Below are 69,990 nucleotides of genomic sequence, written 5' to 3'. Positions count from 1 at the left end.
ATCAATTCCTTTGTAAAAATCGGCTTTTCCTTGTAATGACCTTTCTTTTAATGAAATCGATTTTCCTCAATTACTGTGTACTTGTTTACTTTCCAAAAAGCCGATGGCAACGCATCAGGCTTCTATAAATATCCAAGAGCCGATGAAATTCAAACTAGAAGCAACCCGCATAAGAGTAGAGTATCACTTCCACCTTGAACCGAACTCGAAACAAGCTCTCAAATCCGAGCGCAATTCGAAAACCCAGCTCTACAAATTCGAGCAAAAACTCCTCTAGCATCCTGAATTCGAATCAGAGCCCACAGCAACCAAACCCCAAGTCAACGGATCTGAACCATGGCAGACTCTGCAGCTCAGACAACAAATCCTACTGTTGATGATGCGGCAATCTGCGGCCTGAAGGTAATATGCAGCCTAATTCTTTCAGTTTTCTTCAGCCTATCAAGCTTCTGAAACATTAAACTCTGAAACCTGACACCGTATGCATACTTCTGAATTTCTGAACTTCTGGTGCCAGACATCCTTTTGCCGCATCATTCAAACCCAAAATCTTTCTGTCTTGGCCCACGAACCTATGAAAATCCCATAGATTTGATCTCTTGTGAAGCAAATAGGATCCCTTTCGTGAGTCAAAACATTGATTTGAACCTCTGGGCCGACTGCTTAAGAGTATGGCCTAACCCTCCTGAGAGCTGGATTACATGGTACAGCAGAGTAGCAAAAACTTATATGCCCTTGTGGCAGGATTTGAACATAGCTGAAGCACTCAGCTTGTCACTGTCTCCACTTGACAAAGATGAAAACCTCCTAAAAACCATCGGCTATTTCTGGTCCGATGCTCTGAACTGTTTCTTCTTCTGTCATGGACCCATGACCATTACTCTGCTAGATGTTATCATGATAACCGGCCTAGACATTGGATCTCCTAATCCTGCTGCCCACAAAATGGCAGAAGTTCCCTTTAAACTTTCATCCAAGGTTAACTGCATAAACTGGGGCACTTACATGAGTCAGCACATGAAAACAAAAGGTCCAGTGACTGAGAAGGAACACATAGCCTTCTTAAATCTTTGGCTAGAACACTTCAATTTCTGTGGCCCTTCTTTAGCTCCAACTAAGAATTATCTTCCCTTGGCCTATCACTTGGCCCATGGCAACCACACCGGCCTAGGTAAACTTCTCCTTGGAGAAACCTACAGATATCTCCATTTGATGACATCTAACTTGCTTAACCAAAAGAAACTGAGAACCGGAGTCCCTTGGTGGTTTTTTCAGTTGTGGGCACAACTGTACTTTCAGCACCATATCCCCAACTTCCAAGGCCTGACTAAGAACTCTTTTCCTGATGAGAATGGCAAACCAATTAGATGTACTAGTTACGGCCAAGCTTTATTTAGTCTTCCTGGCAGTAAACTGAATTCAGCAGATGCGGCAAACTGGTTTAAAGTCTTCTACAAAGGACTGGACAATCCACTCTATTTCCCATTCACTGAATCTGAATCCTTTGAAAACCCAACTGCCTTCAGATTAGATAACTTTGCCGATGACAACAGCACTCGGCATCTGTATTCTTTAATGATCCGACCTGGCTTTCTCCCTGTCGGCATCAGCACCTCCAATAGAATTATCAAGCCAGGTTACGAAGCTTACCAACCAGTCATAGCAGCTCGGCAATTTGGCCTAGGACAAGTCCCTCCCCACTTCCATATTCACCACTTGGTGGAGAGTAGAGCCCATTTGCCTGATGGTCTTACCAGCTCAATATGCTACAGCATGTTCGATGATCTCCACATTCCAATACCAGCCGATCTGTCCTTTGATCTTTCCAATACCACATGGTGGGGAATGTGGAAAACCCATGTTTTCAGAAAAGCTCTAGGTCCTCGACTGCAGCAAATTGATCCTAAATATGTAATCCCCGAGGAAGTGGTACTGAATTTATACATACATCCTTTCTAAGTCCTCCATTCCTTTACTTGACTAATCCTGCTCACCCTGTTAGCAGCAATAGGATGGTTCAGAACCTATGACCAGCAACGGGGAACCATTCCACTTTCTTCCAACTGCCCCTAATGTACTTTTCTGCAAAGGATCACCATCAATGAAGAAAGTGATAATGACTATTCAGCCAGACTTACTTCAGTCGGCTTCTAAATGAAGACAGGCTTCTGCACTTGTTGCCCCCCGAGTCTTGACCAAGAAAAGGAAGATGATCACGAGGCAAATTATCAAGAAACCAGCACCAGCTTCCCCGAGTCCATCAGAGTCCAACACCAACCAGGTAACTCATCTTTCTAAAACTTCTTCTTTATTGCATACACATGTACCCTAGTTGACTGTAATTCTATTTCCAGGATGCAGCCGAAGACATCCCCAATGCAGAAAGTCCAGTACAACATGAAATGACTGCAACTCCTAATGTACTGATGGAGGCAAACGAGGAGCAAGTCGATACAGTCGATGTTCTTGATGTCGACACAAACTCTAACAGGACGATCGCTCTTGAACCGCCCAATGTTTCTTCTTCAGAACAGGTAACATTACAAAAACCAATTCTGAATCAGCCGATAGCTTCGTAACCGCACTTTGCTCTAACTTCAGATATGTCCATAGGGCTTTGATATTTTAGGTTTGCTTTCCTTTGACCCGGCATCAATGGGTCTGACTGCCCCTGGAACAAAAACACCATCTTTGCAGCAATCGGCTAATTTGGCACATTAGCTTCAACTCATCAAGGATCTACTATCTGCTCCGATCACTGCTCTTGTTGATGATTCCAGCAAGATAAAAGAAATTCTTGAGCAGATAGAATCCCAACTTCCAGAATTATTTTGAGTCAAACTTTGGCCAGCCGGCCATCTTCCTTTCTTTCGGGCAGAGGTGAAGGCAGCTCAACAAAGAATAGAAGCACGTCATTCTCAAGTCTCTCTGAAAACTGACATAGCTCAAAAGTGCAAAGCCCTCAACCAAAAGAAAGCAACTCTGGATGCTAAAGCTGATATCTCCAAGAACACAAGACGACTCAACCTCTTGGAAAAGGAACTGATGGAACTTGAAGAAAAGGTCCGCAATACCCAAAGACTAATCCAAGAGGAGAAAGCTTCGATCGCAAACTCCAAGCAGGAAGCCCAAGAAATGACTGAACAAATACAGGCAGAGTTTGCAGAGATAAGCACCTTGAGTCGGCAGATAATATCAGGCGATGACAAGGACGATGAAGTAATCATAGCACGAGCAGATGCTGTACGTGCAGAAGCCATCCATGCCATAGAAGGATTCCTGAACTAGTAGAACTATTCAGAAAACATTTGATGTCGCCTGTTAAACCTGAAACTTGTACTTATTTAAAACATCTTAAGTCGATGGTTAGACATCGGTTGTCTTGCTTCTCATATGTATTTTTACTAGCCAACTCAACGTGTTGGCCTCTCATTCATTTTTTTTACTGGCCAACTCAACGTGTTGGCCTATCTCTTTCTCTCTCTTTTTTTTACCGGCCAACTCAACGTGTTGGCCTTTCTCAGTACAACCAGATGGATCTCATCGGCTCTTGTTACTCGTTTTCACACATGCTCGGGAAATACTTCTTGAGGTGTTGGCCGTTGACAGCAACAGGAAACTTGATACCATCCAGCTCCTCAAGCATGTATGCATTCCCAGGCAAGACTTGATCAATCTTGTACGGCCAGTGCCAAGTTGGAGACCACTTGCCATACTTTTTATCTTTAGTTCCCAATGGCAATACTGCCTCCCAAACCAAGTCTCCAACCCGAAAATTCTTTGGCTTGACCTTCTTGTTGTACGCACGAGCAACTTTAGCCTTGTTTTCCTTAATCTTCTCCAATGACCAAAGTCTTAGCTCTGTCAGGTCCTCCACATTGTCATTCATCAAGGCTGCATATTGTTCAGTTGTCAGATCGTTCTGGAACTCGACACGCCTTGATCCAGCTGTGACTTCCCATGGCAACATAGCGTCTTGGCCATAGACCAAATGGTACGGCGATGTCTTGGTGGACCCGTGACATGAAATACGATACGCCCACAAAGCTTCTGACAACACTTCATGCCAGCGCCTAGGATATTCATCGATCTTTCTCTTTATGAGCTTGATGAGGCTCTGGTTGGATGCTTCAGCCTATCCATTAGCTTGGGCATAATATGGAGATGATCTGATTAGCTTAATTCCCATGTCATCGGCGAACTTCCTGAATTCCTCTAATATAAAAACCGATCCTCCATCGGTTGTAATAGTTTGAGGAATCCCAAATCTGTGAATGATGTGCTCTTTGACGAAGCTGATCACATCTCTTGATGCTACTGACCTCATGGGCACTGCCTCTACCCACTTTGTGAAATAATCTGTAGCAGCTAAGACCCATTGGTGACCCTTGCTAGATGACGGGTTGATCTGACCAATCATGTCCATGGCCCAACCTCTGAATGACCATGGTTTGATGATAGGATTCATTACTGATGCTGGCACTATCTGAATTTTGCCAAACCTCTGACATGCCTGACACCCCCTTGTAATATTTGAAGCAATCTTCAAGCATGGTAGGCCAGTAATATCCTGATCGCCTAATCAGCCACTTCATCTTATGAGCCGATTGATGAGTACCACAGGTTCCCTCGTGAACCTCATGCAAGAGCCGATTTGACTCTGAAGGTCCCAGACATTTAAGAAGTAGTCCTTCCAAGGTCCTGTAGAACATGTCATCTCCTATCAGAACATACTTCATAGCCTTGAGCCTTATCCTCCTGGGTGCCCTGAGCCGAATCCTTCAAGTAATTGAAGATATCGGCTCTCCAGTCTCCGGGTTCTAGAAACTGAACCTCTACATCGACTCCATCGGCTGTTTCCTTGTACCCAGAAGCCATCTGTGCCAAATCATTGGCTTCATTGTTCAGAGTCCTGCGTATCCAGTGAAAATTGATGTACCTGAATTGTGACATCAACTCACGGCACTGCATCCATATCGGAAAAAGAGCTTCGCTCTCATATCTATATTCTTCCGTGAGCTGAGAAATCACCAGCTTCGAATCTCCAAAAATTTCCACCGCTTCTGCACCAGCTTCGAGGAACAGTTCCATCCCTTTGCGAACGGCTTCATATTCCACCAAATTATTGGTGCATGGGGCAGTCATCCTGATGGAAAAAGGGTAAGTCGCCCCTCGAGGCAATACCAACAGAATTCCCACACCGCATCCATCATCACAAGCCGATCCGTCAAAAAACATAGCCCAAGCACGAATAAATAGTGCAGCTATATCAGTGCTGATCCTGTCTGCAACAAGATCCGCCAGTGCCTGTCCTTTGACTGCTTTTGCAGGCTGATACCAAATATCAAACTCTGACAATACAAACATCCATTTTCCAAGCCGGCCTTTCAGAACAGGAGCCGACAGCATGTGCTTTATGACATCCGATTTGCATATGACAATTTTTTCCGCTGAGAGCAAAATATGATGAAGCTTTGTACATGTAAAGAATAAGCAAAGGCAAAGCTTCTCGATTTCAGGATACCTGGTCTCGGCGTCTAACATGCGCCTATTGAGGTAGAAAACCACCCTCTCCTGGCCGTCATGCTTCTGGATTAACACCGAAGCAATGGAAGTGTCACCCACGGATAGGTACACGTAGAACAGACTATCTTGCTGAGGAGGAACCAACACTGGAGGCTTTGACAAATATTCTTTGATTTCATCGAAAGCTTGCTGCTGTTCTGCCCCCCAGCAAAACTCATCATCGGATTTGATCTTCACTAAACCCATGAACGGTTCAATGCGCCCAGACAGATTAGAAATAAATCGTCTGACAAAGTTAATTTTACCGATGAGCTTCTGCAACTCTTTCTTCGTGGTAGGCGGCTTCATCGTCTTCACAGCTTCTTGACTCTTCAGGCCAATCTCGATTCCCCGTTCATGCACCAGGAATCCCAAAAATTGATCGGCCGATCCGCCAAAAGCACACTTCTTTGGGTTCATTTTGAGCCCAAACCTTCGAGTCCGCTCCAAGACTTGATGCAGATCTTCTAGTTGCCCCCCGGCTGATTTGGATTTGACCACAACATCATCAATATAAATTTCTACCAGTTTGCCGATGAGATCATGAAAAATGTAATTCATGGCATGTTGGTACGTTGCACCGGCATTTTTCAGTCCAAAGGTCATAACCAAATATTCGAACAAGCCGACTGCGCCTGGTACTCTGAACGCGGTCTTGTTCACGTCTTCTGGGGCCATGAAGATCTAGTTATAGCCGGCATTACCGTCCATAAAACTCATCATTTTGTGGCCGGCAGCTGCGTTGATGAGTGTCTCTGCAACAGGCATCGGGTACTCGTCCTTCGGCGTCGCTCTGTTGAGATCTCTAAAATCGACGCAGACACGCCATCGGCCATCCTTCTTTTGTACCAGTACCACGCTAGAGATCCATTCTGCATACTGGCACGGCCCGATGAACCCAGCATCCAATATCTTCTCCACCTCTTTCTTGACTTCTTCTAGGACTTCAGCCTTCATTTGACGTGCTCGTTGCTGAAACGGCCGAAACCCTTTCTTGAGCGGGAGCCGATGCTCGACGATGCTTCTGTCTAGACCGGGCATCTCAGTGTAATCCCATGAGAAACAATCCCAGTACTCTTTCAGTAGTGCAATCATCTCCTCACGCAAGGCCGGATCCAACTTCCTGCTGATAAATGTCGGCCGTGGCTTATCCCCAGGACCGATGTCAACCTCTTCCAAATCATCAGCTGACGTGAACACGTATCCCAGTTTGCCGTCGTCTGAAAAACCAGCTGCGAACGCAGGCGAGTTTTCGTTATCCACAAGATCAGCGGCAAACACAGGGAGATGACAAGAAATATTATTTGGCCAACCGCACGGGCTGGCCGCTTCTATACTTCCATTATCATCCGAAACCAAATAGTCGATGAGTGGCCAACTGCCAGAGCAGGCCATCGTATGTACATGATGTAACAATTCCGACCCCAAATAAATTTTTTCTATTTTTTGGGGCCGGTCGCTGGGACCGGCCTCTCTAACTCTATTACACCCCATAGCATGCCAGGACGTGTTTACTCTGTGAGGCCAGTGGATAAGACCAGCCTCAGTCCGTTTTTTGTCGCCTCGATCCGATCACAGTCTTCCAGTGAAATCCCTGAGATCGGCTCTTGTCCTTATGCGTCCCAGGCGTTCATATCCGCGAGCGAGACCTCGCTGGAATCGTCTGCAGGGACCACTTCTACCTCATCGCCATCCCATTGGACCAGATACTGATGCATTGTGGAAGGGATACAACAGTTGGTGTGAATCCAATCTCTCCCAAGCAACACCGTGTATGTACTCTTGCTATTGATGATGAAGAACGAAGTCGGGATAGTCTTGCGGCCCACTGTCAGTTCCACATTAAGAACCCCCATGGCCTCTGATGGCTACCCGTTGAAGTCGTTGAGCGTCACGTTGGTCTTGATGAGGTCGGCAGAAGAACGCCCCAACCGGCGCAGCACTGAATATGGCATCAGGTTGACTGCAGCACCGGTGTCAACCAACATCTTCACCGTTGATGAAGCCCTTGAGATACAGCTCGTTCAAATGTTTGTAGCTTTTTTCCTTTGGCTTCTCGAAGATGATCGGCTGGGGGCCAAGATCCAACTGTGCAACAGGCAAATCCACCGGTTGGGGTGCCCGGAACTCTGACGGGAGCACGAACACCATGTTCATATCAGCCGATGGCTTCTCATTGGCTTTTGTCTGCTTGGGACGCCACTCTTTTCTTGGAGGGCGCCTTTCCACCCTTCGCGGGTGCCTGACCTATTCCCCGAGATCTGGACGCGCCTTCCTCAGCACGTCGAGGTACTTTGCTTCCGCCTCCTCTAGATTGCGCAAGCGCTGTACTCTACGCTTCTACGAGTGATTAAGCCCGTCTGGACACCACCGTGGGCGATGGTATCTGTCTTCTTCTTCCGGCTCGAGATCACCCCTGGTCGGCCGCTTAAGGTGATCGTTGTGACGCACTTTGGGCCCCAAGCGCCGGAACACCGATGTCTCGCCTGACTGGCGTGCCCGAGGCCTGCACTCCAGACAATCATCTATAGTGGGCAGTCGGCTCATGCCGGAGTTCCAACAGTACCTGAACGGGCAATGCCAGTGGTCGCGTATAGCTTGACGCCTTCCCTGTGTCCTCCCTGTATGGTGCTCATACTCTTCTTCTTCCGATTGATATCGGCGACGCAGCTTATGCTGATATTCGTATTTTTCCAGAAGCCGATCGGAAGCTGGAAGCTGATTGTGGATGTGACGCACTTGCTCTTCAGTAATATGTTGTCGTCCTGGCTCATTTTGATTCTGGGGCCGTTTTTCAGAAACGGCCTCTCTCCTTTGCTCGTCACGACGGCGTACAGGCCCCGCCATGTTGATCTGAAATGAAAAATCCTGGCCCATAGGAGTGAAGTCTGACAACTCTACCACGTTGGCTTGTGGGAAGAGCTTCGTGTCGACCTTCATCGTGTGTTGGGTCAGGATTAATCGGCCTTGTTCGATAGCCGATTGGATCTGACGACGCAGCTCCTTACATTCACCCGTGGCATGAGTGAACGAGTGATGCCATTTACAGTATAGCCTCCCCTGCAATTCCTGTGCGGTTGGCAGCTTGTGATTCTCTGGGAGCTTCAGCTATTTTTCTTTGAGCAGCAGATCAAATATCTGCTCTGCTTTGGCCACGTCGAAGTCGAAGCCCTTCACAAGCCCCTGCTGTTTGACCCATTTGCACGGAACGGGGTTTGCCCCCCGAGTCCACTCTGCCACGGCCACTTCTTGTTCCTCGCCAGAATCATCAGATTCATCCGCCTGGGCCATGTTCACATGGCACTTGAACTTGTCCTGGTACAGCTCAGGATGATAAAAGCTCATATGTCGTAAGCTTCTGCACCATGTGTGCCAGAGAGGTGAATTCCAACTGAAAAGCCAGATCCTTGATCGGCTTAGCGAGTCCCAGAACAGCCAAATCAACTGCCTCCTTCTCTGTGATGCGCGGTGAGTAGCATCGGTTCTTGACTTCTCTGAAGCGCTGTATGTATTCTGACATAGTCTCTCCTCGCTTCTGCCTGACTTGGGCGAGGTCGGCAATCCCAGCTTCAGCAGCCTCTGAGTGATACTGGGTATGGAACTGATCCTCCAGCTGCCTCCAAGTTTGAATTGAATCTGGAGCCAATGACGCGTACCATCCAAAAGCTGGGCCTGTAAGAGATTGGCCGAAGAACCGGACCCTCAGAGGATCCGATACTGAGATCATCCCAAGCTGCGTTAAGTATCGGCTTACATGCTCTATGGAGCTGGCTCCTTCTGACCCGCTGAACTTGGTGAACTCAGGGAGCCGATACTTGGGAGGCAACGGGATCAAGTCGTAGTCACTTGGATACGGCTTGGAATAGCCGATCGCTTTTCTCTTGGGCAGGATGCCGAATTGGTCTCTCAGTATTGCACTGACCTGCTCCACACTAAGAACTCCTGGGGCCGATGGCTCAGCACTCGACCCGGTAGCGTACTTTACCAGCCACGCTTGTTTCTCCGCGTCTGCTCCAGAAGCTCCTGGGCTTACCAACTGCACCGAGCGTGTTGGACTGACGCTGTCAGGAATGTATGTGCATGTATAGCCGTGCGGGATCTCCTTGGGTGGCTCCGTGAGGAACTGGCCTTCTCCAGGATCACCGCCGATCTTGTGGATGACATAGATCGGCGAACTCTGCTGTCCTGCTGCCGCGAGCAAGTAGGACACTGGCGGCCTGGTTTGCAGTGCAGCTTCCCCCCTGTGACTCCCCAGGATTGGTCCCGTTGGGGAGTACTGGTTCTTGATCACCTCCTGGACAACACGATGTGCCACGCGCTCAAGCTCGTTCACCAGGCTTTCCGAGTGCCGATGGAGCATGTGAGCCACCATGTAGTTCATCTCCAGGCGTAGGGCCCTGGTGCGCTCCTCTGACGGCATAGACAGATCAACGTTATCGAGAGCGCCCTCCGGTGAGAACCCCTTCCACCTGATGCCATGGTTGCGGGTCCTCTCAAAAGAGCCGATGAGATCGGCTTCGAACTGAGCTTTGGCCTCATCGTATTTTTGCCTGTGTTCCAGAGTCAGTTCTTCATACATGATAGGTTTGGTAACTGGCAGAACCGATGCTTGGTCCTGAGCTCCTGTCATCTCTGCGGTGGGCGTTGTTGTTGATGAAGGTCCTACTGGGCATGCCAGAATGTGTTGTCGGTCGAAACCCACCGGCGAGCAACGACAGGCAACACGAAGAGCCGGGAGGTTGCCGGGGCGCTGGTAGGCACTGCTCCCTCGTCGACGGCCCGCAATTCCGTCACGCGCCCGGTGATTCGGGAGAATGTCGGGCGTGCCACCTGACCTATACCCGATCATGAAGGTGTGAACGTGCTTGCAACGATTTGCCTGCATACACAAACACGTGGAAACATAAGTCTGAGCCGTGGTCGGCTCCCCGGGACGACTCTTGCATCAGCTTTAAAGAGCCGATCGAGTCCCGGTGTTAGATTGGATCTGTTTGCATCCGGATATTGATAAATAAAGCGAATAACTGTAAAGCTGCTTCAATTAAATCTAACTAATCTAATCCACGACGGTAAAAGCTTCACTGTTAGATCGGAACATCCTACACGTGATTGGGCCTAATGAACGCAACAGATAACTAAACCATAACCCAAAACAGAGGCCTAAGAACTAGCAAGAGCCGATTCCCGGAACAATCCCTATCAAGGCTAAAATAAAGCATCTAGTACACCACCGGATCGTCCAACCCGTTTGCAAGGCCTAATCTAACAGATATTGCACCAACTCTTAAAGATAAGAGCAAACCATAATAGATCAGATCTACTAAACATAAAAGAAGCAGAGTGTTGCCCTTACGCAGCTAACTCTATGCAACAAGAGCTAGTATAAGATGATGACATGATCGCGTAAAGACAACATGATATTCGTAGACAATTAGCAACAAAAGCATGATAGATCTACTAAAAGCCATGCTACGAACATCAGGATAACTAGTACTACTCGCCATAAAAAACGCTTCAGTACGAGTAGTACCAAGGTAAAAGCAAGAACAACGCTGCCCTGATCGCGAGAAGCGATCAGGGCAGCATTGCGCTTACTTGGATGAAACACTAGGATTAGGGGTGGCAATGCGCCGAGATTGTTGTTTGCGAGACGTGATGACATTCTTCTTTCACGAATAACATAGGGTCCATATTTATAGTCCGGAGACTTGGGAAACAATCTAAACTAATCTTGTCCCGATCAGACTCTATCTCTAATCTTGAACTAAATCTAAAGATACATGGCCCATGTGGCCCAAATGCTCACGCAGGAGCTGATTTACAAGCCCTTTTTAATCTTCGGCTTTAAGCCCATCTTGCTTTCGGCATAATTTATGGCGATAACACAACGTCAATTGGAAGAAGACAAAAAGAAGAAAGATAAACAAGACGATGAAGATGGCGACAAAGATGGAACCATGGGATTCGAGCAACCCGCCAACAGGGTCAACATGATCTACGGAGGAGACTCTTCTTTCAACAAAAGAAACCAAAAACTGGTCTGGCGTGAAATACTGAAGATGGAACCAGCCGTCCAGAAATCACTAAGGCACAGTGAAACACCCATAACCTTCTCAAGGGAAGATCAATGGACCAGCTTTTTCCAAACCTAAAAAATTTCCACTCGTCCTAGACCCAGTGGTAGCCGGTTCCATTCTTACTCGGGTAGTAATCGACGGAGGCAGTGGCTTAAACCTCATTTTCATGAGTACAATCACCAAGATGGGACTCGATATATCTGACAAATTAAAACCAAGCAAAGCACCCTTCTATGGCATCGTCCCAGGGAACTCTTCTTTCCCAGTTGGAACCGTGGTGCTCCCAGTCACCTTCGGTACACCAGATAACTACCGAACGGAACTCATCAAGTTCGAAGTAGCAGACTTCGAGTCCTCATATCATGCCAGACTCAGACGGCCAGCCTTGGCCAAATTTATGGCAGTCCCCCACTATGTCTACCTTCTGTTGAAGATGCCAGGAAAAAAGGAGTCCTCACCTTCCGTGGAGATCTTCAAAGTTCCTTTGAATGTGAAAAGGAAGCTATAACCTACGCTTCCACCAATCGACTCCCGGATACCACAGGAGAAGTACTAGCAACAGCCTAGCTGTGACACCTCTGGTGTCAGTTTAACCAAAGCCAGGCAATTAACATAACCTCACACTTAAATGAGCCAAGAAAGCTTAAATAAAACCTCATCAAATTGCTTTTGTAAACTTGTGTGTAAATGTAGGTGTGCATGTGTTTGAGTGCAATGCTTGAAAAATAATATTTGGTACACTTTTAATCTTGGCTTAACATGTGTGGTAATAAGGCAATAAAATACACCTTTCATAATGGGCCATAAACTTTCATTGCAAATCAAATTTCAAACTGGAAAACCATCACATGAAATGGTTAATGGCACCATTCATGATTCGTGAAGATCTGCTAGTTCAAACAAAATAATAATTCCAATAAGGAACCATAAATATTCCTTTAGCACATAATGTCAAATATTTATACAAAACAATAATGCATCCTTGTATATGAGTATGTGTGGATATAAAACTTATAGAACTCTCATGCTCATTTTGTCACAAAAATTTAGTATGAAGACACACTCATATTCTTGTGACACATAGTTTAATTTAAAAAGACTTTTTGGCAAATTCAAGATTTACACAAATCAAATATGAGTTCAATTTCTAGTAATAAGGAAGTTAAAAATACTTTGCAAAACAATGCAAATATGCATATGAAAATAAATAGACATATTCACCATGTCATGTTCAACAAAAACCTAGTTGAAGCCTAGGAGTAAAAGTGACAAAATTCACATGAAATGATAAGTACTTTAAATGGTAGTTTTTGAAAATAATTAAATAACTCTCAACCCATTGCTCTAATGAAAAAGTGCATAACACGAAAGTTGTAGATCTCGAAAAACTGAGCAAAAGTGGTATTCAACACTTTTTCATTTGGAGCCAAGAAGAGGGAGAAAATTTGAAATTACAGAACTGAGTTTGGAACTTCGGTTTATTTACGAAATTGCCACTCACCGTTTCTTCCACCTCCGGCTCCCTGCACCGCGCCTACGACGGCGTCCGTACGCCGGCGCCGGCCACCTGGCCGCCCACGCGTCGTGCCTCCGCCCAAAACCAGCCCCGCGCCCCTGGTTTGCTTGAACCCGGCCTTCCCTGGCACCATCCGAGCTCGCCACGCGCCCTGCCAGTGCCACCACTCGCCACGGCGACTGCCATGGCCGGCCGCTGCCGTGCCCCTGACCCAGCTCCCCCGGGCGACCCTTCCCCCAGGCAGCTCGCCCCTAGCACGACCTCCCCCTCCTTCCAGGCCTATAAAGGGCAGAGCCCAGCCCCTCGCGCGTGCCCAGCAAGGCCGCCGGCCCTCGCCACCATTGCCGGACACCGCCGGAGCTCCGTGGAGCCGCCGTTCCGCCCCTCCTCGGCTCCAATAGAGCCCCTGAACGGGTTCCTCTCACCGCCCTGCACCTCACCGGCCAAGCCCCGCCGCCTTTCCCTCGCCGGAGTGGCGCCACCGCCGCCACCAACCACCGTCGGCCGCCTGCTCCTGTGGAGCCGCTGCCTCGAGTCGCCCCAGCCCCAACCCAAGGTACCCTCAGGTAGCTCTCGAGCTCCTCTACCTTTTCCCCACCCTAGCCCACGCCGCCGGGGCCGGACATCGCCGGAAATCGCCCCGCCGTTTCTCCCCTGTTCTGTGATTTCCGCCGGGGACCCCAAGTTAAAAGAACCAAAACTTCCAGGGGTCCAACTGCAAAATGTACATGAAACCTCCAAACAGCAAACTTCAAAAATTCCTAGAAAATCGTAGAAAAATCGTAAAAATGCAAACTCAACTGTTCTGGAATCCTTAGAACAAGAACTACAACTTTTGTTACAGTCACATATTCATATTTTGCTCACATTTTAATCTATGAAAAAGATTAAAGTAAATGGCACTTAAATGTTCTAGGAGTTTGGTTCAGCAACTATGCTTGATTTTTGGATAGGTTGAACTTAGTACTGTTAGAGGAACCTGGTAAAAATATGGGCTCTTTTTGAAGTTGTTTGCTTGCTCAAATGATCAAGATTCCTAAATCTACTAGTATTGCTCATATATTAATTCTGGTAGAAATGTTAGTGATCTATGTATGAAACTTTTTCTGTGTATGAATGTTACTAAATCATTACTGTTGTGCAAGTTTGAGAAATTATTGAACTAATTAACTATATATTTGAGTTAATGCTTGATAAGTAGGCTTTATTTGTGATATATAGTTTCTGTGCTTAGAAAAATCTAGGTTTATTTCTGAAACCTTGGTTTAGTCATATAAACATTCCTACAAAGTTTGAGCACCATTTACTGAATAGTATTACAGTTATAATCCATGCTTGAGATATCATGTTTAGTTTTGCTATTTTTGTTCTGGAAGAAATATGTCATTTTTTGGCCTTCAACTTTGGACATGTTACTAGTTATAATGATAAGTAGCTATGGTAAAAGTTTCATATGCAGTACTAGTCATGTTAAAGTCCAAATGAATATGCATGTTCATATCTAGTTTAATGCATGAGTAATTCATCTTCTAAAAATAATGCCTGAAAATTTTACTGAAGCATGCTTAGTCCATTTTTAGGCTCTGGTAAAAATTTGAGAATCATATCCCTAGCACAACTCTTTGGAGAATTAATCTTAGTTAATGGCTTGTTGTTTTTGTTCTTTTTATTACCTCAGCTGTATAAGTGAATAAAATCTGGAAAAATTACAATACTGAGTAGATGCTTTGTAGATGCTCCCATAAAATTTGTAGCACCAAAACCTATGTCAAGCTTTCTGTGCAAAAAGGTGAAGCAACTAGAGTAATCTACTTACATGCTTTGTTATGGTTAATTGCTTTATGATTAGATGCTGAAATTTACACCATAGATGTTAAAGTTTCGGATCTGTGTTACAGTAATTTTTCATCACTAGCTCATGAGTAGATTTGTTCCTATGAAATAGTGAAAGTCTGCTATGTTTTAATGATAAGAATAAAAATCAAAACACACAGCTCTTTTATGAAGTAAAGTGAAATTAAGAACTACTCTATAAACGATTGCCCAGAAAATAAAGTTAACTAAGACCACCACAACAAACACGTGCTATTCTGGACTACAACTTTATAGTGAAGGAAAGAAATATGTTATATCATGTTGTAACAATATCATTTCTGCATGCATATAGAAACGGTAAATCTACTCGACGGTGATTACGAGTTGGTGCCCGCGAATACTACCACTCCGGAGAGTGTCTCCCTTAGTTGTACTGGCTTGAATCAAGACCCGAACCAATGTTCGGAAGAGCCCAAGGCTACTTTTGAACAGTGCCCAAGAAGGCAAGCCCCGGTGCATAATCCCATTATTTTACGCATTATATTCATCTTACTATTTTTGTATATGTTGTAATAATTTTATTGTGCATTTACGTTTTCTAGGAGTTGATCGAAAACCTTAGGTGCATTATCCCTAGGTACCTATGTTTGTTATCCGGATCTTTTCTCGACTAGTTGCCCCGCTAACTAGGTACGGTAAAAGTCGAGAGGTTTCCTGCCTTTCGCGAGATAATAGGAATTGTACTGACTTTAATTCCTGCTGAAATGTAAGGACAACGGGCGGGGTTGTGTAGTTGTGATACCCCGCTGGTGTAGTCAAAAATGGCTAAGGTCGCGGGGTGTGGCTCATTTCGTTAAGCGTTTGAAAGTACTAGCCACATGCCGAGAAATATGGTAATCGGTAAGCTGAAGTACCTGATTGGACCGGCGAGTGGAACGACCATTCACCCTCTTGGTAGAAGTAGGGTTTATGTTTTTGTCCGGACGTACGGGTGCAGAGATGTCGGGCTCTGTAGTCGGGGAGGGTGACCCGGATCCACGGACTGGAAAGAAAGGGGAAATGTTGTGTGGGTGACTTGGTTCCCATACGTGTGGTCTAGGTTCCCCTGGCCAGGTTGAAATCCGATTCAGAATCGTCCGCCTCTCACGGCATGAGACTGCTTAATGTTTTCGGTCACACAGAGTAACAAGTGGAACATGATGATGATAATACTGCTGGTTGATTAAATGATTGCTCTACCATGTTTGTGTAGAGTTGGATGCAAACTTAGAATGGTTAATCCAACTGGAAGATGGCTAAATAAAATCTGAAAATAAGGATCAACATTTAGTGGCATTTTTGGCAAAACAAACCCCACCAACCAAAAAGCCTTGCATGTCTAGTTATCGGACTATGATATATCCGGAGACGGGTCAGTCTTGCTGAGTAATAGTATACTCAGCCTTGCTTGTGGCACTGTTTTTCAGGTACTAACTTCGAAGATCTGTTTGCAAGTCTTGCTTGGCCTTGTACTCTGCCTCCGGGTTGGTCGGTTGAGTGGGATGGCCCTTCAGCTAGTGCTAATCACCCTCCCGCTGAGTGACGCATTCGTACGGGCTTTACCGATGCGTCACGTTATTTCGCTAGTTATCTTTTACTGCTTCCGCTGAACAATGAGACTTGAATAATTTGAGTAGAAGGAATTCTGTAGTACTTGGCTACTCTGAACATGGTTTGTAATAAATTTCTTTTTCCGCTGCAATCACTCTGAGATATATGAAATGTTCTGTGTTGTAATCTCTGGGCGCACCTTCGTGTGAGTGTTGTCTGCTGATCCTGGAAGAGCGTGGCTTTTATCGAGGCTTCACTCGAGGAACTACCGGTGAGTGCCAATTTGGGTCAGAGTTGCTTAGCAACAAAGATCAGTGCACCCGGGCCCAGTAGTTTTGGGTGGTTCCGCCACACTAGCAGTACTCGGCGTCGGGATCAGAAATCCCTACAAAGAAGATAAATCGCTCTGCCCCAAAGCCACCCGACAATATCGGAGTCAAGGCAATTCAGCTACAAGAAGACGACCCGTCAAAAACAGCCTTGATCGGGACAGGGCTTACTGACAAATAGGAAAGCGCGCTCATCAACTTCCTTAGGGCCAACCGTGACGTATTCGCATGGAAACCAGCCGATACACCCGGTGTCCCAAAGGAGTTGATCGAGCACTCCCTGAATGTCAACCCTACTGCCACCCCAAAGAAGCAGAGGCTACGAAGATTCTCGACAAAGAAAAGGGAAGCCATCAAGAAAGAACTCGCCAAGCTACTCGCAGCTGGATTCATCAAAGAAGTTTACCACCCCAAGTGGCTGGCGAATCCAGTACTCGTTCTCAAAAAGAACAACAACGAGTGGAGGACGTGCGTTGATTACACAGACCTCAACAAACACTGCCCGAAGGATCCCTTCGGACTCCCTCGCATCGACCATGTAATCAATTCGACAGCCGGATGCGTACTACTATCCTACCTGGACTGCTACTCAGGCTATCATCAAATAGCTCTCAAAGAAGAAGACCAGATCAAAACAGTGTTTATCACCCTGTTTGGCGCATATGCTTACAAGACCATGTCCTTCGGACTAAAGAACGCTGGAGCAACTTACCAGCGTGCCATACAGTTTTGTTTCACCAACCAGCTCCATTGCAACGTGAAAGCCTACGTTGACGAAGCGGTCGTAAAAACAAAGGAATTCGACTCCTTTATCCCCGACCTAGAAGAAACCTTCAACAATTTGCGAAGATTCAGGTGGAAACTGAACCCAACTAAATGCGTTTTCGGCGTACCATCCGGAAAACTACTCGGATTCATTGTCAGCCACAGAGGAATTGAAGAAAACCTAGAAAAGATCAACGCCATCACGTACATGGAAGCTCCGACCTCTATCAAAGACGTTCAGAAGCTCACCGGAAGCATGGCTGCCCCGAACAGATTTCTATCTAGACTCGGCGAAAGAGGACTCCCTTTTTTCAAACTACTGAAGAAACAAGACAAGTTCAAATGGTCCCAAGAAGCAGCCGATGCACTCGAAGACCTGAAAGAGCACCTCCAGTCACCTCCTATCTTAACGGCTCCAATGTCGGGAGAAGAGATGCTCCTTTACATCGCAGCTACCACACACGTCGTCAACACAGCAATTATGGTAGAATGAAAAGAAGAAGGCCACGCATACGGCGTCCAAAGACTAGTTTATTTCATAAGTGAAGTACTTTCTTGAAGCGTCCCCTCATAAGAGAAGACTTAAATGTGTTACAAACATCAGTCCCAGGAGGCTGATGACACATTTATTATATCAGATGGTTCATTACCGTACAACTCTACGCGGTAGTGAGCAGAGAAGCGCTACTATCGCGAGGGTTACAATCCACACACACGCAATGATATTAAATATAAAAAGAAAGTCATCAGAGTCTTACGCCATGCGGTATCTCCTGCGGTTGACCCTAATCCACAGGCAAGGCTGGGTGCAGGACGGTACCCTACTCAACGTCCTCTGGAACAAAGTCTAGATCTTCCTCTGTAAAAATTAAGAATGGGGTGAGTACAAACATACTCAGCAAGTCCAACCACACCCACGGAGGGGGTATAAATAGAATATAATGCACAGGGTAAATCAAGGATAAGGCTAGGGTTTGATTTGCGGAAATTAATATTTTATGCAGGGGTTCATTTGAAAGAAAGCATTTTTCCAAAATCAGTTTTCTTGTACCGAGTAACACAAAGGGTTGATCCACACAAGATCCAAGTTTTAAGCTACTACCGGACTCCTCATCCGCCGTAGCACACGGCACAACTGCCGGACACATTTCCAAAACAACTCACGCCAACCCATCCCACAATAAACACTAGTTATGTGACCACACCGTAACTCGCCCAGTGCCGTGGGCACGACTATTCGAATAGATTCTTAACTCTGCAGAGGTGTGCAACTTTACCCACAAGTGGGGTACCACAACACGATCACCTTAGTGTCGGTGCAGATCCCAACAAAGCCATTACCCACCTTAGCTAGACCTGACTAGCCATCACGGGATGCACCAAGGGGTTATTGACCTATCACACAGAGGTTTTAACTAGGGCATAAGTCACACAGAGCTAATCCCTTCTCCTTGATCATCCGTTGCTCTCAGCTCTCCTGATGGCTATCAGACTAACTAGTGGAGTTTATGCTAAGCCGTTGCCTATACAACGGTCGAGTGGTTTGCACGATAGTGGAGTTAGGTGAGACGACACATCAACTCGATCCTTAGGGGTGACAAAATGGATATCTCCCTTCCTTGCCCTGCCACACAGGCACGAGCACACCAATCGGTAAATCACACAGAAATGCCATCCATCCCATCTAAACTTATCTTTCGAAAATCCACTTTTATCCCTTCCCACACACACACCTTTTCTTTATAAAACAAGTTGTATAAAGTAGCAAGTCCTAAGCGTTCTAGTATCGATTAACGTCCAAGCAAAATCAGACATTAATCTAGCTGGTCAAGGAATGGTTATCACCAATCAAGAGGTGGCTATCCAACCGTGTTTTCATGCAAGCAAAACATATGCAATTTTGTAAATCAGTCCAATAGGTTGTGTTTATAAAAACTAGGACAAAAGCATGCATCAAAGGATGGGATTGAACTTGCCGTCTTCGAAGCCTTCGGGAAGGTCCTGGTCGAAGCACTGTCCTTCGGGCTCGGGGTCGCGGAACTGGTCCTCGTTCGCTGGCTCGCAGTACTACTCATCAACGGGCTCTCCTTCGTTCACACCATGGTCTACGACGTATACAAACAAACACACAATCAAGAAAAAGAAATAAAAGTTTTATCGTTGAGCTCGAATCGGAAATAATTAATATGTGGAGGTAGGAGTAATATTTTTGGGTTATTTCCTAATGGTATGACCCAAAACTATATTAGAAATAGCGTGGTTAAGTTTCGGGTCGATCGGAGATGTTTCAGCGCATGAAATGATAGGTTATATAAAGGTTTCGGGGTTAAATCAGGGTTCCGGGACTTGTTTGTAATTATATTGGAGAAGGCAGGGGCTTGGTTTGTATTTTGGAAATTATTTGGGCCATTCTAAAAAAAGGTCAGGGGTTTATTTATAAATGTGTTTATATGAGAGGAGGGTTTATTTCGAAATATATTAAAGGAAGGGTTTCATTTGCGAAAATGTTAAAAGGTGGGAGGGCTCTTAGGCAAATAGGAGAAACGCCAGGGGGGTAATGGGCAAATTGACCCTCTCCTTCTTCCTTCCGACCGGGAAAATAGAGGAGGGGGCGTACGGGACGGCGGCAGCCCAATTCGGGCGCCCTGGGCCATGGCGGCGGCCGGGATTGAGGGGGAAAGGGAGAGGGAGCTGCGGGGAATTGATCCCCTGCCTCACCTCGAGCGGAGGTGGCTTGTGGCGGCGGGCGGCGCTAAGGGAACAGGGGAGGAGCTATGGCAGCGGTGGTGGCTCGTGGTGGCGAAGGGCGACGCGGAGGGGGCCTTTTATAGCCCGAGTGTGTCGGTGGAGTGGTGCGGGGTGGTTTGGTGCCGTCCGGCGAGCGGCGCGGCGAGCCTTAATGGTGCTCGGCCGCGCTCGCGCGTCACGGAGTGGCGGGCGCGTCGAGGGCGGGTCGACGCGACGTCTCGGCAGCGGCACGGGCAGGCGAGCACGTGGAGGGACCCGGTGCTCAGCTCGGTGTCGCGTTGCATGGCCCGAGCGGCGAGGCGGCAGCGCTTGCGCGAGCAGTGCGCGCGCGTGCGCGTGACCGGCGGCGTGGGTACGCGGAGGTGGCAGCGGCGGGTGGTACGGCGTGCGGCGCGAGCACGCGGTGCGCGTACGCGCGTGTCGCGGCTCGGCGCGCCGAGGCCGCGTGCGTGTGCGCGCGCACGGGCGCTCTGGCAGGCCGGGGCGGCGCGCGTGTATGCGGGCGAGCTAGCGTGGGGCTGCGGGGAGTGGTCGGGAGTGGGGCGAGGTCGGGGAGCAGGGTGGGCGTGCGCGACAGGGAAGGAGGGGCGGCACGCCAAGCGAGGGTGGCGGGGCGGCCACGTGCGGCAGGACGCGAGGGGGCCGGGCCGAGCGTGCTCGGGGAGGAGAGAGGAAAGAAAGGAAGGAGAGGGAGAGAAAAGAGAAAGAGAGAAAAGAGAAGAAGAAATGGAAGAAAGAGAAAAAAGGGAAGAAAAAGGAGGGGGCGAGTGCGCGCCGGCGGCGACCGCGGCCGCGGTCGGCCACGCGCGGCATCGGTCACGCGTGCGCGGGCCAGGGGAGGTGGGGCACGCGCGGCGCTTGCGGCCAAGCGGCGCTTGGGTGCACGCGACAGGGAGGAGAGGGAGGAAGGAGAGAGAAAAACAGAAGAGAGATTCGCGGCGACGATCGCGACGGGCGGTGAGTAAAAAGAGAGGAGGGTTCGGTCGGCGTTTGAAATCGGATGACAGGACATCGGAAAAACTGGGAGGGGATTAGGGTTTAGGGATAACTGAGCTCAACGATGAAAAAGATTTTCGAAAAATATTTTTAGCGTGTGATTTATTTGGTGCATTTTTCGGGTCGTTACATTTCTGAATCAAAAGTTAGATACCCACCAATTCAGAAACTACTCTATGCAATACTGATCACATCAAGGAAGTTGCGACATTACTTCGACGAGTACAACATATCAGTCGTCACGGACTTCCCACTGTGAGATATCTTACACAACCAAGACGCGACTGGTCGCATCTCAAAGTGGGCAGTCGAACTAGGGGCACTCGAGCTGAAATTCACGCCAAGAACAGCAATCAAGTCCCAGGCTCTAGTCGACTTCCTGGCTGAATGGAGAGAAAACCAAGTACCTGCCCCACCATCCATATCAGATCACTGGACCATGTACTTCGACGGCTCACTGAAATTGGGTGGAGGAGGAGCAGGCGTACTTTTCATCTCTCCAAAAGGCGACCAACTCAAGTATGTTTTCCAAATTCTCTTTGAAGTATCCAACAACGAAGCAGAATATGAAGCTCTCCTACACGGCCTCCGACTGGCCATCTCACTCGGCATCAAGCGACTACTCGTCTACGGAGACTCCCTCCTTGTGGTCCAACAAGTAAACAAGGAGTGGGACATCAACAAAGAAATCATGGATGCCTACGTTACAGAAATCAGGAAACTTGAAAACAAGTTTTCAGGATTGGAAATCCACCACGTCGTCCGTGACAAAAATGTGGCAGCAAATATCCTCTCAAAACTCGGATCTGACCGAGCAGAGGTTCCTCCAGGAATTTTCGTCCATGAACCTCATCACCCCTCAATCAATACTTCCACCTCAATGGAAGTCGACTCAGTTCCTCAAGAAACCAGTCGAGAGGTAATGATGATTGAAACCGATTGGCGCACTGCGTTTATCGATTACATCAAGGACAAAGTACTCTCACCGGGAATCAAAAAAGATGATACAGAAGCAGTACGCATCATGCGTAGCAGTAAGAACTATGTCCTCGTTGACAACAAACTTTCCAAATGAGGCGCAGGATCCGGAATCCTCATGAAATGTGTCACAACAAAAGAAGGAAAAGATATTCTACAAGAAGCTCATGAGGGCACATGCGGAAACCACGCAGCTTCACGTGCCCTAGTTGGCCAGCATTATCAGACACAGTACTACTCATCAAACAATGTCCAGGATGCCAGTACTTTTCCAAACAAAATCACTTGCCTGCTCACAACTTAATCACCATACCTCTGTCCTGGCCGTTCGCCTGCTGGAGCCTTGACATGATAGGACCACTCCCAACAGCACCCGGAGGTTTCACACACGTATTGGTTGCAGTCGACAAGTTTACTAAATGGATCAAAGTCAAGCCAATCAAGAAATTATCATCAGATCGAGCAGTCGAGTTCATAAGTGAAATACTCCACAGATTCAGTTTTTCAAATACGATCATAACCGATCTTGGATCAAACTTCACTTCGCAAGAATTTTGGGATTACTGCGAGAACTCTAGCATTGAAATCAAGTATGTATCTGTTGCGCACCCAAGAGCCAACGGCAAAGTGGAATGCATCAACGGACTGATAATTGATGGCTTAAAGAAAAGATATACAAGCAAAAAGGGAGGTAAATGGCTAGCAGAACTGCCAATGATAATCTGGGGGCTACGCACCCAACCTAGAAAGGCCACAGGTCAAACACCCTTCTTCCTGGTATACGGCTCCGAAGCAATACTACCGGCAGACATCATGTGGAAGTCACCTCGACTAGAGATGTATGACTCAGCAGAAGCCGATGGAAGCCGACAACTAGAATTGGACTCACTCGATGAGATAAGATGCAATGCACTGCTATGATCAACCCGATATCTCCAAAACATGTGAAGATATCACAATCGTAACATCCAGACAAGATCTTTCAACGTTGGAGACATGGTCCTCCATAGAATCCAAGATGATACAGGCCTCCACAAACTCAACTCAAGATGGGAATGACCTTTCATTGTAACCAAAGTCACAGGACCAGGATCCTATCGACTGATCTATGCGGACGGACTGGAAGTCCCCAACTCTTGGAACATCGAACATCTTCGGAAGTTCTACCCATAAGCTGTCAGAGGCCACCTCCCAGATTTCAAATTTCAACAAAGAAACATGGCCCCTCGAAGTTCAATTCAAGCACCTAAGACAGCTTCAGGAGTCGAAACTCCATCGGCTACCTCGAATACCAAGCTTTCTTTGTTCACTCAAAGTCAAAGGCACGGTGAATCGAGTAGTTGGGGCTAAGGGCCATGAGCCTTGCGGCCCTAGATACAAGTTCTCTACACTCTTCAGGAGTCGAAACTCCATCGGCTACCTCGAATACCAAGCTTTATTTGTTCGCTCAAAGTCAAAGGCACGGTGAATCGAGTAGTCGGGGCTAAGGGCCATGAGCCTTGCAGCCCTAGAGACAAGTTCTCTACACTCTTCAGGAGTCGAAACTCCATCGGCTACCTCGAATACCAACCTTTCTTTGTTCACTCAAAGTCAAAGGCACGACGAATCGAGTAGTCGGGGCTAAGGGCCATGAGCCTTGCGGCCCTAGAGACAAGTTCTCTACACTCTTCAGGAGTCGAAACTCTATCAGCTACCTCGAATACCAATCTTTCTTTGTTTACTCAAAGTCAAAGGCACGGCGAATCGAGTAGTCGGGGCTAAGAGACATGAGCCATGCAGCCCAAGAGACAAGCTCTCTAAATTCTTCAGGAGTCATAACTCCATTGGCAACCTCGAATACCAACCCTTCTTTGTTCACTCAAAGTCAAAGGCACGACGAATCGAGTAGTCGGGGCTAAGGGCCATGAGCCTTGCGGCCCTAGAGACAAGTTCTCTACCTTTTTCAAGAGATCGCATCTCCATCAATTGGACGAATACTCCGGTACTCGACTTTTGGACGAGACGAGTTCCCTATCTCCCAAGAGGATTCAATCGTCCATGAGACGACAATAATCGACTACTACAGTACTCGAACTTTGGATGGGACAAGTTCCCTATCTCCCAAAAAGATCCCATCATCTAGGAGATGACCACACATTGATCACTAAGGTACTCTACCACATGAAGACACAAAGCCTTCTACTATCTACAAGAAATACTCATCCACGAGATGACAACCCGTCGACTACCACAGTGCTCGACTCAAGCTGAGACAAAACTTCAAGGAAGAGCTATTCATTCACAAGATGGAAACTAACAAAGAGGCATGATCTCTACATCCACACAAAGTGATAGCTCACACAAAGTTCTCTCAAAAAAGAACCTGTCAACTCATTGACCCAAAAAGTCATATTTACATGGCAAAAAGAAGATACAGTACATCCTACTGGACTATCAACTTTACAATTTGGTCGGCCACAGGTTCCGCCTCCTCTACAAACTTGACAAATTGGTCATGGTCACAAGTTGAACACATGCCATCGCCAAGAACACCTATCTTGGCCCAAGGCCAATATGATTTGACAAGACCAAGAGCCTGCGCTACACAATTCCTAGAAGCTTTAGCCAAGTACTCGGCAAACTTCTGAGGAACCTTCTGCAGCCGATAAGCCAAACTGCCATCAGACTCCTCGGCGAAACCTACGGACTCGACCACAGTCTGAGCCGCCACCCGAAGTTCCTGCAACTCCTTCTGGTGCTCCTCAGTACCATCTGCAGCCACAACAAAAAGGACGTAAGCACTCGTATGACCAAAAAGGAAAACCTTAGAACACAGATCAAGAGGTTACCTCGATTCTTCCAGATCACCTCCTTCAGCATCCTGATCCTCTGCTCAAGCACGGCTTTGTCTTTCTTCGAAGCAGCATTCTCCGCCTCTAGCAGAGCGATCTTCTGGCGATCCGCCTCAGTCGCTTTCAGCTTCTAAGACTTTAGATACGACCGATTGGCCATTTGCAACAACAACACAGTCAGCCTAAAGAAAAGTTCCACACAAGGAAAAAGTACTCGACAAAAGTACTCACTATAGAAAATTTGGTGAATTCCCGGACAACAGCTTGGAATTTCTTCATGTTCCTAGCCGTTAACTGCGGATCATCCTCAAGCTGCTCTCCATGATAGCATTCAAAGAGAGGAGGAGATGCTGTAATTTCTTCCAGAAGGCTATCACTCGACTCCTCCACATCCTTAGCTTCTGGCGAGACACCTGCTGCCTTACCCACATGAAGCAGTCGAGCAACTGGAAGAACCTTCGAACCATTGTAAGGAGGAATAATGGGCTCACCAACAGGGATCTCCTCCGAAGGCTGCGACCCCACCCCACCAACCCTCCTCGAAGACTCCGCCACATCAGAAGGAGCGGCAACAGCAGGAGCTCTCTCCTCAGCTACTCGCCTCTACTTAGGCGCAGGTCTAGGACTGCAAACAAAGGCAAAGATGTCAGACAGCAAAATTCAGAATGAAACAAAAACCACTCGACTGGTTACCTGACTTCACTACTGATCCTCTTCTTCTGCACAGTTATCCTCGGCCTCTTAGGACAACTGGTGCCGGCTTCAGGTCCCGGACTCCCCTCACGGGAAAGAGATCCAACTCCTTCTGTTTTCCCCCTTCACCAGCTCTGCAAGGGGAACCCGATCATCGGAGTCAGAACTCGACAAAGTCTCCGAAACAGTGGGATCCAGATCAGGCCTATAGTCATGAGGCCGCAGATGAGCACTAGGCGTCATATGCCTCGGCCGATGAACCTCAGGCAGCGGAGGATCACTCCGAAAAATCAACAAGTCATCCTACAAAAGATCCAGGATCCGCCACAAAAGCAGAAGGGCAATCTAGAAAAGAACTCGATGATACAAAATCCTACCTGATTCAGGGAATTATTCACATGGAATAAATCCGGATGTATAGGAATGGTTCTGACACCCTCAAAAAGGTAATAAAGAAGCACCATAGTCTCATCCCGACCAGTCTTCTCCAACGAAAATCGAGAGGGATCGTACAATCCTGTATACTCAAATCCAGGGTGGATACGGCACTGCAAAGGTTGAATCTGCCTCCTAAGCCAGGACGAGACAACGGTAGCCCCAGTCACTCCCTCCCTTCGCCGCTTGGCAATCTTCTTGAGAACCTCTTCCACCTGATCGGCATTCCCAGCAAGCGCATACCACTCGTTACACTGCTTCGGGGGTCCAGGAGTCCTCTCCGGAAGGGCAGGAGCGTGATTATCAATATAAAACCACTCTGCTTTCCAATCCCCAATCTGACAGCGCAAAGTATATGGGATATACTTCTCCGCCATACCAGGGCGAAACTGGAGATTAGCACCCCCCACCCTAGCTATATTCCTAAGATTGGGACACGGATTCAAGGAAAAGGGACTTTTGAAAAGCTCAAAATGGGGATGAATCCCAAGAAATACCTCACATAGCTAAACAAAAATAGCAATATGCAAGATTGAATCAGGGGTTAAATGATGAAGCTGAACCCCCCAGAAGAAAAGAAGACCCCGCAAGAAGTCGCAAGCAGGAATGGCAAGGCCTCGCTCAACAAAAGCTTTGAAAACAATAATTTCAGAAGTTTTTTCAAACGGCCTCCCATGACCCTCGGCCAACTGCCACTGAAACAAAGTCCTGGATTGCAAAAGATGGAGGCTAACAAGAGACGAGATTGCGGCTTCTGATAACTTACTCTTCTTCCACCCATCAGTCATCGTCGCCTCCTTCTCGGACATTTGGCGCTTAGATTTCTTTGGCGCCATCCAGAAAGTCACGAGCCTCTTCTCCTCTTCTCGCGCATATGCTCGAGGGCTGAGAAATCAAGGGAAGAGACAAGGAGATAGCTAGAAGCAAGAACAGGTGAAAACAAAGATCGGATCACCTTAGTTAAATAATAAGGTCAGTGGCATTTTCGAAAATATCAGGAAGATCAAAGGTCGAAGAGTACGCCTCGGTTGGGGAACCTTAACCCTAAATCGAGGGATTTCAAGTCAAGGCTCAGGAGCTGTGAAGACATGCGTCATAAATGATAAACTTTTTAAAAAAAAGACCCTGAAGACCAAGAAATGACCCTTAGCCTGATCCTTCGGTTCAACCTAAGGCTCGGGGGCTACTCCATATGGAGCACGAGTACATCGCGCACCATTTCAGAAGAAAGATTTCAGGGCTAGAGCACCTCATAGTCTCGATACAGCCAAGGAAGTACTCGGAAGACTACCCGAAGCGCTCGGCGATCCCCAAGTCTAGGCGATAGACTCCGAAAGCATCTAAAAGCACTCGACGATCGTCCCCCAGAGTACTCGATGCCTGCAGGACTCGACTACGAAGAGCTCGGGGGCTTGTCAGACCTGGGACCACAGAACTGCTCATAGGCATAGAATGTTCTGGAATAAGAGGCAGTACATGGACTACCCCTCGTTGTCTTGTATCTACTCGTACTGCAGTAGAACTAGCCGGAGTACAAGGAAACTACCGACCCACTCGGAGTAGGACTCAAAACGTACTCGTCTAGGACTCTCCATGAAACCCTGTCCCACCAGAATATATAAGGGCGGACAGGGACCCCTCCAAGACATCGAACAAGACCAGAGGGGATACAAACCACCACATAGGACGTAGGGTATTACACTCTGGCGGCCTGAAACTGTCTAAATCTTTGTGTTCCTTGCACCATCATGTTCTGATCTCGGTGAGTCCCTACTTATAACCACTCTCCTCGGGATACCCCTCGAAGAACCCGACGGTAAAACATCGACAGCTGGGCAGTCGCAGGGAGCCCCCCGAGAGCGGCGCCGCCACCAAGAGGGGCCCCACCGGGCCAAGACGTTGGCGCAGCGGCGGCGCACCCTGCCCCGCCACGGTTGGAGCCGTCCTCCACCCAGAAGCCACCCCCCTCACCAGCATAGAGGGCGTCGAGGTCGGCCGCACCATCGGGACGGCCGCAGCCACGCCGGGGGAGTGTGGCCGCACCCCGCACACCAGGGGCGACAACCATGGCGGCAAAGACATCGACGGCGTAGGCATAGTGGTGACGGGGTGGCCCAGCGGGGGGGTGGGGCGGCGGCGGCTGCTGCGGCACCGGGCCAAAGGCGACGACGGAGAGCCACGTGAGGAGCGGGGCGCCGGCGAGGATGAGCCCTGCGGGCACCATCCAAAGCATTGCCCCGCGTAGCGGAATGAGACCACCCACCACGCCAGCAGCGCCACCCCGCCGAGCCCCGCGGCTGCGGCCAGCAGGCCAATCGAGCTCACCGCCGCCGCGGTTGGTGCTCCCGTCGTCACCACGGTCTTCGGGGTCGCCGTCGTCATCGGGAGGAGGGCGCATCCCCACCTGGGACGCATAGATCCAGCGACGGGAGGGGCAGATCCAGCTGTGAACAGCGCGGAACTGGCCTCCAGCAGTCGGCGTCGAGCCCGGTAGTGGCGGAATAGCGTCACCGGTGAGGGGGCAGCACGGGCTTGGGTCTGAGCGGGAGAAGGGGGAGGTGGGAAAAGGGAGAGGGAGGAGGGAGGAGGGAGGGATGGCGGCCAGCGGAGATTGCGGAGGAGGGGGCGGGGAGGCGAGTCGCCTGGAGAGCGCTCGGGGGGTGCAGGAGGATCAAGCTGAATATGTCCCGTGTTGTGTTGCCTGTTGCGTTGTGTTGATGTTCGGACCCCTGACGCCAAACAGCCAAAGCGAGCCATCTGTTGAGAGTAAGGGCAATGATTCTGCCCGTAGCGGGCGAAATAAAACTCCACCGTGGCTCAGTAAGCTGGGCAGCAGCACATGCAGCCAAGAGAAGAGGGCTCTGCAACGCATGCAGCGAATGGGATCGCTGTTCGCCGGCGGGAGACGCCTACTCAGCATTCTCTCTCTTTTTCTCTCTCCGCCAGCAGGGATTCAATCGGCTTGCAGCAGCCACAATACTTGCTCTCGGCCTTCCTTCAGAGAAGGTACGGAGGAGAGTGGCGGCAGGTGGGCAGCGAGCCGGCGGAGAGCTCGATGCGGCGGCACAGCGCCGTGGAGGGCGTTGGCTAAATTTATGGAATTCCTGGTAGAAACATGTGCCGAGGCTAGGAGAGCACACGATCACGACGCATCTGCTGTGTTAAAAGTCTAGAGCTACCCTTGCTGCTGGCAGCTGCTGGCTTGCAGCTAAGGGCGTCCGCAATGAGGAGCTGGAAATCGCTAGCTATTAGAAATTTAATAAAGAAAAATAATGCACAGCAGGACAGTACTGACAGGAGTGGAAGAGAAGTCAGTGACTGTGAGCTTGTTGGAGAACGTGCGAGATAGGCGACGAGTTCGTCGCTGGCAACATAGCTTTTCTCTTTCTCTCTCCATCCACGTAGGCAAATAGCTAGCGATTTCAGCCTCATTGCGGATGCCCTAACTACCTAGTACTCGCACAATACGCAGCGAAAAGGAAGCATTCATAGCTGACATTTCCTCCCAGTGAAAACGTGCCCCAATAGAGATGCTGACGTGCCATCGTATCCGGGCCCTCACTTTCTCACTGTTTCCTCAAGCTTTCCTCGCCATTTGCTGATCATGGGAAAAATTCCATGGACTGACCGTAAAAAAGGCTCCAGGCGAGAACAACCCGAGTACCCGACCTGGGGTTGGTGTTGCCGACCACCTCGGTGGCTCGGCATGTCTCCACTTGTCGGAGCGCGCCCGGCGACGTGAAGAGCGGCGGCCGGCCGGCGGTTGCTCTCCCTCCTCCTCCGTTCCAGAAGGTCACGTGCGCGGCGTGACGGCGGCAGGCACGACGAGTTGGGGCCAAAGGCGAGGCGTGCACGTTGAGAGGTGGTAAGGTCTGTATCGTAAAAGCAGGAGGTGACTCTTTTTATTAAAAAAAAACACGAGGCGTGCAGGGTCTTCGTCACCAACCGCGTTCCGGCATCGGGTTCTCATCGTGACGAAATGTTCAGGACGCAAGCGCCCATTTTCAGAAACCAGGGCCGGAGCACTGATCGATCGCCTGAATTTTTTGTACCTTCTTCCAATCACCAAGACAGGGAATGGAAAAACCAGTCCAGGTACAGCCATACAAGTCGGGGACGAATCGGATCAACGGACGATTCGGGTCTTTTGAAGATCGCCAGATCTGTTGTTCTACTTCTAGTCGTCGTCACCATCGCACCGTGTCTCCATTCTGATTCTAATGAAACGTCTGTGTCCATGACATTGATCTAAACGAAGCATAGCAACTGAAGGCGTTGGCCTGGCCCTGGTCTACTTAACCTGTAGCGCCCTTCAGTTGTCGCGACGGGAACGGAACCCGAACGGCACAGGTCCACTGGCCTAAGCTTACACTGGCCATGGCCGCGCCACCCCAGGGGAAACGCGCGAGCAATGGCCGCTGCGGCGACGGCGAGCCGCACGTGCTCCTCGTGCCGTACCCGGCGCAGGGCCACCTGCTCCCGCTCCTCGACCTCGCGGCGCTGCTCGCCGCGCGCGGGCTCGCGGTCACCGTCGTCGTCACTCCCGGCAACGCCCCGCTCCTCGCGCCGCTGGTCGCCGCGTGCCCGTCCGTGGGCGTCGCCGCGCTGCCGTTCCCGTTCGCGCCGCCCCTGCTCCCGCCGGGGAGCGGCGAGAACACCAAGGACCTCCCGCGCCACCTGTTCCGGCCGTTCATGGTCTCCCTCGCCGCGCTCCGCGCGCCGCTCTTCGCTTGGTGCAACGCCCAGCAGCGGGGCCGGCGCGTCACGGCCATCGTCTCCGACTTCTTCACGGGGTGGACGCAGCCGCTCGCCGCCGAGCTCGGGGTGCCGCACGTGACGTTCTCGCCTTCCTGCGCGCTGCACCTCGCCATGTCGCACGCCCTCTGGCGCCACCTGCCGCGCAGGCGCCGCCCAGACGACGCCGAGGAGGCCGTCACGTTCCCAGAGATCCCCGGCTCGCCCAGCTTCCCGTGGCGCCAGCTTTCGGGGCTGTTCCGGCAGTACGTGGCCGACGACGAGGTGTCCGAGTCGATCCGCCGGTTCTTCCTGTGGAACCTGGACAGCGCGTGCTTCGTCGCCAACTCGTTCGCGGCGCTCGAGGCGCCCTACGTGGCGCGCCCGCTCCCCGACCTGGCGTCGAAGCGGGTGTTCGCCGTGGGCCCGCTGTCCGACGCCGTGGCCACCTCCAGCGACCGCGGCGGGAAGCCCGCGGTGGCGCCGGCGAGCGTGGCGGCGTGGCTGGACGCCTTCCCCGACGGCTCCGTCGTGTACGTCAGCTTCGGGACGCAGCACGCGCTGTCCCCGCCGCAGGCGGCCTCCGTGGCGGACGCGCTGGCGCGGAGCTCGGCGGCGTTCGTGTGGGCTGTGCGCCCGGGCACCGCGGTCCCGGACGGGTTCGACGCGGCGACGGCGTCGCGCGGCATGGTGGTCCGCGGGTGGGCACCGCAGGTGGAGATCCTGCGCCACCGCGCCGTGGGGTGGTTCCTGACGCACTGCGGCTGGAACTCGGTGCTCGAGGCCGCGGCGGCCGGCGTGGCGATGCTCACGTGGCCGATGGGCGCCGACCAGTTCACGGACGCGCGGCTGCTCGCGGAGGCCGGCGTGGCCGTGCCCGTGGCGGAGGGCGCCGACGCCGTGCCGGACGCCGCGCGGATGGCGGGCGCGATCGCCGCGGCGGTCGGGAAGGAAGGTGAGCCCGTGAGGGAGCGCGCGGTTAAGCTCGGGAAGAAGGCGGCCGCCGCGGTGGCAGAGGGCGGGAGCTCGCGCAGGGACCTGGAGGAGCTGGTGGAAATGCTCGCTAACCGCGTCTAGGGTCCTGCGTATCCAAAGAGTCTATGAACTCTTCCATTGATTTTCTTGTATCAGTATAACATGGCAAGCAATGCAACAATAGCATTAGCTAGTGATTTTTATCTTAGAGAACACCATGTTTAATTTTCGTGACGACAAAAAATGCAGGCTTACTAGTAAGCGTCGAGGAGCAGCTGTAGATCAAAAGAGTACGCCCTGGCTCTCGATGCTCGCAGTCGCAGCAATGGTGAGGTGCGGGGGAAGAAATGGTCTGTTGATGGGAGATCAGTTGCGACTTGCAATTACGGTGCAGGAAGACATAAAAGGGGCGCGAAGATGGTTCCTCTCGGCCGATGGTCTTGTTTAGTTGCGAAAATTTTTAGGAACTAACATGGCCAATTGTTCTAAAAAAAATCCTCGTTGGATGCTTTCTCGGGGTTTGGTGGTCCGTTCGCACCATCAAGTCCTCCTCCAAAGGCAAGAGCCACCGTGCCGCGATAGAGAAATGCATCAAAAAAATGTTAGCAGCTAACTCCTCACTTTTGCTACTGTTTATCAAGTAAAAAATTATTTTTACTAGCTTAGAGCTATCCGTTGAAGGAGACCTAAGTATATGGAGGCGCATGATCATCCAGAATATTGGCACGCTAACTCCGCGTCCACAGCCAACGGAAAGGTGTGTACGGCTCGCAGTTCATATAATGAAAAGCAAGTGTTTTTTGAAGGCCGTCCAAACCAATACATAGCTAGTACACGGTATCAAGTGGTAGCAGCCAATAGAACTCAAAGATCTTGCCAAGGCATGCAATCACACATCGTAAAGATAAAACAAAGATTGGTCAATTACAAATGTGAATAATAAAAGCACAAATAACGGTAAAAGTAGGGAATCTGCAGGTTGTGCCGGATGCATTCATAGTGTCACACCCAAAAATTCAATCTTGGGTTGTGGATATATTTTCAAATATAATTATACATCTTCTAAATTTTTTAGAGTTTTCCAGATTTTTCTGACAAGTATTCTCATTTTTTTCAAGAGCTAAATCCATTTAATAGAAATTTTTAGAATATTTTACACGAGATTCAAATATTTTTTTTAGATTTCTCGTGTCCCAAATTGTCTATGGGATTTTTCTGATTTTTTTTAAAAATTAACTGAGGTTTTTTCTCTTTTCTTTTTCTATTTCTTCCCTCGCCTCTTTTTTCTCCAGCCCGCAAATTCATTTTTCTCCTCCCGGTTGAGGCCAGTTTTTCCCGTCAAAAGCCAGCCCAGCTCAAAATCCGCTTCGCCCCACGCCAGCGTGTCCTCGGCCGCCTCCCGAGCAACAACGCCGCCTGTGATTCACCGGCCGGGGCGCCACGAGCCCACCAAGCCGCAAGCCGAGGCCACCTTGGGCGTCTACAGGCCGTCGCGCATCTGCCCCGCCCCTCCTCATCAGCGCTGCCCGTTAATCTCAAAAAGAAAAAAACAGCGCTGCCCTTCGCATGGAAACCAGCAGATGCCCCTGCTCATCAACTCGCTTGTCTCGCTGGGATCAGCGTAGGGCCGGGCCCTCTTGAGCCGAGCGCACGCGACCGTGAGAGGCCCCCGCTGCCGCCAGGATTCCTTTCTGCCCGTCTCCCTCTCCGCTGGTGGACGGGTGGTGTTTGTTGATCACCGGCCTGGAGGTGCTAGAGCAGGCCAAGGCCTTGTTCGGTTGCATAAGTTAGGATTCATTCCATGCCAGTTATGGATCAAGTAATGATTTTATTCTCTTGTTTGGTAAGACATGGATTCAACCAAAAGAGCTGAGCATGATAGGTACAACAGGAGACTAGGACTGATTCTACCCCTCTCGACTCATGGATTGATTCCAGTTGTGGAAAGGCCAGGAAAGACCGGGTTTCAAACCATGGTGGGCTTATTAACCCAATGACGAAATGACATGGAATTGATTTGGAACGGCTTGGAATAATTCTCTTGATCCATGTCTGGAATTCTTCCCCACCCGGAATGAATCCTATACAACCGAACAAAGCCTAAGGCGAGACTTGACTCCTGGAAATGCTGAAGAAAGATGCGAGTCGCAATGGCTCCCAGCTGCCATTCATCTTCATGCTGCAGCTCTACATGCTGCTGGTTGTTTCTTTGGTTTGGTGCGTACCTACGCTAAGTTAGAGAAGAACTGCAAATGCTTTAAGGCCTAGGAGAGGAGGCCCTGTAATAATGCACAGTTTTTGTACATTGTACCTTTTTTTAGAAAAAAAGATGTACATTGCATTCTGTTATCGGCATTTTTAGAAATGTTCAGAAGATTCTGCAGGCTTGCAGTGACTGAGTGACCCATGCATTTGCCTTTTAAAAAAAAATGCTTTTGCATTGCTCACCACCACTCAAGGCTCTTGTTTTCACTACCGTTATCACACAACGCTTGTTTTAATGATATGTCGGCTGTTGCCAAAGATCTCGTTGCCAAATGACAAGTAGGAATTAACAACGCTTAGGTCAGTTCACAGTCCCCTAAATGCGGTTCAGACAATGTATGGGCCACTGTCCGGGAAACCAGTCTTTTTATTGAACGGACAGCTTTGTGGTTCATGATGGGTTTTATGATGACAGTGTTAACTAATGCTGGTTAGAGTATTCAGTTGTCAGTTGCACCCCGCTGTGGTGTGTCTCTGTGCTCTGTACCCTGAAGCTGCCCCCACAGTCCCCTGCCCCAATTTCATGGGGGCATCAGCATGCCAAGATTCCCGAATTTATGGATGACAATGCCAGTGCATATTGCGGATCGAGTTCTTCAGACAGATCTCATCATGGCTAGACCAAACAGCAGGGCACAGCGCCACCAGAATTGGCCCACCCAACACGAAAAGAAGCGAAGCGCAGATCAGTTCATGATCGACCTCCCCAACCAGCAGGCATGTCTACCCAATCATTCGGCTCTGCACTCTTCCTGGCGAGCACACGAGCTTCGAGTTCTGACACACAAACCAAAGGAGAATGACGGCGAGCACGCGCGTTCGATTCACTCGTCTTATTTTCACCTCCTCCATCTTTTCATCGCCCAACTGGAAGCATCGAAAGAACTCACCATCATTACTGGAATCTAAGAATCGGAAAAGGAAAAAAAAAAGAGGAAGAAAAAAACAGAGACAGATTGCAAGAACTGATGTGCCTTGTCAAGCCGTCGATGAACACTGCAAAGTCAAAAAGGCTAAGAGAAAGTGTGGCTGGTGAGAAGTAGCTGCCTTTCATGCTACAAATTGCGGGTTTTGCGTTCAGCTTGGGTGCAGTGCAGCAGGAGCAGGAGCTTAGTTGCATCCAAAGCAGAGCTAGAAAGTCTCGTAGCATTTTTTTTGTTTTCTCCTAAGAAAAAGGCTAATGATATCGATGCTAGTTTGTTTAAATATCCATTCACGATTTGCTGGGTGTGTTCCATTCGAGACGGCCTTTGCAAGCCCTAATAATTCCATCCACTGACATGGGCCGTCCCGGTGGATTTGATATTTTGATCTCGACATGTACACTAGCATGTTCACATAGGTTATTGCGTGCCACCACAGCAAGATGTCATGGTGTTGCTGTAAGCCTGTAAAAGGAGTTAACATTCCCGTTAGAGAGATGAGAGAAACAAATTAAAGAGAGTATCATGGTGAATGAGCGGTTTTAAGTGGTTTAATCTTGTATCTTTTGATGAAATCATTTAGGAATTGATGTTTATGTCGTGATGATAGTATGGCATGTTGGCATGCATGATGATATGGCACAGTATGGCCTGAACACGAAAGAGTGAGCTGGGTGAAGGGACCCAGTGGCAGATCATGCTGCCCTGCCCATGCCAACCAACTCCAATTTCATGTCGTCGGCAGGCGCAGCTTGCACCTCTGGATCTGATCCCCAGCAGCAAGACCCGGAGAGAAATCATGCATGAAAAGAGGCAATTTGCATGGACCGTGGACACATGATTTTGGATATACTAACATCTGTACCATAAACAAAGATAAGAAGTGTTTCTTGTTCAGAAAATAAAGAAACAACAATATAATTAAAAACGTAATATTTCTATGTATTTTTTATGATTTTTTTTCGAGAACGTGCAATACAAATGTATCATTAAGACCCACTGTTGGTTCAGGCTATACATTCCACGGACAAGGCGTAGCACAGAGTGCTATAGCTACTGACATCAATTCGAATTCAAATACGGAGACATGGACGGAACAAATCTTATACATTCTAATTAATGGTTTGATCTTGTGTTCCATACTTAGCAATAAGCATTTTGGAATAGTAACAACCCAAATCTTTGGTCATTAAGCTGGGATCAAAGAAAGGAAATGCTCAAAGGCGTGCTAAAAAAAGAACAATAAATTGAAAAGTGGACCTCACGTGCACTCCTTGCTGAGCTCACGTGACGTGACACGGTGGCAGCCCCTTCTTTAGTTCTCCCGGCAAGGCAACTCGCCAACTCCGCCCCCTAATTCCGCGCCAATCTTTTAACCCCCGCCCCTCCGATAAACCCCGAAGAAATTGACTACTTCTTCTCAGATCCCTGAAGAACTTCACAAATCCAAATAGCCCCGTTCGCGAAGCAAGCCTTCCCTGGAAACTTTCCAATTAGGCCTCTAAAAGAATCTGACCTTGAAGTTGAAGTCCCTCCCCGCCCCCGCCCACACCTCCCCGGCCGGAGAAGACCCTGATGCCGCTGCGGCCGGAGGCCTGAGGTTGCAGATGGGCGGGGTGACTTCCTCGGTGGCCTCCAAGATGGCGTTCTTCCCTCCTAACCCGCCGTCTTACGGCGTGGTCGACGAGGAGGAGGAGCCGCCGGCGGCGGCGGGTGCCGCTCAGGGGACGAATTCTGCGGCGGCGGCGGAGGATGCGTGCAAGGTGGTAACGAGGAGGGTGGTGATGACGGGCGTGCGGTGGAGTGTGGGCGTGGAGGCAAGGCGGGTGCGGACGCGGCGGGGCTCGGAGATCATCGCGATGTACGTGCGTCGCCCCGGGGCCCGCCTCACCGTGCTCTTCTCCCATGGCAACGCTGCCGACCTCGGCAATATGCACAAAATCTTCGTCGAGCTCAGCGCACGCCTCCACGTCAACCTCATGGGGTAAGTGCTTGAGGCGCTCGTGTGATTGACTGATTTCTCGGGTACTTTTGACTCTGTTGGGCGAGCAAAATAACTGCTTTAGTTTTTATACTGGATGAAAATGAACGATTTTTTGGGGTGTAATTGATCTTATGAGAAACTGATCAGAACATGTTCTTTCTAGAAGGCCACAATCTGATCTGATCATGGTTTGATCCTTTAGAGTGGGCGTGCCTTCAATCCTTGATTGATTAGATGAAGAAATGGTTTTCTTTTGCTTGTTTCTGTCGTTTTCTGTGTTGTTAATGGTTTTATGTTTGATTGGTGAAGTGAAAATGATGGATATAGACATATAGTGATCATACGGTCCTCCGTACAGTTATTGAGCGAGGGTGAAGTGGCTATTGCGATTTTGCATTGATGGCTTTCATTAGCTTTGTATTTCTAAATGGGGTACTGGGGTTTGATTTCTTGTTAAAGATATATCATGTGCAACTGATGCTCCTGATTCTTGAAGTTTTGAGAATTTGAGCGTGTTACTTGGCTAAGATTCAATTTTCCATCGATACTTGGCAGAACCGTGTAAATTTTGCTGCTGCTGCTGCTGTAGCAGAGTGTATTTTCCTAATATCCTTTTTCCATTTTACAATGAATTAGTCAAACTTGCACCTGGACAACATTTGATTCTTTTTTTTCTTTTTTTAGTCTCCACTTAAAAGCTAAGCTGTTAATGATGCTTTTCTGGTCTAACTATCCATTTTTTTCTCGAAACTGGCATGTTCAAAGGTTTAAAAACTCGGCCGGGTGGGGAAAGAATGTTCAAAGGTTTCAATATGTTTCTATGGTTGTTTTCCACTGTGTACTGCTGACAGAAAACTAATCATTGGTCAACAGTTTAGAAAATAGTGCGCTACAGTTTACTTGATATCGTTGCTTGTATTGCTCGGTTAGCCTAAAAGATCTGCACTGTCTCTGTCTGTCTGAAGTTGGATTGCCAACTTGTTTATATGGGCCACTGTCACTCACGTCAACAGTAATTTGATCTTTCATGGGATTCGCTTTGTACACGTTTCCTGCTCAAGCAGTATATCAACTTAAGTATCCTACATCATGTTTACTTATTTATTTGCTATTGAGTTAACTATTTGGCTACACAATGATATACTCAAGTTCATAGGAAAACAGACCCCTCTTTATGCCCTGCAAATTACCCTGGCTTTTTAAATCTTTCGCTCTATCCAAGGATCAAATTAAGTTGGGAGCGGGTCTGTAGCAACAATACCCAAACAAATGAGCAGTTAATTGGATGGATAGACTTTGCAAAGCAGAACACGGAAGAGTGTTCATTCCACTACATACTGTTAGGTGAAAGTAGTCTTAGTTTTTTTGGTATTTATGTTATTCAAAAAATGCTTACACAATTTGCAGCTCTATTATTTGACGATAACATACCATCATGGTTGAACCTTGCACTAGGACTCTAGGAATTTTATTCTTTGACATGACTGTAACATGCAAACTAGAAATACTCCAAAAGAAAGCCACACACCTTTCAATTCTCTCCTAAGGTATAATACCCCTGGTAATAACTGGGTACATGTCCACACTTACCTATTACCAGAAAAGTGAGACAAAGAGAGTGATGGGTAGGATCAGTTAACATAACAAGGCTAAATTAATTAAAAACAGAAATATTGTTGAAACATCTTTTTTTTCCTTTTATGATGGTTAGATAAATGTCAAGGTTACTTTGAAAGGGCATGGCATATCACAGTGTCACCAAAAGTTCATGAGATACTATATTGTGGTTTCCCATCATGCATGAGCTGAAATCAGGAAATAGCACTAGATAATTGACTCGAAATGCACAAAACTTCAGTTTATTTAATTGTAATCGAATGGAGAGCCAAACTCAAGAAGCTGCCTGACCTCCATAAGCTAATAACCATTTTAACTCGCTCCTTCTGTAAGACAAAGTCAAAGAGAGTTCAAGTGCCTCCTGCATCAGCTATTTATATTATTTTGTTGGAGTATGATCCCAAAATTTATTCCAGATTTAGTTTCCAGTGGCCACAGCTTAGAGTAGACTATTGCTTGTATGTACATGTAGAACAGACATTCATATTGTCTATTGCTGTATTACTATTATGTGTGAATAGTTTTATGGTATGGTCATTTTCATTGATGTGAAGATGTTGATCATGCTAGCTTCTTTCTTCGTTCTTGCTAATCCAGTAGTTCAAGTCCTTGAAGCCTTAGCAAGTTCTGCAATCATGTTTTTCTCGATGATTTAAGCGGCCTGTCTTAAAACAACTTCATCATTCTTCGCAGGTATGATTACTCTGGTTATGGGCAATCATCGGGCAAGGTAATATCTTAAAATCTTTATCCTTTTTTCGAAACTAGTGGTCTAATCTGACCATGTCACCTTCAGTAGAGGGCCAACTCACAATATTATTGTTGGCCTTTCTTTTCATGAAAGAGGCCATGAAACTTATTCCTGCTCGAGGGAGTTTGATTCAGGGGTTTAATGGTCTGAGCAGTTCGTTTTTTTATTAGCTGCTTCTTTTTAGGAATAACAGTATACTGACAAAACGTTTATTGAAAATACATTTTCAGCCAAGTGAAGCTCACACCTTTGCGGACATAGAAGCTGCATACAAATGCCTTGTGGACGTTTACGGGACTAGGGAAGAAGACATTGTTCTGTATGGTCAGTCTGTTGGCAGTGGACCAACCCTCCATTTAGCTGTTCGTTTGGATCACATAAGAGCTGTTGTTCTGCACAGTCCGATACTTTCTGGTTTGCGTGTCTTGTATTCTGTGAAGAAAACATACTGGTTTGACATTTACAAGGTTTGCTTCACCGACTAAAGTATCTAAGATAAGTAATTATCACTCTGTATATGCTGAGACTTATTTCCTTTGCAGAATATTGACAAAATTGCCCATGTGAAATGCCCGGTTTTGGTAATCCATGTAAGTCATCTGTATACATCCACGTGTTACAATTCTTCTAATAGATTTAGATCATTCAGTTGGAGCATTTTTTTCCTTTGGTTTTCAGGGCACAAAGGATGATGTTGTTGACTGGTCCCATGGAAAGCAGCTCTGGGAGCTGTGCCATCAGAAGTATGAACCTCTGTGGATCGAGGGAGGCGACCATGGTAACTTGGAGACATTCCCCGTGTACACAAGACATTTGAAGAAGTTCCTGTCAGCCATAAAAAAACTGCCAGCTGAAAAAGAAGCTGCAGCTGAGAGTGGAAAATCGCCAGCTGAGAACAAAACACCATCTGATGATCTAGCTATTTCCGAGGTTCCTTCCATGATCTCGCGAAGGTTAGAACACTCGAGGAAGACGGAACATGTGGATAAACGCAGACGAAGCACTGGCTACAGAGAGAAGGCGAGATCCAGTACAGACAGGAAAGAAAAATCTAGGATGAGTGTCGACTGCTTTGACAGGATTGATGAACTTGAGCAAACAGAAAAGCCAAGGAAAAGCTTTGATAGGTTGGTTCTCTCTGCTTCTTGTCTTACACATCATAATTGCATTTCGGGATTAAATGAAGTATATAACATCAATTTCTGACTTAACTTAGCACAGCCTAATTTTGAGCAAATACAGAAGGTGCTGCGCCTTTTCATTTATAGCAGCGGGCAAAATATGTACGGAGGTCAACTCCCTAACCAAAATTTAGACTCAATTTACTCCCCCGAATATTTTCAATTGGTCCAATTTACCACCTATTGATATTTATCATTTTTATTTGTTCACGTACAAATTGAATTTTAAGTTTAAATTTTTTGAGTGGATAGAGAACATGAAGCCTTATGTTAAAAAGTACATTGAGAATTTTTCATGATTATTTTCATAGGTTAAGATTTACTACGAAATTGATCATTGAGATACAATTCTGCATGAAAACTAATCATAAAAAATTCATGATGTATTTTTCTAGCACAGGGCATCATATTACAAGTCACGGTGTAAAATTTGAAATCAAAATTCCACTTGTACGTGGAGAAATAGAAAGGAGAAATCCCAGTAGGGGGTAGATTAGATCAATTAAAATAGTTTGGTTGAGTACATTGAGTACATTGAGCTTGAGAAAAAAGGCTATGTTGTCGAGTACATTGAGCCTAAATTCTGTTCAAGATGTTAAGCGGGCAAAGTGGATTGGTGAGGGGAGCAAAATGAATTTTTTTCGACCTAAGAAAGAAACGAGAAAACAGGGAAAAGAACACAGAAACAAGAAAAATTCAGTATACATTTTTCTCCCCAATCGACACACAGTCATTAGCATTGCCTAGGTTTTCCCCTTACAAATTAATATTATAGTGAAAAGGTGACTAAATTCTTTCGAATTGACATTCTCATTATTTTTTGGCAGGATTGGAGAGAAGATTAGATCGATGGGTCTGTGCAATGTGGATTGCTTCAAAGAGCCTTCGCATAGCACTGAGCCTTGCCGTGGTCATTGAGTGGATTTCTGGTTGCTGTCAGTATTCCCCCCAGTTTCTTAGATACTGGTTTGTGTGCTCCATGTGATGGAAACCATAAGATGTTCACGAACAGTAAAGAGAAATATAGCACGACCTTTTGAAGTTACCTTCGGATTCTTTGCTCCTATACGTTGGTAGAAACTTGTGAACACAGCGCTGTGATCTGTACAGATGGCTGTTCAGTTATCAGCAAGAAAGATGGCTTGGAACAAGTTAATGCAATACAGTGGAATGGATGACTTTGTTTCTGTTAAATTGGTTCAACGTAGACATTTTCCTTTTTTAAAAAAAAAAAGAAACCACTTCCATCGGTCACGGAAGTAAGGGGTCTTTTTAGTTGGTTGGTGTACTAATACCACCAATGTTTGTCACGATTTCTTGTTAACTTTGACTTGACTAGGGTTAGTTTATCAAACTGTTTGTCACACTTTTGCTAGTCTAGGGTAATTTTGTCACAATTTTAAATTTTCTAATCCACTATCGTGCAAAGCTAACCTGATAGAACTTGTCTAATGACGTGGTCAAACAAGAGGATTCAGATCCTCTGCAGTCGCTTCATCTGCGCCGTTCCTCTGTGATCCAACAGCGACCTCGCCTATTCCCCTTTGCCATCGACCATCGTCTTTCTTGTCTCCTCGGGCGTCGTCGTCCCGAGGGCTCCCCGCCTGGGCTTGGCTGCGGCGGAGTTTAGCCGCGAGGCCGCGCTCCTATCCTTCTCCTCGTGCCCGATGGCCGAGCCTCTCCTCAGCTCCTCGCGCACCCGGCTGCAGCGGCCGCGCCTTCCTCCGCGTGCGGCCTGCTGCGGCGTCCGGCGTGGGCCACCTGCTTCACCCACACCGGATGGAGCTTGAGGAAACCGATTCGGCTCATAGGATCCTGAATCCATCTCAGTTAACTTGTAAATTCGAGGAAAATCACTGTATCGTATTTCGATTCTGGTCTGTGCTGTGCCTGCTCCACCACGCCATCCGCTACAGCGCCCAGTCATTCGAGTCTTCGAGACCACCGACTCACTCAGCATCTCCAGGACCACGACGCCACCATCGAGTTCTACTGGGCGCCGATGCTCGCCGAGTCCAACTTCCGCCGTCGTGCACCGCGTCGGCGAGTGCATCATCCGAGGTGCGCCCATGGAGAAGCACTCAAGGTCCTGAGCTTGGCAAGCGCGTCGGCCACCGCGGCCAGAGCCTGCGCAGCTGCGCCTCCGCCTCCTCCGCCATCGCGGTCGTCGCGGCCGCAGCGAGCAAGCAAAGTTCGCCCGACCTCGCCTTCAGCCACCGACCTGCTGTGCGCCGCTCCGCCCTCCCTCGCTTCAGCTGTCGCCCGAGCCCTGCTAGCTCGCCACCGATGGAGCCGCGCGCTTAGCGCCGCCTCCACCGTCGCGGGAACCAGATCCTCTGACATAGTTGAAACTACCTCCGAGGGACGTAAAACGCACATCTCCGTTCATTTCACATCCGACGACAACATCCGTGAAGAGCAGAATTCGTGGCTTGGCCTAGCCCAATAGGTGAGGTTTAGGGTACTTGGTTTGGCCCATTTGCAGACCTCTCGCCCCATCGCCATGGCCGCCGGTTGCCGGCGGAGCAGATCCCCGAGAAAGACCCCTTCATCACCGCTCTCGTCCTCCCCATCCCTCGTCCCTTCTTCCTCCCACAAGCAGCAGCCTCTCAAGCGTGGAGGTCGAGGTTGGCGATGATGGCTTCCACAACCCTTGTTTTGAGGCCAACGTCGTCGACTTCGTTCGTGGCCGCGCGCAGCCCTGACGACCACTGCTGCCAAGCACGCTCCAAACCAGAACTCCAGAAGTGTCTGCATCCAAACAAAGACTTTCAGATAGAAAGATAAAATTGCTTCAATTCTTTGGTTTGATAACAGAATTTATAGCAATTTGATGCTTGTGTTGGTGTACAATCACATGTTACAATTCCAATTCACATCAGTTACAGACTGAATTTAACATGCAATCACATGATTCACTGAAATGCACTGTAAATTCACATCAATTACAATCTCCAATGTGGACATTTGGCATGAGTTACCGCTTGTTTCTGCACAACTCAATTGAACAACACCATTACGCGAAGCCAAGGCTAGGGAATGCACGCAGCAGAGCAATGCAGGCCATCGAGATGGCTCGACGGGTGTGGTCTCTCGCCAATCGCCAGCGCTCGCTCCTCGTCCTCCATGGCTCGGCGGCGGCGCGGACTCACTGGCCTCGCGACCTCCGCGGCTCGATGGGTGCGACCTCCGCAGCGCTCGTTCCTCGTTCTCCATGGCTCAGCGGCGGCGCAGACTCACTGGCTCCGCGGCCTCCATGGCTCGACGGGTGCGGTCTCGGCAGCGCTCGTTCCTCGTCCTCCATGGCTCGACGGCGGCACGGACTCACTGGATCCGCAGCCTCCGCGGCTTGACGGGTGCGACCTCAGCAGTGCTTGCTCCTCGTCCTTCATGGCTCGCCGGCGTTGCTCTTGATTTCGGAGAGAACCCTGCCGAACCCAAGCAGGGGTGCGGCCCGACAGCATTGGGCATTGGCTTCTTCAAACGACATCCTCGCGCTTACCGTCAGATGTAAAAGGAACGGAGATGTGCGTTTTACCTCCCTCGGAGGTAGTTTCAACTATGTTAGAGAATCTGGTTCCGCCGTCGGGGCCGCAGAGAGCAATAAGCAGGAGAGGGGGACAGGGGAAGGGGAAGCCGCGAGCAAGTTCTGTCAAAAAAACGCGAGCGAGCCAAGCCAGCGTCGCGCAGGGAGCCGCGCACGAGCCATCTACGAGGTGCCGTAGAATTGCTGCTGGACGGCGGATTTGCGTGACTGCAGAGAAAGGTCAGCGACCCCCCACTGCAGGGGATCTGATTCCCAAACAAGCACGGTTTGGCTTGCTTGATCAAACAGAGCACTGCAGTTAATGGCCCAAGAAAGCTGAAAGCCCTATATCTTCACGTTCCGAGGAGAAAGGCCTGTTGGGCTCAGAGACAAACGACCGCGGCTCGTAGAAGCCCAGCCCGCTACACTACCTACACAGACAGATGGGTCCCACGCTGCAAACCTCTCTCAGCAAGTTTTCAACCCCGCGGGCCACGGCACCATCCACCGTCCATTTCATCATCGACCGTGGTGATGCGCAGCTCGGGCTCGAGCGCTTTCTAGAAGCCTCCTCTCCTTCCTCCTCTCCTCTTGGACCCGCCCGCCCCGCAGCGCTTACATAAACCCTAACCCCCCTTATCCTCTCCCAGTCCCACTCCCTCTCACCCCCGAAACGTTGGCGCGCCCTCTCTCCCATCTCTCAGCCCCCCGAGCGTTGGCGCGGCAGCTCGTGAGCATACGAGTTCTCTATCTCCCATGGCGCCGGCGCTGAGCGGGACCCTGGGCGCGTCGTCGGTGGCGGCGCTGCGGCCCCGCGCGGCGAGGGGGGCGCCGTCCGCCGCGAGCTCGGTCGCGCCGCGGGGAAGCGGGGCGGCAAGGTGCCCCAGAGGGGTCAGATGGGAGGCCGAGAGGAGCAGGGGCAGAATTGTCAGGATCAGGTGCGATGCAGCCGTCACGGAGAAACCCGCCGGGGAGGAGGCGGCCGAGGAGAAGTTCGAGTACCAGGCGGAGGTGAGACATGGGCACCGTGCGTATTCGTAATTTGTGTGGAATTTGTCAAATGGTGTCTTTACGGCTAGGTTTTTTTTAGGTGGATTAATGTGATAAGGCTACCTGACAGGAGTTCGGCAGAATTGTTGCCAAATTTGTATGGCTGAGATTGAGTCTAGCTTTAATTTGTGTGAACGCTGGTTACTGAAACATGTGTGTTTGTTTCTGTTTGTGTTGTGTATGTGTAGGTGAGCCGCTTAATGGACTTGATCGTTCATAGCCTGTACAGTCACAAGGAGGTATTTCTCCGGGAGCTCGTCAGGTTCGTAGCTCTTTCAGACTTAGTATAATTAAATTTTACAATTATCCATTTGATGCCACGAATTCATGATTTATGAGTGCTATTTATCTGGATTTCTACACAGTAATGCCAGCGATGCATTGGATAAGTTGAGGTTTCTTGGCGTGACTGATTCTTCTTTACTTGCTGATGGTGGCGAGCTGGAAATAAGGATTAAACCTGACCCTGATGCTGGAACAATTACTATCACGTAAGTTGCTGTTCTTAGATATGTGCTTGACCGTGTTCTTAAAACATGCTCTGGTAGCACTGTTTGCTTATTGGTTATTGATTACTACAGTGATACTGGTGTTGGGATGACCAAAGATGAGCTGAAGGACTGCCTTGGTACGATTGCTCAGAGTGGCACCTCAAAATTTTTGAAGGCCCTCAAGGTGCAGCGTCGTTCCTTCCCTTTCCATTCTGATACATCTACATGTTTGAAATAAGCTTTTTGTGTGATTGTTTCGTTGCTAATGCGGGATTATTTTTTCTCCTCAGGAGAACAAAGACCTTGGGTCCGATAATGGTTTAATTGGTCAGTTTGGTGTTGGGTTTTACTCAGCTTTTCTTGTAGCGGAGAAGGTATGAAAGTATATCTTAGATGGTATCTTCTTTAAAAAGTTTACATGGAATAACACTTTAGTTCTTTTTGCAATTTGCATGTGAGCTCAATTTGTTACCAAAGTTAACATTTTTTTTAAACCACATTGCAGGTTGTGGTGTCCACTAAGAGCCCAAAATCAGATAAACAGTATGTGTGGGAAGCTGTGGCGGATAGTAGCTCCTATGTCATCAAGGAAGAGACTGACCCTGAGAAGATGCTTACACGTGGAACTCAGATCACTCTCTTTTTAAGGGTATGTTCCTGATATTGTCATGATATAGCTAGATTTTTCTTTTTCTTTTTTTGGTAACAGAAATCTTACATTCTTGTTACTTTTGTAGCCTGATGACAAATATGAGTTTGCTGACCCTTCAAGGATTCAAGGCTTAGTGAAGAACTACTCTCAGTTTGTGTCATTCCCCATATACACGTGGCAGGAGAAATCAAGAACTGTTGAGGTGGGTCTTGCTGTTTCTCTTGGCTATACAGGTCCTTTGGGGCTACTACCATATGTTGCCTTTTTTATTTTATTGCACTGATGCAATCTTCTTGACTGACAGGTTGAAGAGGATGAAGAGCCAAAAGAAGGTGAAGAGGCAACAGAAGTTAGTCCCCCCCCCCCCCCCCCTCAATGGGGCTGCTTGTAGTTTTTCTTACGTTTCTAGAGACCTTGCACCTTTTGCAACTAATTGAGATGCTTGAATATACAGGGTGAGAAACAAAAGAAGAAGAAGACTATTACTGAGAAATACTGGGACTGGGAGCTAGCTAACGAAACAAAACCCATTTGGGTAAGTGGTACTTGATCATTGCAACTTGTTCATAATTTGAACCATGTTTTCCTGGTACTTGCGGGTACTCTAGTCTCCACATTGACAAATCTACATGAGGTACTAAGGTGAAGAAAAGGAAATAGATATTTGAATTCTATTCCATCTGTGCAGATGAGAAATCCAAAGGAAATCAAGAAAACTGAATACAATGAGTTCTATAAGAAGACATTCAATGAGTTCTTGGATCCTCTTGCCCACACTCACTTCACAACAGAGGTTTGTTATTTTGTCAAGCATCACTCTGTTAAACACTTAAGCTCACTCACATCGAATGGTTTCTAACCTGACCTTCTGTTAACAGGGTGAGGTAGAATTCAGGAGTGTTCTGTATGTTCCAGGAATGGCGCCCCTTAGTAACGAGGAGATAATGAATCCCAAGACCAAAAATATCCGGCTATATGTCAAAAGAGTCTTCATCTCTGATGACTTTGATGGTGAACTGGTACGTTATATAGCAACACAACACTAACAGTGCTTTGGTAATTGTTTTCTAGTATTCATTAATTAAGACAGGATAAATTATTGAGTCCGATATGTATCTTGCAGTTTCCAAGATACTTGAGCTTTGTCAAAGGTGTCGTTGATTCAAATGACCTTCCCCTCAACGTTTCTCGTGAGATTCTTCAAGAAAGTCGAATTGTAAGTTATGGGCAAAATGCCTGTCAGTTTCTTACTTCAAAAATAGAGATTCTCAAGATTATTTTACTAGAGATAGAGATTTATTTTACTAGAGATAGAGATTTATTTTCTGCGCAGATAATTGGAGATATTTTGTTTTTTTTCCAGGTAAGGATTATGCGCAAGCGACTTGTCAGGAAGACGTTTGATATGATTGAAGAGCTTGCCGAAAAAGAAGATAAGGAGGTACAACTGAACCTCTGTTTTGCTACCACTTATTGTGTTTACTTTATGTTAAAACTCTTCAATTTTTTCTGTAGGATTACAAGAAGTTCTGGGAAAGCTTTGGCAAGTTTATCAAGCTTGGTTGCATTGAGGACACAGGAAATCACAAGCGCCTTGCTCCATTGCTGCGATTCCACTCTTCTAAAAATGAGAGTGATACGATAAGCCTTGATCAATATGTGGAGAACATGCCTGAGAGTCAAAAGGCAATATACTACATTGCCACAGATAGTCTACAGAGCGCAAAGACTGCTCCTTTCTTGGAAAAGCTGGTCCAGAAAGACATTGAAGTATGTATATGAATAAGCAGATATGATTACGAGTAAGAGCCGTTCTTTCTTCTCCCATTGCTCTAACTCAGGATACTCGTGGTTTTGTTATTTAGGTTCTCTACCTTATTGAGCCAATAGATGAGGTTGCCATTCAGAACTTACAAACCTACAAAGAGAAGAAATTTGTGGATATCAGCAAAGAGGATCTGGAATTGGGTGAGGAAATGCTCAAGTTGGCTCAGACTGGCTATTCACTGTTTGAATATTTGCATGAGGTCAACTAATCTTAATCTGAATTTGTATTCATAGGTGATGAAGAGGAAGAAAATAAAGAAACAAAGCAGGAATTCACTCTCCTATGTGACTGGGTAAAACAACAGCTCGGCGACAAGGTTGCTAAGGTCCAAATATCAAAGCGTCTAAGTTCATCACCATGTGTTCTTGTATCTGGCAAGTTTGGTTGGTCCGCCAACATGGAAAGGTAGGATTACTATTCAGTTGTGCAACAAGATCATTAGAATCGTTAACTGTTTCCTGATGTACATTTGCCCAAAATTAATAGGCTCATGAAGGCACAAACACTTGGTGACACGTCAAGCTTGGAATTTATGAGGGGGAGGAGGATTTTTGAAATTAACCCCGACCACCCTATTATCAAGGATTTGAATGTAAGAATAGTTATCTGCGACTCACCATTCAATAACAATCGATATGCCCATGCTACTTAATATAACAGTAACTAATATGAATGAGAAACAATTTTTTGGTAGGCTGCTTGCAAAAATGAGCCTGAAAGCACAGAAGCTAAGAGGGCCGTCGAGCTGTTGTATGAGGCTGCTTTGATCTCCAGTGGATATACTGTAAGTGCAATGAAAACAAAATACATTTCTTAACTCCAAGGTCATAGAAAAATCATTTACTGATATGTTTGAATATTTGTTTACTGGCGATGTCCAGCCGGAGAGTCCAGCAGAGTTGGGTGGCAAAATCTACGAGATGATGGTGATTGCCCTCGGCGGTCGATGGGGGAGGTCTGACACAGAAGAGGCTGAAGCAACTACTACTGGCGAGGCCAGCGCGGAGGCAGATTCATCTGAAGGCACCGTGACGGAGGTGATTGAGCCTTCAGAAGTAAGACCCGAGAGCGACCCGTGGAGGGATTAGTGAGTTCTCTCTTGGGTATCCTTTGTTGAGGCTAGATATTTAGTTGTGACAGGGGGTAAAATAATAATTATGAGCAAGGACATTATTTGGTTACAAATCCTTTTATACGGGTTACTGCCATGACAATTTTTGTAGTTGTAGACTTGCCCGCCAATTCCATTTAATATTGGATGGAGTAGTGGCCTTATCAATAAAGAATGAAGATCTATAGCATCACAAAGTTATGATGTCCCTCTATATAAAGCAAAGTCATATAGTCACCCGCGCTGCCCACATTGCATTTCTTTTTTCATTTTGTATACTTCTACCGACAGATATTCGTATCAAGATCAGAGCTATTGTATTCTTGACTTCAGTTATGAGATGCAGTACTAACGATGAATTAGGTAAAAAAAATGCACGATTAGCACGAGGAAGCCATTGCTTGCTATGATATCTTGTTTGCCTGAGCTGCTTACGCATCACGATGGAGGACTCCTTGTCCATCCTCTGGTTAAAAATATGCACGATTAGCACGAGGAAGCCATTGCTTGCTATGATATCTTGTTTGCTTGAGCTGCTTACGCATCACGATGGACTCCTTGTCCATCCTCTGGTTTAATAAAAAGGGAAATTAGGAAATTGAGTGAGTAAAAGGAGTGTTCAATCTGAAAATATATGTTGCCATTGCTGTTTTGCAAACGTTGTTAATAATACAAACAGTACTTTGGAACTAAAAAATGCGCTGTGCAGCAATTCTGCCTATTTTCGTAGGTATTTAATCTTCAGGGATATTCACTCAAGACTCCACCTAGACAGCCAGACAGGGTTTCCAACATCATAAATTCGTAGCTACAGCCTACATAACCCCATGTACAACCCTGGAGCAATGGTTGCAACCGTCTGAACTTTCCTGGAGCATTCAAGCTTGTCCTGCTCCTGCACTATGCAGTTACTCCAGTGCACATGCTAGTTATGTGCCTGTCTCTCTACATGTCCGCTGGTGAGAAGAAACTTTGAACATCCATATGGAGCTGGAGCTGAACATCAAAGATGAAACCCGTCCTGATCAGGGCTGATGCTTAGATGTTCTGGATTGATGACTGCCCTGTACCCTATTTGCCCTGCATTGTGGAACCATCCATCCATGGCGCGAGGCATCTGCTCCAGAGACTAAAAGAAAAAAAATCCGTTAGGATTCTTGGAAATGAATCTGTTTATAAACGTGTAGCTACTAGCTATTTCCACTCCGAAAAGATCTTTAGTAGGACTGATGAGTACTTGACCTTGTCTTGCAGACAGCCCTATAGATTAGACACGGGTATGGGGAAGAAAATACTGTGTTCTGCGTTGCAAACCTGAGAAACATGCTGTCTGAACGAGTCTCTCTCATTTAGTTGCTCCTGCATGACTGTTCTGAACCCATTCGAACTGGCCAATCCATGAACGCCTTCCTGGACCATGCCTGACTGCGACAATGAGAATCCGAGGGGAGCAGATGGAGGAGCACCAGGGAAGCGAATAAGCTGCATTTCAATTTGAAATAAGTAAACTGTGCATTTCGTAATTTTGATGCAGATTTCTTGCAAATTCAAACTGGAAAGGTATCAAGAACTCCCAGGTGAGTCGACTGCATACATCTTTTGACAGGATCCCTTCTATGTTGAGGCCGAGCTGTGGATTGACCGCCGCAAGCTTCATGGATAGGAACTGCAAGATGCACAGGAAACCATTTTCTTTTAGATAAGGGATAAACCAGCATCTGTATCATTTGATCAGTGCGTTGTGTTTTCATCAGATGAAAAGCTTTCAGGCGCTTTCCTTCTTTCTGAAGATTGAAGAGGGACCATACCTCGACCTGCCTTTGCAGGGACTGGACGTAGTTGATGATCTCATCCAGCATTACCGCCTTCCCGGTCACCTAAATCAAACCAAATCCATCCCAAGCAATACAAAAACGCGTCATTCTTATGAAATTCACATATCAGGAACAAGCTGTGTCTGTGTGTGCAGCGGCTCTTTCTGTCAGAAGGCTCACTTTGCTGCAACCAGGAACAAGGTCTTGCAGAAGCTTCATCCTCTCGCTGATCTTCTCCCTTCTCAACTGCACAAAAGAAGAGTTCGATTAACCGATCCTCAAATTAACTTTTAGGAACGAGTTCAAGCTCCGAAGCTAATTCAGTTCAGACAATCACTCTCCAAATGTTTCAGGAACACCAAGTCTGATTGTCTGAAGAATCTAGTACTGTACTATATGCTATGGTAGTATTCTAGTGCAGTTTGTGTGTACCCTCTCTGCAAGGCTGTGCCTGTTGGTTGCCTGCCCCTTCCGGGCCCTGACATGGATGTACCCTTCCCCTTCCTCGTCAGGCGCCTTGGATCCATTCCGTTTCCTCTTGCCGGCCACCCCTGTCGCTGCGGCCAGGCCATTCTCTTCGCCTTTGACGCCCTTGCTGCGCGAGCTCTCGTTTGCGGAATCGGTGGACGCGTTGGACGCCTTCGCTCGATCCGTCCCAAGAACGTCCTACGATGCAACGGCAACAAAGTTGGGCCACAAAGATTGGAACCTCCGGAAACGACTGCAAAGATCAGTGAACACCTACCTCGTTTGATCCATTCATATTCTTGTAGTCCGGCTCCGGTCCTCCGGAGGAGCAGTCTCCGGTGCCGGCCTCGTCGTGGACGCCACTGACACTGCTGCTCCCGCCGGCGACCTTGCTCCGGTGAGCCGACGCCCCCTCCAAGGTGATGTTGGAGGCGCTTGCGGTGGTTGCTGTTCCATTTGCAGCGCCGAAACAGGGCGAGCGCCCGGCCCGCTCGACGAGGCCGGAGTCCACCGAGAAGTGTTCGAGACAGGCCGGAGGTGGGAGATGGAACCCGGCCATCGACGGCAAGAAACCCCCGCCTTGCCCGTCGGAGCCGGCGGCGCCGCCGCCGGCTAGCCCCGGGGTCTGAGAGACCGCCGCCCATGCAAATGAATCCATGGTGGGGACGAGAGAGAGAGAGAGAGAGAGAGAGAGAGAGAGAGAGAGAGTGGGTGTTCTTTTTTTTTTTTGAGAGTGGGTGTTCTTGACGGAACTCTTCAGTATTGACCGCCCAAGGGAGCCTTTTACTCTTGTTTTAGCCTTTGCTTTTGCTTGCTTAGCTCGGTTTGGCAGTGTTCTCCCCAAAAGCATCTCTCTTTAGTTTTTGATGTGGTAGCAAGGTAAGATCTTGAAAAGGAAAATGTCCTGCATGTTCATTTCAAAATAGAATCCATCATTATTATTTAGGGGAACACAGTTTTCTTGAAATTAGCAATAGCAATAGTTTAAATTTCAACATAAAAAAAAAAGAAATTAGCAGTAGTGTAGCTTAACTACTCCACGGTGACTTCTTGCTTCTTGCTTCTTGCTCCTACCATCTAATCTGACAATACCAAATCTCATGGCCTCCGGACTGACACTCTGACAGTACTCTGACAGTGCCGACTAACGCTGGCGTTGTTTAATCTCCTGCTTGTGGTTAAAAATTGTTTTTGTCCCTCGCCCTCTCATCATTAGTTGACTGTTTTTTTTTTTGCGAAGGGGAATACATTAAAACTGTGGAACAGTACATCCCTGGTTTTTTTTACAGAAGCAACCCTGGAAAGAAAAGAAATTACAACGCAACCCTTCTCTCCTCCAGAGCTCTTCCGTCTTCGTCTTCGACTCCGGCCGCTGGGAGCCACCGGCGCCGAGCACAAGCTACCTCCCGTCTTCATGGTTGACCTCCAATCATGGATCTGCTGCAAGAGCCATCGCCCGGACTCACCTCCAGCGTGAATCATGAACTTGAATGGAAATCAGCTGCCGACACACCAAGTGCAGAAGAAGCAAAGAAATCCGCCGCCGCCGGACCAAGAACCGACAACCGGAACACACATCTGCTGTCGCCGACGACCGCAGCACCCCAGATGAAGCAGTCAGACAGGAAATCCCTCCCCTCCGCAAGCAGGTAGGGAAACACACCTCACGGATAGTCCGGCGGAAGCAGCGACACGGCCGCCGGAGCTACAGAGGACCAAAAGCTTCACCATGCCGACGAACAAACACACGTCGCCGCTGGTAGGGAAGATCTTTATTCTCCGCCGGAGCCGCGCCGTCGCCGCCGCCACTCCCGGAACACCGCTCCGCCGCCGTAACCGACGACGAGCACCCTAACTACGCCTAGACCTAAACCTATCTAGACTAGTGACTGTTAACATAGTAGCAATACTAAGTAAGTATTGGTCTGATCACTTGTAGACTGTATTTCGATACAAAACGATAGTGAACTTTCTATAGATTTATATCGGTGGATGAAGCTAGAGCAAATCAATGTAGGTACACTTGCTTTGTGGGTGCATCGAGTTGAGCTGAAAATATAGATGTTATTACTGTTTTTGCATTTTTTTATGGGTGCATCGGCACCTCCTAGCCATAACTTAGCTTCGTCCCTATTTATGTTTGAGGTGGAAGGCAATTTTTTCTGAAAAAGTAAGAGATTGTCCTGATTTTTTATCATTTTCTACATCTAGAATTTCTAAAGAAAAATATTAACATTCCTTCACGAAAAGATTCCAGTGCAATATGCAGCAGCTGGCCAAACCCTTCTGACTCCCTTATAACCTCTCTAGTCCTCAAACACTTAAACAAAACTATTATTAGCCTCGGGGTCCGCGACGCCCCGAATCCAATCTTTTGATTACTAAAGCAAACCGCACACGGCTTTGTTGCCGACTGCGATATTTTACCCCGTCTCAGCAACCCCGGTAGCTTACTTGCTGTTACTGTTACTGTTAAACCTTCCTTTGGGACGCAGCTGTAAAAAATTACAATGTTAGTACTCACAATGCGAGAGCCAAGAAGGCAAGAAGTGACTTGCAAGCTACTGCTGCTGCTAGCACAAATCATGGCCGTCCCTTCTTTAATCGGGGCACCTTTCGGTTACGCTGTTGCGTCCCTTTTGCATTTGCGCACTGTGGCATCCGGCACAAAGGGACTGCGTGCCGGTCTTGCAAAGAGAAAGGGAATTGAAGCCTCGAGGCTATTCACACTCATTCTCCTCTATTTTCCTTCCCTAAAAAAATATTTTTAGCTTGGTCATCGAGTTCCTCTCCTCTATATTCAGTTTCTCTGCACTCATACATCCTCTATATCTCTTTCCTATACCAACTACCTTATACGGGGCCCACGTATCAAAATTATTTTATTTTTTTCTCCTTCTTCCTATCCGATCCCCTCCGCCCTTCTCCTCCTATCTCTCTCCTCCTACTCGCATCTTGTAACACCCCTGGTGTTAATCTTGTACATTAGCCGCTAAGTATCGCTTAATCATGATCATTAGTTTAAGCTTTGTCATTAGTGGTAATTGTGCATGCATAATTATATTTTGAATTCATGTCATCACATGCATTCAAGTTTAATTATGTTTGCGCAATTTCTGCTAATTACAAACCAGCAGTCAAAATCCAGTCCAATCTCTGTCTGAACCCCTCTTTGCGCTGAGTCTAAAATCAGCTTTGATCTTCTTTTGACCCAATTTTATCTCTCAAATCGTTGATCAAAATAACTTTTATCCAATACTAATGTTGTAGATCTTTTCTTCCTCTACAACTTTTATTTTGGCCAAATTTCAAGTTGCTGTGCGAAAATTTTAGTTTTGGACGCTCCAAAATTGAATCTGTTTTGCCCCAAAACCCGGAGGTTCCGGGTTTGGAAACCGGGAGTTCCGGTTTTGCTCTGTTTCACCTACTCCGGCGTCCATACCGGCGACTGTGCCGCCGGCGACGCCACGCGTTGCCGCGCCGGTGAAGCCCTCACCGCTTAAGCGGCGCAGCCACGTCACGAGCGAAACCCCGTTTCGCTTCTCCTTCTTCTCCCTTCCCATGCCCGCGCGAAGCCGGTAGGCGGAGCAAAGCGGCCGCTCGCTGCAGCTCGCCGCCGCTCGTCGCGCCGGCCATCTCGCCGCCATTCTTCGAGCCCGAGCCCTCCCCGAGCCGCTCCACCTCACCCCGCGCCTCCACCGCCCCCATCCCGAGGTCGGCCGAGCCCTATCATGGCCGAATCGGCCCCTCCTCCGTCGACCCGCCATTGCCGTCCCCGTCGAAGCTCCGCCCCTCACGCCGACGACCCCTTTTCGGCCGTCCTCCGCCCGATTCGAGCCCGTGGTGAGCTTTCCCGCGAGCCCCTCATCCTCCCCGACCCTTTTCCCCTTCTATCCGGGCGCCGTCGGCGTCGGAACGCCGCCGTGCCGCCGTGGCCGCCGAGCTGTGCCGTCGGCGCACACCGCGGGCTGCTCCTGCGCAGGCTCGGCCACCACTGCCACAAGCCTCGGGGCCGCAGGGCTCCCCTGGCCGCGGGCCAGCCCCGCCGACCGCCGGCCGGCCACGCCGCCGGCGGGGAACGCAGAGCGCCGCCGCCCCTGCCCTTGCGCGCCACACGCCAGCCATGGCCTTGGCCTGGTTGTCCCCTGTTTTTGCCCCAAAACCGGAACTTCTGGTTTTGGAACCTGGAGGTTCCGGTTTCCAGTTAAATTCCAGTTTCAGTTTTGTGTACTGATCTTGTAAAATGCATAGTAAATAGCAGAAAAATGCAAAAAAAAATTCAAACTAAATTTTGTTGAGTTTTTTAGATCAAGATATTTAGAGCAAAAAATACTCATGCTTGTGAAATGTCACTTTTGCCCCTGCTAAATTTTGGTTTGTGTTTAAGCTTATTTATTTAATACTGGTCTTTATATTGCTCTAAAAATTATGAAATTTATGCAGTAGCTTACTCTTTAGGTGTGTAGTTCACTGAAAAATTTTCAGGTACATAGCCTGTATGCATGTTTGTGGATCTGTTATTGTCCAGTTTATTTTGCTAGGGCAAAAATAAATATTTTCTTTTTGCAATAAAAGTTAATAAATTTTTCTTGCATGTGATATAAATGTACCTTCATGCTAGTAAATTTTGTGGCTTTATTCATGTCTGCAAGTTATGTTCTTGCGCGTGTTTCGCTCCTAACCGCAATTTTTCTTTTTGTGTTGCCAAATAATCTTCTTTCGGTAATATCATTGCATCATGAGCACTTATATCATTTCATTGCACCATTTTTAATTATTGCATGGCATCATTTTTCATACATGTAGACGCTGCGAACGAAGCTGTCTACGAGCTAGTTGCTGAGCCGGTCCAGGAGCCACCAGCAGGAGAGCAGCAGATCGAGGAAGCCGTTGAGCAAGCTTCGGAAGACGTTGCTAACCCCGCTGACTTGCAAGACAAGCCCCGGAGCATAACCCTTACTTTAAATTTACAAAGTATTATTAAAGTATGTACTTGTGCATTAAGTTTCTAGGAGTTGTATGAAACCCTAGATGCATAATCCCTAGATTACTCCAGTGTCTCTACTAGTATGTGCAGGACGATAGCACTGCTACGCGTAAAGAAGATTCGGTAGAAGACGGGTGATTTCCTGTCACCCGCGAGATATAGGGTTGTTATTTCAGAAGGTTATGGGAAAAGAGTACTGTATGATTGAAAGTGGAGACCGGGTGGAGGAAAGTTGGACATGACTATGGAATAAAGGAAAAACCGAGACTCCACTTGTGTCGATTGAGGACCATACCATTGTTGGCACTATTGATCGAGGATTGAACAGTACTAACCACATGCCGGGAGTAGAAGGTAGTCGAAACCAGTAAGCTAATTACCTAAATTGCGTCGAACTCTGATTCTCGACCTGCGGTGCTGGGTAGGGATGACGGATGGTGAAGTCGTCTACGGGTTCACCGGGTGTTCGCACGTGCGGGGCTCATCATCCGGGTGATGGCGGGCTTGATTCAGGCTTCGGGGTAATCGTGGGAGTGGTTGCTCGGTGTGACTCGGCGGGGTCACACTTGGCGTGTGAGTTAGGTCCACCTTGCAAGGTTAAATCGGATCGATTCGCCGTGACTCGCGGATATGAGAACCTTGATCTCTCTGTCACATCGTAGTAAAGAAGTGGAATGAGACTGGAATGGAAATATTGAGTTGTATGTTACTAAAAGATAATATGATCAACCATGTATGCTCTAGAGAAATAGGCGAACCTAGTTTGTAGCTGTCAAATCAATTGGAGCTAAAATATTGAAAGTAAGGATTCAGTATTAGTAGCTTTTCCACAAAATAACTCCAGAGACAAAGAGCTTTGCATGTCTAGTTAATGGACTAAGTATACCCATAGACGGGTAAGTCTTGCTGAGTATTAGAGTACTCAGGGTTTGGTTGTACCCCCTTCTGAGCAGGCTGTGTTCCAGAAGTCTTCGAGGAGATCTGCGCGTCTTGGAGTGGTCAGCCTCTTCCTCCGGGTTGGACTGTCGAGTGGGTCCCATCTTCTCCGTGAAGTATGGGCAGATTGGCCTCACATCAGCGGGCAAGATGTGAAGCTCGTCTTTTGTCGTCGATGGTCGTTATCGTATTGTATTTTGGGTCTCTGTTTTAAACTCCATTTTATTTCCGCTGTGTTTGAACTCTGATGTATGAAATGTAACCCTGGATTGTAAAACTTTGTTGTAAATTATTTCTGAAGCTTGTGTTAAACTCTGTTGTAAATTAATTTGAACTCTGCTTTTGCTTGTAATCACCTGTGCTCGTTTTTTGTCGAGAGTTCCCGTGTAATCGATCCTGGTTACAGCAGGCAGTCTGGGTGTACTAGTTGAGTGCATAAGCTGTGGTTTAAGCTCAAGTTATTAATTATTGCACTTGATCAGTATTATTTGGACTGTTCTGTGACACATCTCTCCGCCCCTCTCTCCGCGCGGGGCCATGGCGGCCGGCCCCTGCTGCTCCGCTCGGTCCGGCGGCGGCGGCGGCGAGGGGCCGGCGCCGCCCCCTCCCTCCCTCTCCGGGCCGGGGCCCCTGCTCGAGCGCGCCATGGCGGTGAGGCGGAGGCGGCAACGGCCCGTGGCGAGTCGGCGGCGCAGGGGCTGTCCGCAGCTCCTCCTCCCCCCAACGCTCGACCGCGTGTAGGCTGCGGCGGCGGAGCCCCCCGCTTGCACGCGCGCCGGCCGCGAGGTGCGGAGCAGGGCCGCCTCCCTCCTCATTGGCGAACCTCCATGGCGGCGGCGCAACACGGCTTCCCTCCTCCCTCCTCGCCGGGCGCGGAGCAGGGGCAGGGCCGCGGGGCCGGCCGGCGGCGTCCGCACGGGCCGCCGGATCCGGCTTGGGGCGGCGGCTTGGAGCTCGAGGGGCGCCGCCCCCTGGAGCTCGCGGCCTCCGCGGCCAACGCCCCTGGAGCTTGACCGCGGCGAGGGGGCGGCCCGGCGAGGTACATGGCGAGAGGATGTTCCGGCGAGGTGCGCGTGGCGAGGGGGCGGCAGCCGCGCGGAGCCATGGCGGGGAGGCGGCCATGTCTCGGCTCGGAGGGTCTCGCGCACGGCACGGCTGCGGGTCTCGGCGAAGGTCCACGCGCGGCGGTGCACGGGGCCATGGCGATTCCATGGCGGCGCCGGAGAGCAAGGGCCCCCGGAGGAGGGCAGCGTCGTGCGCCATGGCTCCGGCGTGCGCCATGGCTCCGGCATCCCCCCTCTCTCTCTCCACCCCGCCGCTCTCCCCGCCTCCCTCTGCTCCGCTGGCTCGCCCCTTCTGCCCCGCCGGCTCGCCCTGCCGGCTCGCCCCGCCGCTCTCCCCGCCTCCCTCTGCCCGAGGTGGCGCCGGGAGGCGGAGGAGCCGAGGCGGAGGCGGAGTGGCGCGAGAGCGGGGTGGGCACGCGGGCCGGCGCCACGTCGGCCGTTTAGGGGGCCTCCCGTACCTCCTCTCGCGGTCGGGGATCTGGAGCCTTCCCCTTCGATAGGGAATGCGAGAAAGGATGCCGCTGCAGCTCTTTTTCCTGTATACTGATACTAGAGGATGGAATGGAGGCTCCCAGTGCGAACGGCCTGAGGACGCCAACGAAACCGAGTGAACCAAGCTTTGCGAGAATGTGAGTTGCGAGGAAAACACCCGCTGTAAAAGTGTCTCTAGTGTGTTATTTGAAGTTCTCCCAAGGTAAAAAAGCAGTAACATAGATGATCGATCTATGTAACCTGCTTGGCCAGTGAGGTTTCATCTAGCCATCTAGGCAGATTGAACTGATGGTAGATAACAAATAAACATTTCATCAGAAATGAGAAACAAGGGCGGATAGAAACTGTTAATCTTTGTCAAGAAAAAACAGAGAACTGATGTTTCTTTTCAGGCAAAAGGGGCTTCTTTGTGCAACGCTAACTGGGTAGCAGTAACTGATGTTTCAGATCAGAGTTGATAACATCGCAACAGAACGTCAGTCATGCGTGCGTAGTCTCCTCCCGGCAGCTCAAAACTTGAAGGGGATGAAGAGAAACATCTGTGGCTGACGCTGCACAGGTCAAGCTGCCAGTGACAGCTTTCGTACGTGGTCAGTTGGTAACAGAAAGGAGATGGAAACCTGAAACCATGTCAGCATGCTAAGGCCGTGTTTAGATGTTTTGCAAAAAAAAATTTGCGATGGAATCTTGCGAATTTGAAGTACTAAATTAAGTCTATTTATAAAACTTTTTGTACAGATGGATTGTAAATCGCGAGACGAATCTAAGGATGCTAATTAATCCATAATTAAGTAATAATTAGCAGATGGTTACTGTAGTATTAATATTACAAATTATGGATTAAGTAGGCTCATTAGATTCGTCTCGCAATTTACAGCCTATCTATAAAAAAATTGTAAATAGACTTCATTTAGTACTCCATGCATGTGTCGAAACATTCGATGTGATGTTTTTTTTTTACGTTTACGGGTTTATGGAGTGGAAACGCCTAAGCATAATTGAGATACAGCAAAAAGTCTGCGGAAGCCGTTCAGATTGTCCATTCCGAGAAGCAATGGTTACCGAGACGCAAAGAGCAGAGGGTCATTACCGAGACGAAATGATTAGTCAGCTCTCAGTAGCGAGAACAAGGGTCGAGGATAACCAGAGCTTGTCTGAACGCGATGCGTCGAGGTAAGGAAGGCACGAGGAACCATGCAGATTGCCAACACTGCAGGCTCTGTCACTGCATAGATTTAGCCTTCCCAAGTATCAGCAGCTCTGCTCTCTGATCGCTTCATGACTTGTCCTATGGGGACTAATTTCGTTCGAGTTTTATGTGATGAAGATGTGATGGAAAGTTTGGAGTTTTTTGGGATCTAAACACACCCATGGTTCAGTTTCAGTTTCACATGCGAGTCGAAGTAAGGTGCCCAGTGTGTGAACCCAAACAATTTTTAGTAGCATTCAGCAACAGAAGGATTCTTTATGGACATACCATTTTCATGGCAACGATGTCTTTTTTGGTGAGAATTTGAACTCCCTTCCAGCGACGGCCATGGAAGTTTGCGAATGCATCAAAGGTGCTCCCTTTCTTTGTGTCGAAAGGGACGACTCCACTGAGAGTCCAGACAAAGACTTGACATGAAGCTTCCTATGCCGGGAACTCATCTGGAGCATGTCTTATTGGTCGATCGCCATATGAATCTTGTAGCAAGAGTCACGGCAAACTTCTTCATCGTTCTTTGTACGGACCAAATGGGCACTGCATTCTGTATGTGAGCAACATGCATCCCGAGGAGCTCAACGTCCAGAGATGAACGAAACAATCTGGGCCCAGCTTTTTTTTTTGAGAGAAGAACTGAACTGGGCCCTCGCTAACCAATGTGCCGAAAAGCCTACTAGCCTTTTGTATCGCTGCTGGTCGGGGTGGGCTCTACAACTGAGCCTGTGTGTTCCTGGGCCCATTTCAAGCACGACAAATTCCGTGCGTCTATAGTAAAACCACCCAAAAAAATAAAAAAAAATCATGTGCGATCTGTCCCGTGGGCTGACCCGGCACGGCCCGCTAAGGAATAGGGCCGGGCCAGGCACAGCCCGGAGGTGACCGGGCTAGGGCGGGCCTGGGCTCGGGCCGGGCCAGGCAGCCCGAATGCACATCTATAGTTGTGACTTGTGAGTCGCAAACTTCGGCGGTTTTTTCAGGTGCATGCCAAACTTTCTTGAATTCCTGGCGTACTTGTGCCCCCAGAATAAGCTGAAGCCAATGGCAGATGGTGAGATCACTGGCATGCTTTCCTCGTACGAGAAAGCGCAAGATTCCTCATGGCACACATGTGGACTGCAGGACTGGTGGAGTGTCTCTCTCACCAGCTCATCTACTGAGACCCATCAACCAAAAATACCTGCCTTTTGGCCAATCACAAATGCTTTGGAAAAAAAGGAAACTAAATTTTGATTAGTGGAAAAGCACGATGAGAGAGAGCTCAAGCCCAACAGCATTCAGAGGAGCATGACAGCATGTGGTCAGGCCACTTTCACACACTTGCCTGCAATTGTTTTTTTCCCCTTCTTGAAAAGTTCTTGCCTGCAATTGTCAACAGTGGATTCATTCTTTTCCTGACGCCCTCGTGGAAGGTGTGACCAGCCCAGCGCTGGGACCCAGTACAATCACAAAGAATTCATAGGTCGCACGAGCTTGGTTTTTGTATTACATGGAGATGTTCGTGTCAAGAATAGGTACACCGCTGCTGCACTGCCAAACTACCAGCACATCTCAACCAATCCCGTTGCAACATGAGTTTTTTTTTATGGTTAAGTATAACTGGGCAGATACCAGAACTTGAATTGTGCTGATGGTGCTAGTGTGTTCAGCAGCATCTACTCGTATATGTTTAGGCGATTTTGAAGTTCTTAACGCAGGGCAATTAACTTTGCTGCCTTTCACCGTTGAAATCGTTATGGAATAGCAAATGCCACTAAATTTCATTACCCGTTGACGAAATTTATCATATATTTTTTACTGGAAGTTAGACTATTCCAGTGAAAGTTTCAAGTATTATCAATTAAATTTACCATGGAAAATGCAAAAAAAAAGTCCGAATGGTCAAACTCCGGAGCTCGATAGCAACGGCGGATCTGCCGTGACGCTGCTTCGATCAACGGCATCCCAGCGTCGCTGTTGTCCAGCCTGTCGTTCCCGCAACACAAGCAACCGGCCCCTTTGCTCGGCTTTCACACTACACACCCCTGCGGCCCCACCTGTCACCCGATGGCGTCAGCAATGGCCCGAACAGCCACTCTCACCGCACCAACCCTCCGCCTCTCACTGACACGAGTGGACCGAAACAAGCTGACCCCACATGTCATTGGCACTATGCACTCGTACGGTGATAGCAATTGTTTTCCCGTTCCCACGGCAGCGCCATCTGCTCCCTGTCCTCTTGCACACTGCCCACACGTAACCATCTCCAGTACTGACAGGTGGGTCCATATCCGTGTGCCCCACCTGTCATGTGGCAGCACCGTTACCAACCACGGCTTATCCGCTTACCACCACCAACTAGCAACTGGGTCCCATGAAACCTTGACCCACATGTCATGGGCGAAGCACGCGCTCGCCATCTACCACGAGAACCGTAGAATTTCAAGGCACCTATAACCCCCCGGTGCGCCCGGAACGCCTTTCAGGGCGCGTTTTTTCCCCCGTCCCCTCTCTCGCTTCGCATCCATGGCTTCCTCATCTATCCACCACCCCCTGCTCGCCGGCGGCGATATCCGCCGAACCCTAGAGGGCTCCTCCCCCTCCCGCTCCGCGTCCTACTGCTCCGACGACGCCTTTGTCCCCGTCTTCCGCCCGGACCCCTCCGCGCCCTCCGCCTCGGCGGCGGCCGCGGCGGTCGACCGCGTCCGCAGGCTGTTCAGCTCCGTGGACGCCGCCCTCTTCCGCGACGCGATCCTCGCGCCCGCGCCCGGGGGCGAGGACCTCGGGTTCACCGAGGTCGACGCGGAGGCGGACTACGACGGGGATCTCACCTCGATCTGCTGGGATTGCCTCGAGATCGAGGACGCAGACGAGCCGGATCTGCCGCTCGTCGTGGGCTCCCCCGCCGAGGAGTTCGAGTGGGAGGAGGTCGCGTCCCCCTCGGGTGCCGCCGGGGAGGCCCCGGAGCCCGAGTGGGAGGTGCTCGCCGACGAGCCCCTTCCGGCCGACGCCGACGCCGAGGAGGGGTTCGTGTACACCTCCCACAGGGGGATGGCAGAGGTGCTGGTCGCCGGCGGGGACGGGCTGTTCCTGAAGAACAAGCCGCCGGCGGCCAGATCGGCCGTGGAATCGTTACGTTCCGCCGTCGTCGCGGCCGGCGAGGAAGGGGAGGGGGAGGAGTGCTCGGTCTGCAAGGACGGGGTCGCGGCTGGGCAGCGCGTGAAGAGGCTGCTGTGCTCGCACCGGTACCACGACGAGTGCATCGTACCGTGGCTCCAGGTGAGCAACTCGTGCCCGCTCTGCCGGTTCGAGCTGCCTACCGACGACCCGGAGTACGAGACCTGGAAAGCCGGGCGGACCGTGGCTGCCTGAATCAGCTTCGCGGTTAGGGCAAAGTTCTACTGGTATGGTTTTATAGAGTTGTGTGGTTTGGTTTTGAATCGGCCGCTCCGATTACAAGGTTGTTACTCAGTTGTATGAAAGTATAGGCAGCTGCAGAGATGGTTTTGCATCGAGAGGAATTTGATGTTGTCTTAACGACAGAGAGGTTGACATATACTAGTTGCTACTGCTGTATTTATTCTAAGTTGATAGAGGGTAGCTGTATATCTTGATCAGAAAATTTCATTTGCTTGGTACTGAATAATACCATAAAAAAGGTTCATCCTTTAATCTATATACCATAGCACAATTTTCTTTCATTAAACCATCAACCGGCTCTTTTCCTGTTAAGGCCATTTAGATTTAGTAGGTACTGAAAATGCCCCTCCAGCCTTCCCCTTCCTCAGGTGCTGTGGCAGGGCATGAATGAGGCGGCCATTGGTACTGCCCCAGCTTCGTTGCTTCCTCTTCGCCCACGTTGATTTCCTGCACCTGCAGCACGGTTGCAGTGCTGCATGAATGCATAATAAAGGGTTTGTGTGGTCAGATCCATGGGTTTTAGGTGTCTCATGTGTGCTCTCTGGTGCCAGGGACTTCGGCGAGAAGCTCCATGAAACAACTATCTGTTGGGTTGACTTCCCTTCCATGCACTAGATTAAATTTGTTCAAAAACAAATGTGTTGGGTTAATTATTTGTTCTGCAGGATGTTCCTTTTCATTTCTTCGCTGAACAATCAACATATATCATGCTTCATCTTTACAGACGTTGTCCATTCCACATGCTCACAGACTCCATGGCAAAAAGAGAAGCTTGGTTCGTATTCTAGTCTGCTAATGGAGTGACATCGATTAGGGCGGCGCGGGGGGGGGGGGGGGGGGGGGGGGCTCGATCCTGGCAGGAAGAGGTCAATTCTGATGATGTGGAGCTTTTTTGTGTTTTGAATTGGTCGATCCTGGAGGGAAGGGCAGAGAATGAGATGGATATTCCTGCAGGTTGACCAATCCAGCAGAATCACAAGATGGAAGTTTAGTGGAGATTATTCATGGAAAAGAAGAAAAGAAACAGCACAGAGGGATGGATGGTGGCGGTTCATTAGTATCGATGGAAGAAAATCAGAAAGGAGGTGATGCGGATGAAGGTACTTTTTTGACGGTATTATCGGGTACATACCTTGTCAAGTTTGATTGTATGGATGGAAATTTCCAATGGGATGATTTGCTTACGATCTATGGTTGCAACTAGCTGTTATTATTTGTAGTTTCCCAACATCAGATTGTATGTTTACATCATATTTATTGTATATTGATTCTCAGTTCAAGCTGCTAATTCATATTTCTTTGAATCTGGTAGACAATTGTTAATATTTCTTTGAGAATCCTTGGACAATTTGATAGCTTGTCTTGATTCATACGGGCAGAAATATTTCAGACAAGAGCTTCAGTTTCTTATTTTGCTAAGAGGTCATGGAAATATTTGATGTTTAGAAATTTGGATTGGTCTAGACTTTCTTGAATGCTGACTATGTTATAGTGGACCTATTTGTAAAAAAAAAGAAAATCTGAAATAATTAAGTTGGTGTAACCTGAATGTAATTGACCTTACCATTCGCTAGGTTGCATGGTGTAAAGTACGGTGATTGATCTCAAGTCAAGGTGTCATGGTGTAAAATATGGTGATTGAATCTCAACTCCTCAACACCATGAATGATTATCCTCATAATCATTCTATGTTATTGGCAATGATGCTTTGCTTTGCTTTGCTTTTGGATATCCTTATAATCACACGGCAGTGGGACAAGTCCCTCTACAGTTACTGCAAAGGAACTGCTTCTGTATCGATCTATGTGCTGCTTGTTTTGCCTACTCTATGGCACACAGTATTGTGAGTTTCTAATGTGTAATCCATTGATGTCTTGAAGTCATTTGGGAGCAGAGGACTTACTATTGAACACCTTGATGGTGGGGTAGTTCCTACACCTGATGGACGCTTCACGCCCACTCTGTTAATGTGCAGCTGCCTTGAAAGAAGATTCTGGTGAGGTACTTACTACCTTACTCCTTCCTATTTCCTATGAAATCATCGCCAGATTGTGTAAGGGCCTTAAATATCGTACATGAAGTTGTTATGTGCAACAAAGGGCTCAGCATATACTTGGTCACAGTTAGCCATAATGAAACTAAAAATTTCATGTTCGGAGGGAGTATTTCTTAAGTTGACAGACAAATTGCTATCCGTAACTTGCAATATTTCGAATGAAAATTTAGAATGCGGGCCTTATTTCTGAGAGTTAATGCAGTATGACCAAGCTGCAGCCAGACTTCTTCATGATTTGTGACCAGGTTTTTACCAAATTTTAACAACCTACACCCTTGTCTAATTTGGCCAGATAAGTGACTGTGCCTTGCTGTGAGGATCCTCTGCGATACTTCAGAGTGCAGTGACGTGTGGCTCCAGTCCCACATGTCAGTGACCATGCACTATTGTAGAGGATACACTTCCGTGCCTTGAAGACCTCATCGTCATGAAACCATACCATACCATAACTTATGCAAGGTATGTCATACTGTTTCATGGTGAAGTAATGGATGAGACATTGTTCGTCAATTCTAAATGTTGTCAGGTCGGCCTGCAGTACCCAAGCGGCGGCGATGAACTCATCCGTGAGGGCATCAAATGATGTGTCATCCTGATGCAATTCGAGCCGGGGTAGGAGCCTGTGTGCGCCGATCGGGCGGTGGATAGCGGTGTCGCATGGGCACGGTGGTGAGCCCTCAGTCGCCAGTCGCGATATGGATGCTGGTGTCGCAGGTCTGGCAGGAGGATGGAAGTGAGGAGCCCGCCTTGTGTGTAGGGGTGGTGTGCTCCCACCCCTTCTCATGCTTCCGTGCTCCCACCTTAAAAAAATGAAAAATTACATGAAAAAATCAACCTAAATGCTGATTCTTGCGCAATAGTGAGTGATAACCAAAACAAGTCTCAACCTTCTGCCCAGCCCTTATGCAATTCAGGATCTACACAGAAGTTTTCTTCACTCATTTCAGAAACGTCAGATGTTCAAGGAACTAACTCCATGGCTAGTCTATTGCTTGAAAAAGAACCAACACTAACTAATTCACTTGGACTCTTGGAGGGCCACATTTCCTGGCAAGTCCACTGCTAGAGAAGACTACATTGCATTGTGTTCAAACTGATCTTGACAAGCTTATGTCAAAGTATACAGATGATGGTGCTGGATCCGAATTAAAACGGGCTGAATTAAAATGGCCAGACTGTCCCAACTGTCCCAACTACTACTCTTCGCGATTCATGTTTTAAATGGGCTATTTTCATATATAGCGAGCGGCTGACGCCCATAATCTCCAACTTTCCCCATCAAGACTAGCCTAAAAAATCTTTACGGCCTAGTTTGTAAAATCAAAACCCCCTTAGAGCATCTCCAAGAGCTCTTGTATTTTGTTATCTAAATATGGAGATTATACCCTTTTGTAAAATAGGAACTACATAATTTTATAGAGCTAGTCCAAGAGACTAGCTAAAATGTGATGGTTATATGGGTCCATGTCATCAATTTGCATCGGGCTCTTCTCCTTCCGCCTCCACGCGACGCCGCCGATATTTGACGCCGCCGCCGTCCGTCGATCCTGCACACTCTCGGGGCGACGCTCGGCCCGGACGTGGACGACGCAGCCGGCATGGACGTGGACGATGCAGCCGGTCTGCATGCTGATTTGAGGTACGTGCGTTTCAGCCTTGATTGGAGCAGCAGATCCATCCGTACAGGCGTACAGCCTTCTAGCCGGCGGCGATTTGGTCCTGCGGCAAGGGAACGAGGAGGCGTGGTCGTGGGAGCGCCAAAATCGGAGGCGATGGCGAGCGGGCGGCGCTAGTCAAAGGCATCGAGAGGAGGGGTGTGACGCAACCACCAAATTAAAATTCTAAAATTAAATGTAATGGCCGTCATTTGTATATATCGGGCGCATTAGCTTAATGGTTTAATTTAACGGTTCTTTCTCAGCCCACGGTCCGATCGAAAACACCGGTAGTCTCACGCGAAAGCGGGCGCAGATGGTACAAGCACGATAAAGACTTGAAAATATATCAAGGTGACAAACTAGGATATAAGAGTTTTCACAAACCGAGTTCAAATACACAATAGCTTACATAATGTACATAAATTATATGGTTTACAAATTTTACAGCGGAAATAACCAAGTTCCAAAGGAAAAAGGACCTACAACTACATGAGTGTGCTGGCTCTGCCCAACCGGTCAGACCGGTTCCTCCAACCGGTCAGCATGGAAACCCTGCGCGAACACCGGTCAGACCGGTACACAGACCGGTCAGACCGGTCCGGCAAAAACAGAGGGCTGCACACTTAGCCCTCAAGTGTGCAACCCGCCGACTACCTAACCTAAGGGTCTCGCTCCACGACATGCCGCCCCTCTGCATCCCGGCGGATGAACTTGACACAACAGGGGCAGAAGTCGACGTCCTGGGGTCCTGAAATAATTTGGGTAGCAACAAACCCTGAGCATCTAATACTCAGCAAGACTTACCCGACCAGTGGGTATAACTTAGCCCACATACCTAGACATGTACGGCTTTTGGCTGGTGGTTATTTTACAGAAAAGCGAATAAAGTAATTCCTTACTTTCATTATTTTAGCCCCAGATTCTATGTAAATTATCTCTAATCTAATATTTGCATGAACCAACTATAGCAAATATGGTGGTGCAATCAATAATAATTCAATGTGTTCAACATCATATATGTATAATTATCATTCTATCATGGACTACGATGTGACTCGGTGATCAAGGTGCTCATATCCAAGAGCGACTGACGACGAATCGATCCGTTTTAACATTGCAAGGTGGACCTAACCAACACGGTACGTATTTGCCCCGTCGGACTATACATGCCAACCATTCCCCTCCCCGCCTCGAACTACAGGAACCAGCCCAACGACATATGGTCAGCCGAGCTCAACGTGAGACCACCAAAAGTAAACAATATATCCCCATTTCTCCGCGACTACTCGACTACCCCAAGAATTGGGTGTGGGTTCCTGTACTTTCGAAGCAAGGCAGTACTCGGCTTACCAGTTTCGACTACCTCCTACTCCCAGTATGCGGTTAGTACAATTCAAACATGATCAGCAGGGCCAACAATGGTACGGTCCTCAATCGACTCGGACAGGGCTAAGACACCTAGGAACCCTGTCCTGCTGCCATACCTATACATCATCATCATTCCCCGCCCGGTCTCACATTTCCATGTCAATTTCAACAACTCAGGTACTGTATATAAGCATATAACCTATATCTCGCGAGTAACCGAAAATTACTCGACTTCTAAGTATCCTATATCTCGTTAGTGCAAGAAGTCACTCGACTTCTATCGAGAAGTATTAAGCATAGCATTTCTATCGTCCTATACATGCTAGTATAATTCAGGGAAACCTAGGAATCATGCAACTAGGATTCCAATCAACTCCTAAAACGTAATGCACAAGTAATAAATACATAAATAGGTGTTATAATTTCAAATAATAAGATGTGCACCGGGGCTTGCCTTGAGTCTGCGGCTCAGTGCTAGGGTGAGATGGGCCTTGGGCCGACTCCCCACGATCCTCCTGCTGCAGGGCTTGCCCCTGCGGCTCCTGTGGCTCCGCAACCACCTCGTACACAACCTCCTCCGTCGCGGCTGCTACACGTGTGCATATGCATATGATATGAGAGAATGCATGCATGACTTGCAAAAATTACAAGTAATCAACAACCAAATTAATTTCTAACCAATTGTGTCAACTAACCCTATTTGAACCCTCTCAGCCCTGCTAGCACCGGTCAGACCGGTATACCAAACCGGTCAGACTGGTCTGGCCTGTGTGCGACTCGAGACCAAAAATCTGAAGTATCCGGACGTATTCTCGGAGTATCTGGACTCCCAAGTCCGGAGAATCCGGACCTAAACCCGGAATGTCCAGACTACCACAAACCCGGAGTATCCGAACACATGGCCGGACTGTCTGGACCCCTACCGGTCAGACCGGTCCCTCCGACCGGTCACACCGGTCCTACCCAGACCAAAACCTAGGATTCCTTGGCGCGGAGAAAATCGCCCACCAACTCCAAACCCTTTCTAGGAACTAGTTCAGGGGTACATGTGAATGCTTTTGACCAGAGGAAATCACCTAGAACCCCTTAGGAAAAGAGATCGGCCGACACAAGTGTAT

General features: G+C 48.4%; 5 protein-coding genes and 1 long non-coding RNA gene across 9 annotated transcripts; 5 read left to right on the top strand and 1 right to left on the bottom strand.

Annotated features, from left to right (window-relative positions):
• The first annotated feature begins 30,528 nt into the window (after positions 1-30,528).
• LOC120639238 (UDP-glycosyltransferase 89B2-like) lies at positions 30,529-32,308 on the top strand. The gene has a single exon (XM_039915221.1). It carries the CDS (start codon positions 30,716-30,718, stop codon positions 32,147-32,149), a length of 1,434 nt encoding a protein of 477 aa, XP_039771155.1. The 5' UTR covers positions 30,529-30,715; the 3' UTR covers positions 32,150-32,308.
• Positions 32,309-36,575: 4,267 nt separating this feature from the next.
• Positions 36,576-41,962, top strand: LOC120712715 (alpha/beta hydrolase domain-containing protein 17A-like). Its single transcript, XM_039998575.1, has 6 exons — positions 36,576-37,219; positions 39,530-39,566; positions 39,818-40,054; positions 40,130-40,177; positions 40,266-40,714; positions 41,596-41,962. The coding sequence occupies exons 1-6, from the start codon at positions 36,843-36,845 to the stop codon at positions 41,684-41,686; spliced, it is 1,239 nt and encodes a 412-aa protein (XP_039854509.1). The 5' UTR covers positions 36,576-36,842; the 3' UTR covers positions 41,687-41,962.
• A 2,969-nt stretch (positions 41,963-44,931) lies between these two features.
• Positions 44,932-49,627, top strand: LOC120712713 (heat shock protein 90-5, chloroplastic-like). The gene is made up of 19 exons (XM_039998573.1): positions 44,932-45,305; positions 45,533-45,606; positions 45,710-45,835; positions 45,926-46,019; positions 46,126-46,209; positions 46,341-46,484; positions 46,573-46,689; positions 46,792-46,836; positions 46,942-47,022; positions 47,176-47,280; positions 47,366-47,506; positions 47,611-47,703; positions 47,851-47,928; positions 48,003-48,257; positions 48,353-48,455; positions 48,549-48,720; positions 48,802-48,907; positions 49,010-49,099; positions 49,197-49,627. Exons 1-19 carry the CDS (start codon positions 45,051-45,053, stop codon positions 49,401-49,403), a joined length of 2,370 nt encoding a protein of 789 aa, XP_039854507.1. The 5' UTR covers positions 44,932-45,050; the 3' UTR covers positions 49,404-49,627.
• A 415-nt stretch (positions 49,628-50,042) lies between these two features.
• On the bottom strand, positions 50,043-52,421 carry LOC120712714 (transcription factor BHLH089-like). Its single transcript, XM_039998574.1, has 7 exons — positions 51,986-52,421; positions 51,673-51,906; positions 51,421-51,486; positions 51,235-51,303; positions 51,021-51,092; positions 50,741-50,908; positions 50,043-50,555 (listed from the first exon to the last, which is right to left on the bottom strand). The coding sequence occupies exons 1-7, from the start codon at positions 52,364-52,366 to the stop codon at positions 50,430-50,432; spliced, it is 1,116 nt and encodes a 371-aa protein (XP_039854508.1). The 5' UTR covers positions 52,367-52,421; the 3' UTR covers positions 50,043-50,429.
• A 10,416-nt stretch (positions 52,422-62,837) lies between these two features.
• On the top strand, positions 62,838-64,046 carry LOC120712711. Its single transcript, XM_039998572.1, has one exon. It carries the CDS (start codon positions 62,897-62,899, stop codon positions 63,740-63,742), a length of 846 nt encoding a protein of 281 aa, XP_039854506.1. The 5' UTR covers positions 62,838-62,896; the 3' UTR covers positions 63,743-64,046.
• Positions 64,047-64,616: 570 nt separating this feature from the next.
• LOC120712712 lies at positions 64,617-67,301 on the top strand. 4 transcript variants are annotated; one of them, XR_005690985.1, is made up of 4 exons: positions 64,617-64,656; positions 64,745-65,791; positions 66,139-66,305; positions 66,385-66,722. It is a non-coding gene; the product is annotated as an uncharacterized LOC120712712 (long non-coding RNA). The 4 variants fall into 4 exon arrangements; XR_005690986.1 differs by lacking the exon at positions 64,617-64,656 and having other exon boundaries at positions 64,663-65,424; positions 65,671-65,791; XR_005690987.1 differs by lacking the exon at positions 64,617-64,656 and having other exon boundaries at positions 64,663-65,791; positions 66,373-67,301.
• The last annotated feature ends 2,689 nt before the right edge of the window (positions 67,302-69,990 follow it).

This window comes from Panicum virgatum, chromosome 6K, assembly GCF_016808335.1.
Source record: "Panicum virgatum strain AP13 chromosome 6K, P.virgatum_v5, whole genome shotgun sequence".
In the NCBI taxonomy this organism is placed as follows: Eukaryota; Viridiplantae; Streptophyta; class Magnoliopsida; order Poales; family Poaceae; genus Panicum; species Panicum virgatum.
This window is presented reverse-complemented; position numbering and strand designations above follow the sequence as displayed.

Bases quoted from the DNA above. Each gene is read 5' to 3' on its own strand.
- LOC120639238 (XM_039915221.1), top strand. From the start codon at position 30,716: ATGGCCGCGCCACCCCAGGGGAAACGCGCGAGCAATGGCCGCTGCGGC.
- LOC120712715 (XM_039998575.1), top strand. From the start codon at position 36,843: ATGGGCGGGGTGACTTCCTCGGTGGCCTCCAAGATGGCGTTCTTCCCT. The intron at 37,220-39,529 runs GTAAGTGCTTGA...CATTCTTCGCAG, and splicing joins CTCCACGTCAACCTCATGGG to GTATGATTACTCTGGTTATG. The intron at 40,055-40,129 runs GTTTGCTTCACC...TTTCCTTTGCAG, and splicing joins ACTGGTTTGACATTTACAAG to AATATTGACAAAATTGCCCA.
- LOC120712713 (XM_039998573.1), top strand. From the start codon at position 45,051: ATGGCGCCGGCGCTGAGCGGGACCCTGGGCGCGTCGTCGGTGGCGGCG. The intron at 46,837-46,941 runs GTTAGTCCCCCC...TTGAATATACAG, and splicing joins AAGGTGAAGAGGCAACAGAA to GGTGAGAAACAAAAGAAGAA. The intron at 47,507-47,610 runs GTACGTTATATA...TGTATCTTGCAG, and splicing joins ATGACTTTGATGGTGAACTG to TTTCCAAGATACTTGAGCTT.
- LOC120712714 (XM_039998574.1), bottom strand. From the start codon at position 52,366: ATGGATTCATTTGCATGGGCGGCGGTCTCTCAGACCCCGGGGCTAGCC. The intron at 51,304-51,420 runs GTGAGCCTTCTG...GGTTTGATTTAG, and splicing joins TTGTTCCTGGTTGCAGCAAA to GTGACCGGGAAGGCGGTAAT. The intron at 50,909-51,020 runs GTATGCAGTCGA...ATTGAAATGCAG, and splicing joins AAGGGATCCTGTCAAAAGAT to CTTATTCGCTTCCCTGGTGC.
- LOC120712711 (XM_039998572.1), top strand. From the start codon at position 62,897: ATGGCTTCCTCATCTATCCACCACCCCCTGCTCGCCGGCGGCGATATC.